This window comes from Scyliorhinus torazame, chromosome 3 (assembly GCF_047496885.1).
Source record: "Scyliorhinus torazame isolate Kashiwa2021f chromosome 3, sScyTor2.1, whole genome shotgun sequence".
NCBI classification, from domain to species: Eukaryota; Metazoa; Chordata; class Chondrichthyes; order Carcharhiniformes; family Scyliorhinidae; genus Scyliorhinus; species Scyliorhinus torazame.
In genome coordinates, this window is record NC_092709.1 from 336,303,780 (window position 1) to 336,375,868 (window position 72,089).

The 72,089-nt window shown below is 49.7% G+C and overlaps 1 protein-coding gene across 2 annotated transcripts; it reads right to left on the reverse strand.

Moving 5' to 3' along the window:
• Window positions 1-2,848: 2,848 nt before the first annotated feature.
• LOC140409302 (BCL2/adenovirus E1B 19 kDa protein-interacting protein 3-like) lies at window positions 2,849-55,404 on the reverse strand. Of its 2 annotated transcripts, none has more exons than XM_072497689.1 (6): window positions 54,991-55,404; window positions 21,629-21,791; window positions 15,961-16,045; window positions 14,973-15,079; window positions 13,102-13,251; window positions 2,849-7,731 (listed from the first exon to the last, which is right to left on the reverse strand). In XM_072497689.1, the coding sequence occupies exons 1-6, from the start codon at window positions 55,025-55,027 to the stop codon at window positions 7,683-7,685; spliced, it is 591 nt and encodes a 196-aa protein (XP_072353790.1). In that variant the 5' UTR covers window positions 55,028-55,404; the 3' UTR covers window positions 2,849-7,682. The 2 variants fall into 2 exon arrangements, with proteins under 2 accessions (XP_072353790.1, XP_072353789.1); XM_072497688.1 differs by lacking the exon at window positions 54,991-55,404 and adding an exon at window positions 50,885-51,013.
• Window positions 55,405-72,089: the final 16,685 nt, after the last annotated feature.

Here is a 72,089-nt window from a genome sequence, read left to right on the forward strand (position 1 = left end):
CATGGTGAAGATCTGTGCTGTAAACTCTGTCCTTCTGAGAGGCTGCATCCCGAATGAGCGGGAACTCTGATGCCCTCTGTCTATATAGTGCTGGTGATTGGCTGCGGTGTTGTGTGTGTTGATTGATCTTGCTGTGTGTCCATCAGTGTGTGTGTCTGCACCATGATATACTGGTGTATATTATGATAGTGTGTGACTCAGAGTGGAGTTTAGAGGCTATGGTGCTCCCATGTGCTGACTGCACATGACGAATTGTATGAGGAGGACAATTACCTCAATTCCCTCAGGATGCTCAGAATGGTCGGCATGGTGCAAGAATTCAGGAGAGCCACTAAGGGCGCGATTCTCCGGCCGCGTTGGGCTCTCGCTTGAGCACGCTGGGAGAGGCTTCCAGCGAGCCTCCCAACAGGCTCCACGCCTCTCACGATTCTCCAGAGTCCCGTGAGACGTCGGAGTCAGAACCCTGCCCCAAATGGGCCACATCGAATGACGCTCACGGCCTTAGGTCGTAAACCTATTTACGACATACCTGCGCGGGATCCACTGGCTGTAACTGGGTGCTGATCAGTGCTGGTCCCCAGAAACTTGGACCAGGCACAACGGCACCCGGGGAGGGGGGGGGTGGGGTGTCTCCCAGGGCATCGGAGACCACTGGCTGGTCAGGGTAAGTGCAGGGTGGCCCCCAGCCCATCATCTGCCAAGGTGCCCGTATGTCACTGTCAAGCCAGCAGGAGCACTGCCTGGGTGCCAGTGCCAAGGTGGCACTGCCCAAGGGCCAGGAGGCAAGGATGGCCCAGGGATCCCATAGCGGGGTGTCCTCACTTGGGGAGGGGGGATGTGGGGTAGTGTCCATGTGTGTGGAGGGTGACATTGCCCATGGTTGGGGGGTGTGGGAGAACCCACAAGCTTACTTAAAGATCGGGACACCCTCCCAAAACAGCGGCCTGATCTCAAGAGTTCACCTCCCCAGTTCCGAAATAAATTCGAAGTGTGGGCTAAACACGTGAGGAACTCTCCAGGGACCAAACAAGTGACTAACTGGGCAGGATTCTCAGGCTGCGTTCCCCTGGCGACCAGAAAATCCTGCCCGAGGTCAATGGATTTTTCCATTGTCAGCGTCCAGCCCATGGCGTTCTTGTGGTGGGCGGGGTGGGAGAATGCAGGCCAGTATCATTGAATAGCAGGGGAATCACCATCAGAGCTGGCGAAAAAATCCCTGAAAAACCTGCCACAAATTAACTTCGAAATATTGAGGGAGTATCGCACCCCAACTCCTGCCAACACAAGATGGCATGTGTGCATGCACAGAATGTCAATTATGTCCTTCCGCTGCACCTAGTCTGCCAGCACACTTCCCTTTGCATACAGGAAAAGTTTTTGTATCTGTACGGACACACTGCCTGCAAAATATATGGTTGGAAGTGTAGGTTCAGTCTGAAGAACTGTAAAGTTACCTGTTAATTATGGATAGGTGTCCTTCCAAATGCCATTATTGAGCCAGCCTGTCATGATATGCAAACATGCAACCAATGAACACTCAGAATAGGACACAACCAATGGGCAGTCAGGACACTCAGAGGTGGCATCACCCCAAGGGGCCATTACATAAACACTATAAAAGGGATGAGGCACTCACACCCTGCCCCTTTCCACAGACAGACATCCAGAGAGTTAGACAGGGTTGATCAGCAGCATCACACCCCAGCACGTGGCTTAGAGCAAGCTGGTACAGTTAGACTGAGTTACTACAGTTAGATTAGCAGAGAGTCAAACTCATTTGAGAACTGTGTTAATAGTTCAATAAACACGTTGAACTCATTTCAGAGTCTGGAGCATCCTTTAGTTAAGACTGCACCAAGTAGCAGCCTCTGTTATCCGAAGCAGCATAACACATCACAGCCAAGCTCAGTAATAATAGTGCACTGGTATTCTCATGCGCATCTCATGTATCAAATTGTTGAGTCTGTCGAGTTTGTCAGAGAGGATAGCCAATCTCCCATGGTTAAAACACATCCTTGAGGATGCCCTGCTTGCACAGAGATCGTATGACATCACAAGAACCAAATCAAACGATAATGACAGAGGGCTTTGAAGGTTATTTAGCTGATCAAGAACCATTAAAGTATTTTGTGTGAAATACCCCTTATTTCATGACTGGACTTCGAGCCTGCTGTTAAATGTTGTGCTTAAATTACACTGCCATGAAATTATATGCCCAGTTTAATAAAAGGAAATGGCTCTGACTGCGGACTGCAGCTGTGATTAGTTGAGCATTAAGTCTTGTGGTGCAGCGGGCAGCATCCCTACTCTGAACTCGGGAAGCTGCTAGTTCGAGTCTCACCCCAGGACATGATGGGCAAGGAAGGAGCGTTCATAACGCGGTCAAACAGGCAGAGTGTGTCAACCTGTAAATCCTTCCAAATCCGCTGGCGGCAAGAGCGGGAGAGACTCCTGGTCAGCCATGATTAATGTGAGTGGCACTCCTCAAGCTAAAAGCCCCTGGCGACAAGACTAGCAACCTGTTCCAGGCATTATTGCTATGGAAACAGACAAGAGTCTGTACGCCACTCGATGCGGGAAGAGATAAGATTATTTGAGCAGCGCCATTTTTGGTCCTGGCCGCTGCCGACACCATCGCTCACTATAACATAACGGAGCAACCAAATCAACTGCACCTGCCTGGTCTGGGCAGAAAATGCAGCTGTGGAAAAATGCAAAAATGAACAAGCATTCCCTCAAGAATTCAGTGAATAGGTGAGCGGGGAGTGACTCCAACCAGGGAAACCACAAACAACTCCGAAGTAATTCAATGGGCAAAATGAAGTAATCAACAGAAGGACTTCATTGCTTTGTTTTAATTTCTTTATTTTTTACATAGGGAGGTGTGGGTTCGGGATGGGGGGTTAAGAAGCTAAAGCATATTTACAGGTCATTTCATTGTCAAACTTAATTCCAGTCATTAACAATTGCCCCTCTGTTAATACATTGTAACAGGAAGTGTCACCCAGTGAGGCTTCTGGTAGGTGATCGGATTGGTAGCCTGTTGGGAGAGCAGATAATGAAGATCCCACGTTTCTGCTCAAACACCTTTGTCCCCTGAATAGCGCTTGGATTTTACCCAATCCGGTCACTATTGTGCATGTGGATAAAGAAAGCACTTCCTGATTTTATTCCTAATTCACGTGGCTCCAGGTTTTTTCGTTAAGAGAGATAAGACCACAAGGTGCAGGAGCAGAAGTAGGCCATTCGGCCCATCGAGTCTGCTCCGCCATTCAATGAGATCATGACTGATCGGATAATCCTCAACTCCACTTTCCCGCCAGACCCATAAAATGTAGGAGGCGGGATTCTCCCAGCGCTGGGCCAGGCCAGAGAATCCCAGTGACTGGGCTACGCCGCCCCGACGCCAGCACGTGATTCTCCGCAGAGCGGAGAATTAGCGCCATTGGCACTGGTGTGGTTGGCGCGGCGCCGGTCGCAGGCCTCGCTACGCGGCCGGCCCGCTGATTCTCAGGCCGGGATGGGCCGAGCGGCTGTCGTGGGAAACGCTGAGTCCCGCCGGCGCCGTCCACACCTGCTGTCAGCCGCCGGGAACTCAGCGTGGAAGGGTCGGATGGCGACCTGTAGAGGGTGGCTGGGAGGGGGGCTCTGACCCCAGGGGGGGCCTCCGATGCAGCCTGGCCCACGATCAGGGGCCACCTATTGCCAGGCCAGCCTCTTTGGCTGGGGGATTCATTTCCTACGCGCCGCCCCTGTAGTCGTGCGCCGTGTTGCGGCGGGGCCGGCGTGTTAAAGGAAGCCAATGCGCGTGTTGGCGCCAACGCCACTGTGCATGTGCGCGTTGGTACCGGCGCCACTGCACATGCGCGGATCCCTTGGCACCCAGTTCGCGCCAGCTGGAGTGGCGTGAACCGCTCCAGCACCGTGCTGGCCCCCTGTAGGGGGCCAGAATTAGACGTGGGAGCGGCCCGTTCACGCCGTCGTAAAACGCAACGGCGTGGACACTGGCGCGGATGAGAGAATCCCGCCCAGGATGAAGGGAAACCTTCATCACACTTCCTAGGCTGCGAGTGAGACTGAAAACTGGCTGTCGCAGAGCTGCGCTGTTTGGCAAAGAGTGATGGAGATAGTTGGACCTTCCTTGTGGCTTTCAAAGGTGGAACGTTGGGTGCCAATGACACGGTAATTAGGGAAGGAAGCAACGGCATTGCAGAAGGCAGAAATCGCAAAAGTGGGAGCATAGGACAAAGTGACGCAAGGTCAAACTCGCAAAAAAAGTAAATTTAAGGAAAGACCTCAAGCAAAGAGTTGAACCACTCAAAGACTAGACGCCTGGATGAAGCAATGGAGGTGAAAATCACAGTGGCATTTTAGAGAGATTATCTTAGAAGTATCCTGAATAGATTACCTTAAAATGAGCAAAGACATTCCTCATCCATAATTATCTGATGATCTTCCAAACTGGGATGGACATCGGTGGCTTCATGGTCAGTCAGATGCCAAATTCATTCATTATGTTATTATAATAATGATATAATTGTACTTTATTATCTGATTTTGGTTTGAGCTCGCCTTCCAGTCAATGACTCATTATTATTGGGTATTGTTGCAGGACATGGAGTCAGACAAACGTGGAAGTTTGATGACTGCTCCACGCTGGGTTTGACGATCTTTGTCAGGATATTCACTGGAGGTCCTTCTGAAGCCCGCTGGTTTAGAGGAAATGCTACACAGCTATCGAGACAGAGTGAAATTTGCTTCGACGGGGGAGAAAAACTTTCCAATTCTGACTCAGTGGGGAGTAGCAACACTCTTGCCTCTGACTCAGAAGGTGGTGAGTTCAAGTACCACGCGGGAGATTTGAGCATGAAATGTGGGCCGACGCCACGGAGTACTGTGCTAGTACAGTATGCCCCATGGTGCCCCATTTCCAATGGGACATTAAACCAAGGACATGTCTACCCTCTTAGGAGAAGGTAAAAGATCTTGCGGCATTTTTTCAAAAAGCAGCAAGTCTGGCATCTGGTTAATAGTCATCCCTTAACCAAAGTTCACTAAAAAGCAGATCCTGGACATCATCTGAATTAAAAACGTTTTCATGGAATCCCTACAGTGTGGAAGGAGGCCATTCGGCTGATTGAGTCCACACTGGGTTATGGTGACTGGGCGGAGGTGTGGGCTTGGGTGGTGTGCTCTTTCCAAGGGCCGGTGCAGACTCGATGGGCCTAATGGCCTCCTTCTGCACTGTAAATTCTAAATTCTATGACACCAACCCTCTGATGAAAGATCACCATACCCAGGCCTCCCCCCCCCCCCCCCCCCCCCATCCCCATAACCTCACCTCGCAAGGGGCAATTTAGCATGGCCAATCCATCTAACCTGCACATCTTTGGAATACGGGAAGAAACCAGAGCATCCAGGGAAATCCTCGCAGACACGGGAAGAACACAGTCACGCAAGGCCGGAATTTAACCTGGCGCTATGAGGCAGCAGTGCTAACCATTGTGCCACTCGAGTTTTGAGTTGAATATGGCTCTACAGAAAATGATAACACAATGTGCCTTGATAGTGGGAAAGTGCACTAGCCAATGCAGGAATTGAACCTGGGCCTGAGCATTACTAGCATCATGCTCTAACCACCTGATCTAACCAGTGGACACAAAACCGTATTGGATTTGAAACGTCATCTCGGCTTCTCTCTCCACAGATGCTGCTGGACCTGTTGAGTCTTTCCAGAGCTTTCTGTTTTTATTGCAGAATTCTCGCTGCAGTATTTTGCATCTATTCTGACGATTACCTCATTGTTGCTTGTGGGGATCTTGCTATGTGCAAATTGGCTTTCTACATTACACAATGACTACACTTCAAAAAAGTAACTGTGTAAAAGTGCTTTGAATTGTCCGAAGGCTTGTGCAAGATGCTAAATAAATAAATGCATTGGTTTATTTTTTAGGTCAGCTCACAGTTAACTTTGCCACTATAGCAGTGGTCAGGACTTTAGATCCTTTGTTGTCGAGCGATGGAGAAACTGAGCAGGTCAGATCAGATAGTCACATGGTCCACATTGGTGAGACTGTCAACTGCTCAAATTCAGAGGCTGGGATTGCCTTCTGTGCAAGCCAGAGTCACTTGAGCCCCAAATCAAACACACAGAGTAATACAGTGGTTATCACTATTGCTTCACAGCTCCAGGGTCCCAGGTTTGATTCCTGGCTTGGGTCATTGTCTGTGCGGAGTCTGCACGTTCTTCCCGTGTCGGCGTGGGTTTCCTCCGGGTGCTCCGGTTTCCTCCCACAAGTCCCGAAAGAACTGCTGTTAGGTCATTTGGACATCCTGAATTCTCCCTCTGTGTACCCGAACAGGTGCCGGAATGTGGCAACTAGGGGCTTTTCACAGTAACTTCATTGCAGTGTTAATGTAAGCCGACTTGTGACATTAAAGATCATTAATATAATATTTTCTTGATCGATCCAACCACCTGTGTTACTGCACCCCACAACGAAGCTGGAACTTGAACAGAGCAAAGAAAGGAAGCAAAGGAACTTATCCAGTCTGAGGTGCAACGACACAGCAGTGCAAAGATGTGCAGGTTGGCTGGATTGGCCATGCTAAAAACTGTCCTTTAAGGTTAAGGTAGGGTTAAGAGGATAGGGCGGGTGAGTGGGCCTGGGTAGGGTGCACTTTCAGAGGGTAGTACAGAGACGCTGAGCCAAATGGCCTCCTTCTGCACTGTAGAGATTCTGTGATGATTCTAGTCTCAAAAAGAATGCATATATTTCTCTCTTCTGAGCAGCTTGACAGACTGTATCTGGGCATCAATTATCAATTTGCCATCCAGGTGTAAAAGCATAGTTGGGGATTGGCTGCCGGTTACTTACAGCCAATCCTTAGTTTTAGGGCAGGGAGGCGCACTGAAAAATGTAACCCCTCAGTCAATGGTCTCCTGGAGCATTGTATCCCCCATCCCCACCATTCTTGCAAACATTTATACGAAGAAGCTCTGTTATCTGGCTCAGATGGAATTCTACGATCATATTCCCTGGCTTTCTTGAACTTTGAAAAAAAATACATCATTAACCAGTTTCCTGGCCATTACTACAAAGCCACCACATTTTCTGAACGTTTTGGAGTGACAAACGATAGTGAAAGTGAAGCCGGGGTCCAGCAAGACAAGGTAAAGAAGGCCATTGTCATGATGGAAGTGGAGATATCTCACCAAATGATATTTTCAGTCCTTGGAGAATTTAATACTCTGGGTTTAGGAAAATGTGCTTCCTGGGACTTCGAGAGGAAGGGACACACACGCGTGTGCACATATGCTGAGGAGCATGTGGTCAACAGGCCACTGGGAGCTCCGAGCCCGTGGTGCGCGCTGAATCGATGAGTTTTGGCTATGAAGAGATGCTGCAGGAGCATGGGAGCATCGCTGGAGTGTAAGGTCAACGACCCCTGCTGTCAAAGCTAACTCATATACAGTGAAGATAGTTACAGGCGGAAGGACAAAGCAGATGTTTCAACGGGGAGACAGGGGAACAGGGAACAAGGTAACGGTAAAAACACAAAGTCTCTGCAGCTTTTAATCGGGCTTCAGATGCCCTCCCACATGAGTGAAGAATGAAGAAATCGGGTGTCCATCTCTGCAGTTCATCAGCTTTGAGCAGTTTTTCTCCCCGGTAGGATATTTACAAGGTACTTGCAGGTGATGCAGCCAGCTTTTTCCCAATGTATATTCTAAAGTGAGAAATAGAGAAATACAGAGCAGATTCAAATAGTGTTTGATGACGCGGGGGGAGGGAGGGTGGGGGGGGGGGAAAAAATCAGGAGACGCGTAGATTATGACAAACAAATGACGACAACATTCAATTCACCCCCCCCGCACCCAAGAAGATAGAAGTTTTTAACATCTCACTCGACAGCGCAGCAGACAGCCAGCACCACGTTGGAGTGCCAGGCCAGATTAAAGATCGAGTTCCCTGAAGTGATCTGGGGCAAAATTCTCCGGAAACGGCGCGATGTCCGCCGACTTGTGCCCAAAACGGCGCAAATCAGACGGGCATCGCGCCGCCCCAAAGGTGCGGAATGCTCCGCATCTTTGGGGACCGAGCCCCAACATTGAGGGGCTAGGTCGGACCCGGACGAATTTCCGCCCCGCCAGCTGGCGGAAAAGGCCTTTGGTGCCCCGCCAGCAGGCGCGGAAATGACATCTCCGGGCGGCGCATGCGCGGGAGCGTCAGCGGCCGCTCACGGCATCCCCGCGCATGCGCAGTGGAGACAGTCTCTACCGCCTCTGCCATGGTGGAGACCGTGGCGGAGGCGGAAGGGAAAGAGTGCCCCCACGGCACAGGCCCGCCCGCGGATCGGTGGGCCCCGATCGCGGGCCAGGCCACCGTGGGGGCACCCCCCGGGGCCAGATCGCCCCGCACCCCCCCAGGACCCCGGAGCCCGCCCGCGCAGCCTTGTCCCACCGGTAAGGTAGGTGGTTTAATTTATGCCGGCGGGACAGGCATTTTAGCGGCAGGACTTCGGCCCATCCGGGCCGGAGAATTAAGCGTGGGGACCCGCCAACTGGCGCGATTCCCGCCCCTGCCGAATATCCGGTGGCGGAGACTTTGGCAACCGGCGGGGGTGGGATTCACGCCAGCCCCCGGCGATTCTCCGACCCGGCAGGGGTCGGAGAATCTCGCCCCTGGTGTGTGTCAGTGATACGTGGTATGGTGCGTTAAACTGCTATAATCTGATAATTAAGGTGATCCCTGGAATGAAGGTGTTTATTTTAGTTGAGGAATGGCAGAGCAGGTCAGGCCTGGGTTCCACAGAACCCCTGCAGTGCAGAATGAGGTCATTCGGCTCATCGGGTCTGCACCGACCCTCTGAAAGAGCACCCAAACTAGGCCCACACCTCCGCCCTATCGTAAACCCATCTGACCTGTACATCTTTGGACACTAAGGGGCAATTGATCATTGCCAATCAACCAAACCTGCACATCTTTGGACTGTGGGAGGAAACAAGAGCACCCGGAGGAAACCCACGCAGACACGGGGAGAACGTACAAACTCCACAGACAATGACCCAAGGCCGGAATTGAACCCGGGTCCCTGGCGCTGTGAGACTGCAGTGATAACTACTCAGCCGCCGATCATTGGAGCTTAGAAGAATGAGAGGTTATTTTTTTTTTAAATTTAAAGTACCCAATTCATTTTTTTTTCCAATTTAGGGGCAATTTAGCGTGGCCAATCCACCTGCCCTGTACATCTCTGGGTTATGGGGGCAAGGCCCACTCAGACATGGGGAGAATGTGCAAGCTCCACACGGACAGTGACCCGGGACCGGGATCGAACCCGGGTCGTCGGCCCCGTGAGGCAACAGTGCTAACCACCGAGCCACCATCGGATGAGAGGTGAGCTTATTGAAACCTGTACATTTCAGAGAGGGAATGACAGGGTGGATGCTGAGAGGAAGTTTTCTCTCCAAGAACACATTTTAAAGATAAGGGTCTCCCCATTTATTATGGAAATGATGAGCAATTTGTTCCCTCAAAGGGTCATTAGAGTGTGGAGTTCTCTTTCCCGGGAAGCAACGTAGGCTGGGTGATTGAATATATTCAAGGCTGCTCTGGATAGATTTTTGATTGACAAGAGCTACGGAAGGTCAGACAGGACAGTGGAGTTAATGTCACAATCAAAGCAGAACGAGGCTCGACGGGCCAAACGGTCGACTCCTGCATCTTCTCTTCTTACAACTAATGATCATTTATTCTCATTGCTCTTTGCGGGACTTTGCTCTGCACAAATTGGCTGCCATGTTTCCTACATTGCAATAGATCAGAATTGCTTCCTCACTGACAAAGCGCTGTGGGACACCTTGACCTCATTAAGCGTGCTGTACAAATGCAAATCCATCCCAGAGCAGACCCGACCAGTTAGAGATGCAGAGATTAAATCGTATCTCTGCAACCTAACCACGCTCAACAGAAAATCCTGGATATCGTCAAAATCCTAGAATTATACAGCAGAAATAGTTAAAAGATTTAACCGGAGTGTTCAAATCCACAAAAGGTGTTGGTTGATTAAATAAGGAAAAACTGAGAGGAGAGTTTATAACCAGATGATATGGATAAAGGGAAGGGAACTAGAGATATTATGAGAAGATCATTTTTATACGGTGAGTTGTTGCGCAATGGAATGCGCTGCTTGAAAGCAGATTCAATAGTAACTTTCAAAAGGGAATTGGATAATACATAATTGCAAATGATGGAGAAAGGGCAGGAGAACAAGATTATTTTGATCACTCCTTCAAAGAGCTGGTCGCCTCATTGTAGGAAGGATGTGATTGCACTGGAGGGATTGCAGAGGATGTTGCCTGGGATGGAACATTTAAGTTATGAAGAGAGGTTGGACAGGCTTGGGTTGCGTTTACTGGACCAGAGAAGACTGAGGGGCAGCCTGATCGAGGTGCACAAGATTATGAGGGGCATGGACAGGTTGGATAGGGAGCTGCTGTTCCCCTTAGTTGAAGGGTCGGTAATGAGGGGACACAAGTTCAAGGTGAAGGGCGGGAGGTTCAGGGGGGATTTGAGGAAAATCCTTTTTACCCAGAGGGTGGTGACGGTCTGGAACGCACTGCCTGGGAGGGTGGTAGGGGCGGGTTGCCTCACATCCTTTAAAAAGTACCTGGATGAGCACTTGGCACGTCTTAACATTCAAGGCTATGGGCCAAGTGCTGGCAAATGGGATTAGGTAGGCAAGGCAGGTGTTTTTCATGTGTCGGTGCAGACTCGATGGGCCGAAGGGCCTCTGCTGCACTGCACTGTTTTATGATTCTGTGACCAGGACTCGTAATGTCTTAGTGCCGTAGGTTGTGGAAATGGATTTTAAAAAAGAGGTGAAACTAGAAAGAGAGGAGAGCAAGAGAAAAAGATAAAACAGGAAAGGTACAAGTGAAGAGAAGAGGGACTAAACTGTCAAAGAATAGGAAAAGAAACCAAACTGGAAAGAGGTTGCTCGACTTAAATCTAACACAGTTAAGAGGTAACGTTTGCTTTATTTGTTCGTATGATGCGACCATTACTGGCAAGATGTTGTCAGCATTTACTGCCCATCCCCATTGCCCTTTATGCTGGCTTTACCAGCAACACCCACTTTCTCCAAACAAATGTTTAAAAATCATCTCATGACACTGAGCCATGTGTCGATGATTCACCAGCTCAATATAAGACAGGAGTAAGGAAGCATTCAGATAGATGCAGCAGAAAATGTAAAGACATCACTTAATTCTATTAAATAGAACAAGTTATTATATCCTTATCTTGTCCTCAGCATCTCCAAAGAAGTGACTACTTATTGAAGCTAAGCTAATTCGACAGCTAATTTTGGCAAATCTCTGCAAAAGCAAGTTTTATTGACGATGGGTCAGTCTGTGTTTGGGGGTTTGACAGCAGGGGGAATATTAGTTGAGACACCAGAGGATCAGTACAATGGCGATTTCAGCTTTCACTTGAGCATCAAATAGAGGCCTTGATTTAACATCTCATCTGGTACAAGTTATTTTTAATTGTCACACTTTTAAGATAAAGAAAAGTCCATCCCCGATGAGAGATTGAAACCCAATTCCTTCCTCCTCATGTCTTCCCTCAGCACCACTCTTCAGAACCACCCCCATATTTCTGAAACCCCATTTGCACTGTCTGCTTCGAGAACCTCCTCTGGTAGCTTATTCCACAACGTTAGTGTCCATTATCCAGCGAAAGCATTCATCTCAAGTCTTAACTTACTGCTGATTCGATTGCACAAGTGGACGAGTTAATACATGGCAATTTAGTAAAAAATACCTTCATCACCTTGGGGCGGTGCGGTGGCAGGTCATCACAGCTTCAGGGACCCGGGTTCAATTCCAGCCTCAGGTGACTGCCTGTGTGGAGTATGCACTTTCCTCCCTGTGTCTGCGTGGGTTTCCTCCGGGTGCTCCGGTTTCCTCCCACAGTCCAAAGATGTGCAGGTTAGGTGGATTGGCCATGCTATATTTCCCCTTAGTGTCCAAAGGGTTAGGTCAGGTTACTGGGTTACCGGGATAGGGTGGAGGTGTGGGCTTAAGTAGGGTGCTCTTTCAAGGGCTGGTGTAGACTTGATGGGCCGAATGGCCTCCTTCTGCACTGTAAATTCTATGATTCTGTGATCTTGGAAGTACCCATCAGAGCACCTCCAAGTCCCTATTCTAAAGAAAACTCAGAATTCAGGTGGTCAAGTATGTTCTGTGTCAACTCAGCCTCACTCTAATATGCAGATTCCCGAGATACCTGTGGCTTTGGGATTCAATCCCTTCGCCTCAGAGACCTTGGGCAAGCACCGCTCAGCATTGGTCCCCACAAACAGGGACCAGACAGAACAGCACTCGTGGGAGTCTCCCAGAGGATTGGAGGTCCCCAGCTGCATGCCCTTTGGGCAGGGTGGTGCCCTGGCACTGCTGGTGCCACCTGGGTATCCAAGCAGTGACAGCCTGGCACAGCCAAGGTGCCGAGATGACACTGGCTTGGGCATTGCCAGGGTGCCATGTTCACACTGACAATGTGCCACACCGGCATTTTTGTGTGCGTGCGATCGGGCCGGGGTTGCCCGGCGTGGGTGTCGGGGAGGGGACGGGGTGAATGAGGGAGCCAGCGACCCTCCAATATTGCGTTGGGGCTGGGGCGAGGGTCAGGGATTGTTTCGGGAGCCTCGGAGATCTCTCACCACAAAGGGGAGATCCAGCGAGTGGAGCTCCCCACTGTACAAAACAGGACTATGTGTGGCCTTAGCCGCGTGTTTGCCGTTCAGGCTCTTTATTCAACACAAATCAACTGCCGAGTAACACGGGGCTAAGCTCGCTAGCGGATTTTATTCCCTTTTAGGAGAATCGCGCCTGTGAGACAGGTAGTTGGGACTAATAATTGTGGTTCTGTTTTGGCGGCCATTTAATTGAATGATTACAGGGAAGCATTCTGTGAAACTACCATGGCAACTGCCGTGCAAGGTATTAATCATGGACATACCCAACTCCCAGTAGGAACAGGTAAGTCACCATGCCGACGATGTGCAAAACAATCTAAACACAAATCAAGGACTTACCCAACTCCCAGCATGAACAGGTGAGTTATCAGGAGAGAGGGAATGAGGAACACGACAAACTCGGAACTGAAGATTCCTCCTTTCTTCATCACGCCCGTCTTCCGTACACTCAGACTTGAACAATATTTTGGATGTTTGAAGATAAATTCCCTAGCAAAAGAAAAAATAAAAATCATTTCTCACTTCCATCCAGTCAAAGTTACGTTCATTCACATGTGTTGAGATTTTGGGTAAAGTGCTCAGTAGATTCGTCCTGCGTTAGGTGACTTCAGCCAAAGTCGCAGTGAAGATTGCTTTCACTGTCTCCAGGCTCGAGAAAGGTTAACAGAATGTTCAGGACTCTCGGCCATAATTGCTGACTGTGAGTCTTCCCTGACTGTAAGACCATAAGACATAGGAGCAGAATTAGGCCACTTGGCCCATCGAGTCTGCTCCGCCATTCAATCATGGCTGATATTTTCTCATCCCCATTCTCCTGTCTTTGCCCCATAACCCCTAATCCCCTTATTAATCAAGAACCTATCTATCTCTGTCTTAAAGACACTCAGTGAATTGGCCTCCACAGCCTTCTGCGGCAAAGAGTTCCACAGATTCACCACCCTTTGGCTGAAGAAATTCCTCCTCATCTCTGCTTTAAAGGATCGTCCCTTTAATCTGAGATGGCGTCCCCCGGTTCTAGTTTTTCCTACAAGTGGAAACATCCTCTCCACGTCCACTCTATCCAGGCCTCGCAGTATCCTGTAAGTTTCAATAAGATCCCTTCTCATCCTTCTAAACTCCAACAAGTACAGACCCAGAGTCCTCAAACGTTCCTCATATGACAATACTTCATTCCAGGTATCATTCTTGTGAACCGCCTCTAGACCCTTTCCAAGGCCAGCACATCCTTCCTTAGATATGGGGCCCAAAACTGCTCACAATACTCCAAATGGGGTCTGACCAGAGCCTTATACAGCCTCAGAAGTACATCCCTGGTCTTGTATTCTAGCCCTCTTGACATGAATGCTAACATTGCATCTGCCTTCTTAACTGCCGGCTGAACCTGCACGTTAACCTTAAGAGAATTGTGAACAAGGACTCCCAAGTCCTTTTGTGCTTCTGCTTTCCCCATTTAGAAAAGAGTCTATTCCTAGATTCCTCCTTCCAAAGTGCATAACCTCACACTTTTCCACATTGTATTTCATTTGCCACTTCTTTGCCCGCTTCATTGACCAGATGCAAGTGGATGTCGAGCAAGGACACTGATGGGTCCTTACTGGTGTCCGAAAGGCCGACTCCACTTGCTACGTGAGAGTGATAGCGTGGCTGCTGAGAACTGTTTCCACTGGCTGGGGAATCTAGAACAATCTCAGAATGACGGGTCGGCCATTTAGGACTAAGCTGAGGAGAAATTAATTTGGAATTCATTACCCCAGAGAACTGTGGATGCTCAATTGTTAAGTAGAGTCAAGTCAGACAGCGATAGATTTGAAGATACTAAGGGGATTAAGGTAGAGAGTGATCACACGGGAAGGTGATGTTGAGGTAGAAGATCTGGCTGGCAAGGTGGGGCAAGCTCAAAGGGCAAAATGGCTTACGACAGCATCTATTTCTTATGTCGCTAACCATCAGACCAGAGTCACAAAATGACCAGGCCAAGGATCTTGGCTTTCCTGACCTTCCCTGAAGGACATTTGCAAACCAGTTGAGTTCACAGGACAACTTCATGCTCATTTCTGTTCCGAAGCTGGCCAACAGGTCACCAGGATTATTAAATTCAGGCTCACAAATTGTTAAGGTGGGATCTGACTTCAGCGCCTTCAGGTTGTACCACAACCACAAGGTTACCATGTCTAATGAACATAAACAAAGAGTACAGAATTGCAACTCACTTTGGGGGCACGTTTTCTGGTCGACTGGACCAATACCAGATCCACTCCGCATTATTCCTCAGTAATTTCTCAATCTCTCCACTCCTCTCCTGGTTCTCTTCATCAGACTGTGGGAACAAGAGATTAAAAGGATTAATCATCCCAGGAAGTGACCAACCCCAAACCAAAGCGTTCCCAATTAAAATACTACGATCACAGGAGTAAGATCCTGGAGATCTCCCAAATGGGAGGTATCCAGTTCCCACGGTAAGTGCTGGAAAAAAAAGACGTAAACAGCTACTCAGGAATAATTAGGAAAAAAAAAACGCAGATCCCACATATTTCGAGATGGTTTTGGCAGCCATTTTGTCCACCAATGAGAGGAAGGACTTGGAAAAAGAATGGGAGCGAATGCAAGAAACGAGGAAAGCAAAGAGATAAGAAGTAAAGGAATAACAGAAGCAAAACCTGAGGCGATATAAAGTAAATAAAAATAACAAAACAAAATTAAGGAAAATTTTTCCATGAGACCACAGCACTACTGGTAATACACGAAAGCTAGGTTGTGAATACTTGACCGTGGCTGCCACTTCGATCTGGGTATCTAGTACACTCCAAAAATAACCTTTCCCAATTTCCTAGTCAAGTTCTGGAAACTCCCCCGCATGATTAGATTTCAGCTTGGTTCATAGAATCAGAATCCAGTTAACAAACCTGGGCACAGGCTAGCAAGTGTTAAACCCTTGGGGAGGATCTCCTCCACCATCCGTGTTGTATTGAAGTGCATTCATTGTCCGCTGGTCGGGCACCCCCGACTTTCCCATTCGGACCAAGACTGCTGTTTCCCAATCTCTGACCAGTACTGACCTTCCTCCGGGAGTAATGGGAGTCCAGAAGTGGGAGCACCGGCACGACACAGAAACGTTACTAATTCAGTGGTACTCTAATGTAACGGGGGCGCCAATCAAAGAAGGTCCCACATCCCACCCCTCCGCAAGTCAGTACCTACCTGAGTACTGTTGCTATCTGCAATGCTTCCAGTTTCAAACTCAACGGGAACGTGAGGCATCTGGGGGCTCATCAGTAAGGGAGGGCTGTAAAACAGGATAAATAACTCTCTGTAACAAGGGACTAATTCGGGGTTCCCCTGCTGCAGGGTTCATACATCTTCCTACCAGCCAGGCTCAGAACAACACAGGCCGTTGTCATGGGCAACCCTTCTATCCTCACTAGGTGGAGGATAAACTATGTGCGTATGTTTGGGACACACAACCGTCTACTCATCCTTTCCCCCTGATGACCAGGCAAAATGATCTTTCTAGTCTTCAAATTACAGGCTAAAAGAGTTAGATTATGTGAGTATTATCATGGACTAGATGTTTAAAATTATTTAATGGGATCACAGGCAAGGCCAGCATTTGTTGCCCATCCCTAATTGCCCTAGATCCAAGTGGTGTGCTTGGTCATTTCAGTGGGCAGTTAAGAGCAACCACATTGCTGTGGATCTGGAGTCACATGTGTGCCAGACCAGGTGAAGATGGCAGATTTGCTTTCCGCAAGGCCATGAGTGACATTAGGTTGCAACAACCGATGACAGCTCCAATACCGAGACTAGCTTTCAATTCCAAGTTCTTATTAAATTAATTGAATTTAAATTCCACAAGGTGCCGAGGTAGGATTTGAACCCATATCCCCAGGGTATTAGCTCAAGCCTCTGGATTACTCGTCTAATGAGATTGCCACTATGCCACCATCTACGTGCAAGACTAAAAGGTGAACTAATTGGGGGCGATTATCCGCGGCACGGACCAAGTGCCCGTGCCAACATGAACGGTGTTGCGTTTCACGGGCCCGGGCATGGGCCTATTCTGGCCCCCATAGGGGGCCAGCACGCGCTGGAGTGGTTTACGCCGCTCCAGCGTCCTTACGCGGCGCCAAATGGGCACCGTGCCGACCCACGCATGTGCAGTTGGGCCGCGCCATCCTGCGCATGCGCGGGGAACGTCTTACGCATGCCGGCCCCTCATCAACATGGGGTCGGTGTTCTGGGGCCGCGCGCAGAAGGAGGTAGGCCCGGGTGGGGGGGGTGGGGGGGGTGGGGGGGAAGAGAGGCCGGCCCGCCGATCGGTGGGCCCCGATCGCGGGCCAGACCCCATCGGAGGCCACCCCAGTGAAGGAGCCCCCCTCCCACCACAGGCCGTCCCAAGCGTTCTCGCAGAGTTCCCGCCGGCAGCGACCAGGGGTGGACGGCGGCGGCGGCGGGAACCTGTCGTGTCGTAGCGGCCGCTCGGCCCATCCGGGCCGGAGAATCACCGATCGCCGGTTCTCCGAGCAGCTCGGTGCGAATCGCGCGCCGCTGGTTTCCGGGGGCTGGGAGAATCGCGTGCGGGGGTCAGGGCGGCGTGGCGCGATTCGCGTTGTGCCCCGGCATGGGGGGGGGGGGGGGGAGAATCGCGCCCATTATGTTTTAAGATGACTGCAGGGGTAGACGGAGAGAAACAATTTTTTCTTGAGGGTGGCGGAGTCCAGAGTGAGGGGGCACAACTTTAAATTAGAGCTACACCGTCAGGGGTGATGTCAGGAAGCACTGTTCAATCAACGTTTCATACATTTTGAGCAGATACTTCAGACAGGGTCACCCAGCTATCAATGTCACTCCAGGTGAAGAAAAGGCAAGGGTAAGGGTATGACCGGGTCTTCAAGATTATATAAGGGGATAGACACAGGTGTTTCCACCAACAGAAAAACCAGAAGTGATGACTGTAAATGCAAGATGGTCATGAATAAATCCATTAGGGATTTCAGGAGAAAGGCTTTACCAAGAGGAGAAAATGTGGAACTTGCTACCACAGCCAATGGTCAAGACGTATACAGATTTAGGTAAGGGGAAACTAGATAAAGCCATGAAGGAAAAGGGAATAGAAGGACATGCTGATAGAGCTGGAAGAAGAGGGGTGGGAATTGATCATGTAGAGAATAAAGATGAGTGCGGGCCAGTTGGGTTGAATAATCTGATTCTGACTTATAAATTCTGTGTACAGTGTTAATGAGGCAACCAGTTTCAGCCTGAAGCCATGCAGGAGTCGCCGGATGTTAAGTTAATTCAAACTCAGTAAACCTAGTTTCTCCTTCAAGGTTGCACCTTATTAAGAGCTTCATATCGACAAAAGTTGTCTTATAATAAATCAAAAGTCACGCAGCACAGCAGGAGGTGGTTGTGTCTTCCCTGGCTCTTTGAAAAAGCTATTCAGTTAGTTTCACTTTTCTTGCTCCTCCGCCATTATTATTATTTTCAAGTGTAGTCCACTGTTAAGGCTAAGATGGTGCAGGCGGTGGGTGCGGGGTAAGGAGCGGGTGATTGAAAATGATAGAAAACTTCGAGGCCAGGATTGCAGCCATCTCTGGACAATCCCCAACAAGGCGAGGTTAGAGTTTATAAAATCCATAGAATCAGTGCAGAAGGAGGCCATTTGGCCCATCGTGTCTGCACCTACCCTCCGAAAGAGCAACCCATCCATGCCTCCTCCTCCACTCTATCCCGTAACCCCACCTAACCTGCACATCTTTGGACTATGGGAGGAAACCGGAGCACCCGGAGCAAACCCACGCAGACACGGGGAGAACGTGCGAACTCCACACAGACAGGCATCCCAAGGCCAGAATTAAACTCAGGTCTCTGGCGCTGGGAGGCAGCAGTACTGACCACTGTGCCACCGTCTTCCTTTAATATCTCCAGAGTCCGTGGTCACTGCCCCTTTAATAGGCAGCAGCCATGCGGAATTCAATCACGCGCCGATTTGATGAAATCAGCAACTGTGAGGTTTTGGCTCTGTGGAAAGGCGGAATGTAATGACATAATTCCCCTTTTCACAAAGGGGCAGGATAAGCCACGGGACAAGCCAGGGCTTGGTCTGAAGAGGGAGCACACTGTCAAACCGTGTAGCAATCACTTGGGTTGTTTTTGTTGGGACTTTGCCAGTGTTTATCCAGCCATGAATCCTCCGCATTTTCTTCTTCATTCACCCATTCAGAATGGGTTCCGACATTTGAGAAGAGCCGACACAGGTAGTTTTCAGCTTCCCCCTCCCACCCCTGCCACCCCCTCACCCAACCGCCTCCGCAGACTTTTCTACTCCACTTACTGCTCATCAGGAGTTAAATCAAGACATGTGGCATAAACGTGGCTTTTATTCTTTTGAGTGTAGAAGATTAAAGGTTGATGTAATCATGGTATTTTTAAAATGATAAAAGATTTCAATGAGGGGTAGGTAATGAGAAATTGTTGACTCTGGTGGACCGAGTCCAAAATAAAGGCTTAAAGTTAGAGCTAGGCCAAATCAGGAAACACTTATTCAGACAATGGGAATGGTAATGTGAAACTATCCCCAACAAAAGGCTGTGGGCACTGGGAGACAAGTGGCGCTTGCAAGGTTGAAATCAATTGCTTTTTTTGCTAAGTACAGCTATCAAGGGACATAGGTCGAAGCAAGTTATGAAGAGAGATTTTTACCTTGTAAATCAATGGGTGGATTTGACTGAGGTGAACAAGTGATTAATAAGGGGATCAGGGGTTATGGGGAGATGGCAGGAGAATGGGGATGAGGAACATTTCAGCCATGATTGAATGGCGGAGCAGACTCAATGGGCCAAATGGCCTACTCCTATGTCTTAATGCCTTATGCCAACGCCGCCATCTCCATATTATGGTCTGATGGAAAAGACTAGATGGCGCCAACCGAGGACAAGGCAATATAATCTTTTTTTTAAATATAAATTTAGAGTCCCCCATTTTTTTTTCCAATTAAGGGGCAATTTAGCATGGCCAATCCATCTACCCTGCACATCTTTGGGTTGTGGGGGTGAAACCCACGCAGACATGGGGAGAGTGTGGAAACTCCACACGGACAGTGACCCAGGGCCGGGATTCGAGCCCGGGTCCTCAGTGCCGCAGTCCCAGTACTAACCACTGCGCCACGTCACCCTAAGGCAATATAATCTTAAATCAGACGAGAAGTTAGGAGGTACACATTCACATGAAGGATGTTAAAAGTGTGGAACTTTCTCCGACACTTGAGGTCGAATCATTTTTGGTAGCCCAGGAATAAAGAGATAGGAGTCAGGTGCGTATACAGGCTAAGATACAGGTCATGCATTATCACTTTGACTGGGAGAAGGGCCGAGGGGGCTGAATGGCCTCCTCCTTTTCTAAGCTCCTTGAGTAGAGAAGGGTCAGATCAATACAGATTAAAGATGAAACTGAGACCTGGTTGGCCCATATGACACAGCTGCCTTAACTCACTGAGAGCCATTAGCAACCTCCTATTTAATGAAAAACAAACTCAATTAGAAAACATGCCCACACAAAAGGGGTGGAAGTATGGAACATATTTCTGAAAACTGCAACTGACATTTGATTAACTGTTCATTTTAAATTTAAGATTGATCTTTCTCTCTCTTGCTTCAAGTATCTTTGACCATGGAACCTCCATGTTAATCTTGCTCTGGAGGCGCGGATCCTCTTTGTACATTCACCCAGTTTGTGAGGCCGTTCGGAATGGCCGGCCTTTTACCATCCATCTTTCCCACCAACATCAGACTTTCTAAATCAGGATTTATTATCAGTTGTCCAAGAAATTCCAACCGTCCCCTCCCAGCAGAGTTCTCCTGGTCTTAGGTTTTACGAGCACTGGGAGCGTGACTTCTCCAACATTTTGTCATTGTTCACCTAAACAACCACAACTCTGCAAACTCAATTCTTTTCTTCTTTCCTTTGATGATCACCCACTGCTCACACCCTAGTGTCAAAATCAATGTGATGTGGCAATCCAGACTGCTCACCTTTGTTTTCATGGCGAGGCTAATTTTTGAGTTCATCAGACTCTTTTTGTTTTATCGCTTTTTAAAAAATGCATCTTTGGTCATTCCAATCTTTCGCCTCGTTTCGTGGTCGCGCTTTCCGCCCAATACTAATATATTTCCTAGGCTGAGGGGTCGGTTAGCTCAGTTGACTGCACGATTGGTCTGTGACGCGGGGCGTCGCCACCAACAAGGGTTCAATTCCCGTACCGGCTATGGTTAGCATGAAGGCCCGCCTTCTCAACCTTGACTCTCGCCTGAGGTGTGGCGACCCTCAGGTTAAATCAACATCAGTCAGCTCTCTCTCTGTCAAAGGGGAAAGCAGCCTGTCGTCCTCAGAGACTATAGCGACTTTCATTCATTTCCTCGTAACAAAATTTGTCCACCTGTTTGGCCTTGTCGTGCTTCACTGCGATCTCACATTCTGGTCTGACCATCTTTGTGGACACTACCAAGCATTTTTTTTCTTACAATTTATGCTCAGCCCGATCTACCCACACAATCCTCTTACCAACCCCTTTGCAATTTTTCTTTTGAGATTGATAGAATTTTATTAACCAAATATATTAAGCAAAGGAACAAAGATAGATATCTGAAATTATGTCACAAATCAGCCATGACCACACCGAATGGTGGAACAGTCTCGGGGGTTTAGGATATGTAGCCTCCTCTTGTTCCACTATAAAGTTTTATATTAACTTGCAATTATTTTGGACCCAGACTTTTCGGAGAAACACGACAATGCACAGTTAGCGCTGAAACAATGCCACTCGCGAACCGAGCGGGTCAGGGAACACAATGGAAAGCATGGCAAAGATCACCTGTCGCAGTGGGAGCTGCCTCGTGAACTGTTCTTTCCTGATTCATGCTGTGCGTCCAGGAGGATTTTCTCCATGTCTCCATTGTGGATGGAGCTCGAGGAGGGCACGTGCTCCAGCGCCCGAGGGCCGCTGTGTTGACTGTAATCCAGCTCCACCCATGAACCTGACAGAAAGAAAAGGGGACATAGTGAAAGGAGCCACCTCAGAACAAAACCGGCAATGAATTCCTGGGACCAGTTCCACCAGCGTAAAACATGCTCAAGACGGTCTTGGAACGGTCACAGGAATGGGGGGGGGGGGGGGGGGGGGGGGGGGGGGGAGGGGGGGGTTTGCATTTGACTCAGAAACACACTCGAAGCTAGTTCCTATCCAAATTCCCATCCCTTCTCCTCTTCCCCCTACCACCTGAATTCCATCCCATTGGAATGAGGAATTTTTGGACGGGATGATGGAGTGACTTAAAAGGTTTAGGCTTCATGCACTGAGATGTATGTTTCAGTGAGGACTACAAAAGCACATCATTGGCTGTAAAGTGCTACAAGGTCAATAGGGACCTGGACTAGCAAGAGGTACAGAGAACAGCTCCGGGTGTTAGGTTGCTGGTGAAGGGATATCATTTCAACTCCCTCACACTGTCACTCAGTAACCCCTCGCCCCCAGCACCCTGTTACTGACCGCTTCTCTACTGATGTTAATCCAGCTCCCTCACACACACGCAAGTTACATTGCACCACACAAGTGCCAAGCAATGACCATCTTCTGCAAGAGAGGATCTAATCATCATTCCTTGACATTCAATGGCATTATCATCGCTGAATCCCCCACAGTCAACGTCCTGGGGGTTACCATTGATCAGAAACTGAACTGGACTAGCCACATTAGTACTGTGGCTACCATGGCAGGTCAAAGGCTAGGAATCCTATCGCGAGTAACTCACCTCCTGACCCCCCCTCGCCACCAACCCAAAGGCTGTCCACCATCTACAAGGCACATGTCAGGAGTGTGATGGAATACTTTCCACTTGCCTGGATGAGTGCAGCTCCAATAATACTCAAGAAGCTCAACACCATCCAGGACAAAGGAGTCCGATTGATTGTTCCCTCTTCCACAAACATTCAAACCCTCCACACAGACAAACAGTGGCAGCCATGTGTCCCATCTGTAAGATTCATTGCAGTAACTCACCAAGGTTTCTTAGACAGCACCTTCCAAACCCACGACCACTGCCATCTAGAAGGACAAGAACAGCAGACACCTGCGATCCCCATCACCTGGAAGTTCCGCTCCAAGTCACTCACCACCCGACTTGAAAATATATCGTTATCCCTTCACTGTCGCTGGGGCAATATCCTGAAATGTCCTCCCTAACAGCACAGTGGGTGTACCTACATATCAAGGACTGCAGTGGTTCAAGAAGGCAGCTTACCACCATCTTCTGACGAGCAACTGGGGATGGGCAATAAATGCTGGCCTAACCAGTGACACCCACTACCGCAAATGGATTTTCAAAAACACTCACTCAGTAACCCCTCTCCTCCAGCACCCTTTGTTGCTGACTATATCTCAACTGATGTTAATCCAGCACCCTCTCACTGTCACTCAGTAACCCCTCTCCCCCAGCACCCTGTGTTACTGACTGTATCTCTACTGATGTTAATCCAGCTCCCTCACACTGTCACTCAGTAACTCCTCTCCCCCAGCACCCTGTGTTACTGACTGTATCTCTACTGATGTTAATCCAGCTCCCTCACACTGTCACTCAGTAACCCCTCTCCCCCAGCACGCTGTGTTACTGACTGTATCTCTACTGATGTTAATCCAGCTCCCTCACATCGTCACTCAGTAACCCCTCTCCCCCAGCACCCTGTGTTACTGACTGTATCTCTACTGATGTTAATCCAGCTCCCTCACACTGTCACTCAGTAACTCCTCTCCCCCAGCACCCTGTGTTACTGACTGTATCTCTACTGATGTTAATCCAGCTCCATCACACTGTCACTCAGTAACCCTTCTCACCCTGCACCCTGTGTTACTGACTGTGTCTCTACTGATGTTAATCCAGCTCCCTCACACTGTCACTCAGTAACCCCTCTCCCACCGCACCCTGTGTTACTGACTGTATCTCTACTGATGTTAATCCAGCTCCCTCACACTGTCACAACCCCTCTCCCCCAGCACCCTGTGTTACTGACTGTATCTCTACTGATGTTAATCCAGCTCCCTCACACTGTCACTCAGTAACCCCTCTCCCACCGCACCCTGTGTTACTGACTGTATCTCTACTGATGTTAATCCAGCTCCCTCACAATGTCACAACCCCTCTCCCCCAGCACCCTGTGTTACTGACTATATCTCAACTGATGTTAATCCAGCACCCTCACACTGTCACTCAGTAACCCCTCTCCCCCAGCACCCTGTGTTACTGACTGTATCTCTACTGATGTTAATCCAGCTCCCTTACACTGTCACAACCCCTCTCCCCCAGCACCCTGTGTTACTGACTATATCTCTACTCATGTTAATCCAGCTCCCTCACACTGTCACAACCCCTCTCCCCCAGCACCCTGTGTTACTGACTATATCTCAACTGATGTTAATCCAGCACCCTCACACTGTCACTCAGTAACCCCTCTCCCCCAGCACCCTGTGTTACTGACTGTATCTCTACTGATGTTAATCCAGCTCCCTTACACTGTCACAACCCCTCTCCCCCAGCACCCTGTGTTACTGACTATATCTCTACTCATGTTAATCCAGCTCCCTCACACTGTCACTCAGTAACTCCTCTCCCCCAGCACCCTGTGTTACTGACTATATCTCAATGTTAATCCAGCACCCTCACACTGTCACTCAGTAACCCCTCTCCCCCAGCACCCTGTGTTACTGACTGTATCTCTACTGATGTTAATCCAGCTCCCTCACTGTCACAACCCCTCTCCCCCAGCACCCTGTGTTACTGACTATATCACTACTGATGTTAATCCAGCTCCCTCACACTGTCACTCAGTAACTCCTCTCCCCCAGCACCCTGTGTTACTGACTATATCTGTACTGATGTTAATCCAGCACCCTCACACTGTCACTCAGTAACCCCTCTCCCCCAGCACCCTGTGTTACTGACTGTATCTCTACTGATGTTAATCCAGCTCCCTCACACTGTCACTCAGTAACCCCTCTCCCCCAGCACCCTGTGTTACTGATTGTATCTGTACTGATGTTAATCCAGCACCCTCACACTGTCACTCAGTAACCCCTCTCCCCCAGCACCCTGTGTTACTGATTGTATCTGTACTGATGTTAATCCAGCACCCTCACACTGTCACTCAGTAACCCCTCTCCCCCAGCACCCTGTGTCACTGATTGTATCTGTACTGATGTTAATCCAGCACACTCACACTGTCACTCAGTAACCCCTCTCCCCCAGCACGCTGTGTTACCAACTGTATCTCTACCGATGTTAATCCAGTTCCCTCACACTGTCACTTAGTAACTTTTCCTGCGTTAGCTTCCTGAATTTCATTGAAGCTGCTTCATCTCAAGTACTCTGTTGCACACCCGGCAAAGTTATGTCAGCAGCTCCGGGGACACACCTGTTGTTCTAGGGGTTCATCGACCTCCTTGACACTGGTTCGATAACATCTCCCAACCAGCTCATAACAAAAACCAGCATCGATACAGAGCCTTGACCAGAACAAAATATTCCAAGCGGCCTCAAAGGGGGGTTATCAAACAAAATTCAACAGCAAGTCACATAAGGAGGGCATGGCTAATAGCTCCGGCCAAGAGGCAGCTTTTAAGTAGCACCTTAAACGGAAGAGATGTGAAGAGGTTTCGGGTGGAAATTCCTGGGCTTAGGGCCAACGTAACTAAAGGCACAGGTACCACTGGAGGAAGAAAGGAAATCAAGGTGGACAAACATCGAGGAGGAACACAGAGATCTCAGAGGGTGTAAGAATGAAAGAGCTGGCTCCACAGGTTAGAATGGCTTTAAACAAGAAAAGTCAAGCATTAATCTTTATTGATAGAGGGCGAGAATTGAAAAGTAGGGGTTATGCCAAATCTGTATTGAAACTTGGATGGGCCACAGTTACATATTTGTATGCAGTTCTGGTCCCCATATGCAGCCCCCCCACGTCCCCCCCCCCCCCCCCCCAACTCGCCTCCCACCCCTTCCCCAGCAGTTTCCCCACAGCGGAGGCGGATCACCACCGTTTACCGGCAGCATCGACCAGTATGGCCAAAGTCTACGCCGTTTTGCACAAGAGGGTTAAGATGATTAGTTTAGATGAGGAAAGTCAGGAGGAGGATTGAGTGAAGTACAAACACCTGTCTGGACTGTTTGGGCTGATTGACTTGTTTCTGAGCCGGTATATCCGATGTAATCCAAGTGGGGATGGGGACTGGACAAGATCATGGAGTAAACACAAGGAACCTGCATCTCCACATCCGTGTTTGGAGAAGGGAAAATATTATTTTCGATTCATTGAGACGGAAGACCCAGGAGGGATATTAAGAGGGTGCTACGAGATGGTAATTTAGTGAGGTAGTTCAGAGCCCTTCACGGTGTTTGAAAACATATGAGGACCGTCCCTTTTCATAAAAGAGAATGCAGATTCACAAATGACCCACAATGATTTGTTTCCTCACATATAATTAACTGCAACATAGAAGACTATAATCCCCAGATAGAATTGTCTCAATGCCAGGTGTTATGGGCCAGGGTTTAGAGAACCCCAAAGTGTATCATGGAGTTCACCTGACCCACAACTTTTAATAGATTGTGGTATGGGGAGCACACAGCCCACTCTACAGGTGTGGTACAGCAGAAATGGAAAAGTATTTTTTAAAAGCAAAACAATGTTTATTCTATGAACTCAAGTTAACCTTTTTAAAACATACAGTGAACATCTTAGCAACCATCAATTCAAATACAACCCCCAAAGAATACAACACTAAGTAATGCTTACGCTGTCTTTTTAACATCAGAAGATGTACAAAAAACATAACCTTTAACAGAAGCACATCAGGTTAAAGTCACTACTGAAAACATTTATAATTCTGAATTCACCAAATGATCAAGAGATAGTCTTTTCATGGCAGAGAGAACAGCAGTACACCTGCTCTGTCTGACTTCAGCTCCAACACTGAAAATGAAACTAAAACACACCCTGCAGCAAACAGCCTAAAACGAAAGTAAAAAGCTGACAGACAGCCCAACTCCACCCACACTCTGACATCACTGCAGTAATATGAGAAGCCAAACATTTCTTAAAGCGACATTCTCATGACACAGGGCACAGAACCACACATTGACAGAAATAAGGCTGAAGGTATGCAGACTATGTGTAGGCTCATGCTGGCTATCACCCAGGGGTGATAGCCGGCATGTGCAGTCTGCATTACTTCAGAGCACTAACATTGCCACTGACGGCAGCCCTTGGGTCTCATCACCGCAATCACTCCTCCAATCTAATTTATAACCAATGAGAGCAAAATCTTTTGCAAGCGCGACTATCTTGACCCATTTGCAATTGATTTCCTGCCCTCTGGAATTCCCTGTTCAGTTCCCTCCACCTTGCTGCCTGTTTTCCAAAATCCTCCTTTCCCGTATCTCTTTGCTGGAAGTGTGAGTTATTGGTCTAACACAAGTAGAAATGGTCTTGCTGATGTTCAACTACATGCCTCCCTGCTAATGCGTCGTTTTGTTGTCACATGTCGAATTTTTCCACCTCTTTTCCTGACTTGGGTCTTCTCATCAAAGGTGGAACCGCACAATTATACAGCTGGTGGCACACTACACTGGAGACAGATGTTTTGTGGGAATATACTTAAAGAACGGCTAGCTTAAAAATAAATTGCCAGTCCTGGCACGGTTAGGACTTTCTGACTGCTGAGGGTTCAAGGCCCACTTCAGAAAGTAGGACAACACAGTAGCACAGTGGGTAGCACAGGGTAGGCCTGGTCTGGCTTACATGCGACTTCACAGCTCTAGGGTCTCAGGTTCAATTCCCGGCTTGGGTCACTGCCTGTGTGGAGTCTGCACCTTCTCCCCGTTTCTGCGTGGGTTTCCTCCCACAAGTCCCGAAAGATGCGCTGTTAGGTAGTTTGGACATTCTGAATTCTCCCTCAGTGTACCCAAACAGGCGCCGGAGTGTGGCGACTAGGGGCTTTTCACAGTAACTTAATAATATTGTCACAAGTAGGCTTCAATTAAGTTACTGTGAAAAGCCCCATTGCAGTGTTAATGTAAGCCTACATGTGACAATAAAGATTATTATAAAGATTATAATATAGGAGTGAGTAATCCGGCTGATACTTCAGTGTCATACTGAGGGAATGCTGCACCAATGGAGTTATTGGGTGGGATTCTCCGACCCCCCCGTCTGGTCGGAGAATCGGCCGTGGGGTGGGGGGGTGAATCCCGCCACCGCCGGCTGTCGAATTCTCCAGCGGCGGAGATTTGGCGGGGACGGGAATCGTGCCGCACTGGTCGGGGCCATTGGCAGCGTCCCCCCCCGGAGATTCTCCGGCCCGCGATGGGCCAAGTGGCCGCCAGCTTTTTGCCGGTCCCGCCGGCATAAATTAGAGTAGGTACTTACCAGCGGGACCTGGCGGCACAGGCAACCTCCAGGGCCCTCGGGGGTATCTGGCCCCGGGAGGCTCCCCCAGGGTGGCCTGGCCCGCGATCAGGGCCCACCGATCCGCGGGCGGGCCTGTGCCGTGGGGACATTCTATTCCTCCGCGTCGGCTGCTATTCCTCCGTGATGGCCGACGAGATGAACCCCTCCCCTGCGCAGGCGCTGGGATGACGCCAGCACACACTGGCGCTCCCACGCATGCGCCAACTCGCGCCGGCCGGCGGAGGCCCTTCGACGCCGCTTGGTGTGGCGCCAAGCCCCTTCCCCGCCGGCCGGCGCGGCGCAAACCACTCCGCCGCCGGCCTAGCCTGACGGTGCGGAGGATTCCGCACCTTTGGGGCGGTCCGACGCCGGAGTGGTTCACGCCACCCCTTCCCGCCGGAATTGCCGCCACGCCAATTCCCTCAGAATCCCGCCCATTATCCTTCAAAAGGAGACACTACCATCATGCCTTCTCAGGTGGATACAAATAAAAAGAGCCTAAGGCACTATTTCATTGCTATCAATCAAAGAACACTCTTACTTCATCATTGTGAGGAGGCGGTGGGGTAGTGGCATTATCGCTGGACTGATAATCAGGAGGCCCTGGAATTGAAAATCGAATTGCTGAACCGTTATTGAAAGCTGCCATCCTTCCCTGGTTTGGCCTACATGTGACTTCAGACACAAGGCACTGGGTCCAGCGCAATTAGGAATGGGCAGTACGTGCTGGTTGAGGTCAGCGATACCCACGTCCCGTAAATGAATAAGAGAAATTGTCTGGATTCGGCAACTCCCCAGCATCCTGCGGCAAAGCAGCTCACCACCACCTTCCCAAGGGTAACTCGGGAACGGCAATAAAAATCAGTCTTGTCATATCCTGGGGATGAATAAATAATGACTGATTACTTCATGGCTGTGCCACAGTGCTCTCTCCAACAGCGGCCACACTTCAAATGTGCTTTATTGGCTTTGGATTTGGAACGTCTGGAGGTTACGAGAAGTATTTTAGTATCACAAGACCTTTATAGCAACTGTGACAGAACCACCAGAAACCGTGGGCGGGATTCTCTAATCCCGTGGCAGTGTCCATGCCATCGGAAACGATGTCGCGTTTATGGCCGCGTGAACGGGCCGACCCGACGACTAATTCTGGCCCCTACAGGGGGCCAGCACGGCACTGGAGTGGTTCACGCCGCTCCAGCTGCTGATACCGGCGCGAACTGGGTACCGCGGGATCCGCGCATTCGCAGTGGCTTCCTTCAACACGCCGGCCCCGACGCAACATGGCGCAGGACTACAGGGGTCGGCGTGTTGGAAAGGGGGCCTCCAGCCAGAGGGGCCGGCCCGCCCATCGGTGGGCCCTGATCGTGGGCCAGGCCACATCACAGGGCCCCCCCCGGGTCGGACCCCACTCACACCTCCCCCCCCCACAGGCCGCCCCCGACCCTTACACGCCGAGTTCCTGCCGGCTGAGAACAGGTGTGGACGGCGCCGGCCGGACTCGGCATTTTCACGACGGCCCATCGAGAATCGGCGGGCCGGCCACGTAGAGTGACGCTCACCCAGTGCCGCGCCAATCACGCCGCGCCAATGCCGCCGATTCTCTGCTCTGCGGAGAATCGCGTGCCGGAGTCGGGGCTGCATGGCACGATTCGCGCCGGTCGCGGGGATTGTCTGGCTCGGCCCCGGGCTGAAAGAATCCCGCCCCGTACTCAATGGACTTCATGGGCGAAATTCTCCGACCCCCCCGCCAGGTCGGAGAATCGCCGGGGGCTGGCATGAATCCCGCCCCCGCCGGTTGCCGAAGTGTCCGGCACCGGAGATTCGGCAGGGGCAGGAATCGCGCCGCGCCGGTTGGCGGGCCCCCCGCTCGATTCTCCGGCCCGGATGGGCCGAAGTCCCGCCGCTAAAATGCCTGTCCCGCCGGTTTAAATTAAATCACCTACCTTACTGGCGGGACAAGGCGGCGCGGGCGGGCTCCGGGGTCCTGGGGGGGGTGCGGGGCGGAGACCCCACCATGGCGGAGGCGGAAGAGACTCCCTCCTCTGTGCATGTGCGGGAATGCTGTCGGCAGCCGCTGACGCTCCCGTGCATGCGCTGCCCCGAGATGTCATTTCCGCGCCAGCTGGCGGGCCACCAAAGGCCTTTTCCGCCCCGCAATGTTGCTCGGCCCCCAGAGATGCGGAGCATTCCGCACCTTTGGGGCGGCGCGATGCCCGTCTGATTTGCGCAGTTTTGGGCGCCAGTCGGTGGACATCGCGCCGTTTCCAGAGAGTTTCGTCCCTGGTCTCCGGCAATGCTACCTCTAAATTTTTATTGCTGTACCCAAGGCTGTTGATACACGGCACCTTAAAATGATTTTGCGGATGGCTGCGCGCGCACCATTTCTTAAAGGGGACAACTTCTGGGTGGCCTGCATCGATACATTCACCGATGCAATGTGGAGGTTAGAGAGATTGTTGGGCTCCTGACCCTCGTCTGCAGAGTCCTGGATGCTGTGAGTGTTTGGGGCGGTAACGGGGCGAAATTCTCTGGAAACGGCGCGATGTCCGCCGACTGGTGCCCAAAACGGCGCAAATCAGACGGGCATCGCGCCGCCCCAAAGGTGCGGAATGCTCCGCATCTTTGGGGGCCGAGCCCCAACATTGAGGGGCTAGGCCGCCGCCGGACGAATTTCCGCCCCGCCAACTGGCGGAAAAGGCCTTTGGTGCCCCGCCAGCTGGCGCGGAAATGACATCTCCGGGCGGCGCATGCGTGGGAGCGTCAGCGGCGGCTGACAGCTTCCCACGCAAGCGCAGTGGCGGGACAGGCATTTTAGCGGCGGGGCTTCGGCCCATCCGGGCCGGAGAATCGAGCGGGGGGGGGGGCCCGCCAACCGGCGCGGCGCGATTCCCGCCCCCGCCGAATCTCCGGTGCCGGAGAATTCGGCAACCGGCGGGGGCGGGATTCACGCCAGCCCCCGGCGATTCTCCGACCCGGCGGGGGGTCGGAGAATTTCGCCCACGGTTCCCCAAAACCCGGGGCGAATTGGGGATCACGCTCAGGGTAAATTAGCGCTGACTTGTGTTTGAATACAGTGCTGCTTTTATGAAAGAATTGAGCAATCCCAGCAGGCCAACTGGAAAACATAGGGGGATCATACCGCCAATTACCAACTCCATTTATGAAACTGAGCCTCAAAAGTAATCAGGGGACTGCTTCAAGAGAGCTAGATAGTCTCAGTGACCTCTTTCTGCACTTTTTGTGCACAGTGAGCAATGCCAGATACTGTCTTGTTAAGGCTGACTCCATCATGCGAACATCTTGCAACATGAAGAATTGGACCTCACCGTTTACTCAGCCAAGGGTCAGTTAGACCTTCATTAGAAGATTAAAATCAAAGCAACCCAAAATACATTCAGGAAAAACCTCCATGCTATGCCTTGACAACTCAATTGTTTTGTATCTTTAGGAGTGTTCAATGCATTGAAACCATGACAAAACAAGCACCCTGATTTTAACTGCATGCTTGACTTTTAATGTCGTCTGGGACTACTTGTAAACAGGAAGCCTCCTGGCAGCCGGATATAAGAGATGCCCACGGCATTATTTTTGAAGAAAAGCAATAATTCTGGCAAATGAAAAGTACGATATAAATGCAAGATTTTCTTTTGTTTCTTTTTTGTACTCCATGTGATAGTGACCAGATGCTCTTGCTTTCAGTGCTGTTCTAAGAATAAAATATTGGTCAGGAGACCTGGAAAACTCCCTCGCTCTTCTACAAAATGGAATTCTTTGCGAGGGCAGACAGGGCCTCAGATTCACACCACATCTGAAAGACGCACCGCCGGCAGTGCAGCACTCCCTCAGTATCTAACTGAAGAGTAGCCACAGAGACACAGCTAACACCTAAATGAGGATCTAAACGAATAATATATGATATATTTTCCCCAATCTGGCAAAATAATCAATTGAAACAAAGTGATTTCATGAAGGATGACTATAATTGGGAGTGGATGGATTTTCCTCTGCACTAGCTTTCCATTCAGAATTCCCCATTCCCCTCTCTTTTACAGAAGGGGGAGGCTCGCAGCCCATAATGCTCCACCCCATCTGCGGGCAGGTCTATTCTTGTTTTTATTCATTGATGGGCGTCACTAGCAAGGCCAGCATTTATTGCCCATCACTAATTGCCCTTAAACGGATCAGTGTATCTGGAGTCCCATGTGATGTGCCATCAATCAACACAAGACGAGTAGTGAACGAAACTGAGGCTTTAATGAGCTAAACAGAAAGCCTCCTGGCCTCTGATCCCGAACTGGGGCAGGGCCGCAGGTCGGCCACCTTTATACCAAGCCCGAGGGGAGGCGGAGCCATCAGGCAGTGGTTTACCACATTACATATAGTATAGAAACAGTTTACCACAATACATACAATATACTAACAGTGGTTTACCACACCGTGTAGGCCTGACCAGGTAAGGATGACAGATTCCCTTCCCTGAAGGATATTAGTGAACCACCTGGACTTTTGTGATAATCAACAATGGTTTCATGGTCATCATTACCGAAACGAGTATCAAAGTTATCAATTCGCTGAATTTAAATACCCCCAGCTGGTGGGATTGAACCCATGTGACCCAGACCAATAACTCCGGGTCTCTGGATTACTGATCCAGTGACTATCACTGCAGCATCTGACAGTATTAAAATGACATGTCTATCTGCCCTGATTGGCTACTGCTGTTGCCTGCCATGCCCCAGTGACCAACATTCCAAAGTTAGCTGATGATGTTCACACACATTTCCTCCCCAACCAAGAAAACAATTCAGGCAGCTGAGTTATCCCCCTTCAAATACTTGTCCAAATGCCATTGTCAGTGCCTGAATCACCACTTATGGCGAAGCAACCTCTGTCTCAGCTCTCCATCCATTCTTCGAACGCTAGCCCGCCGGTAGGGGAGAATTCCGCCCCTGGTGTCTGGGTGTCACTGACAATATTGGGAGTGATGGTATGTTCCTGCTTTAGTGAGCCGCCTTCTCCTGGGTCACTGGCAACGCTGCTGGGCACACTAGTCGACTCCAGTTGACTCCCACTCAAGGGGGCGTTGGGAGTCCTGGATCAGTCATCTTTTAAACACAATGGATAGAACGGAGTCTTTGCTTGCGGCAGGCTTTGAGACTACTGGGGGCCCAGGTATCTCCCTCTCAAGCAGCTACTTGAGTTGGATTATTTCAATAGGTTGGAGTTGGAAGATCTGCGAAACTGGAAAAATTGACTTCCTCATTTTATCCAGAACTGGTACCCAAGTTCAATATCCCCCTTCGCCAGGACAACAGCTGCAATTGCCCTGCCCACCCATACTCGATCCAGTCTTGCATAAGGAGGGCACCCAGGGTTCCTGCCCTTGAGCCGCACCATGCACAGGAATGTGGACGTTGAGTTAATACAATGGTTGTGTCTCTGTTAGGCAAGGGTGCTGAGGGTTACAGAACTAAGGTGGGTAAGTCGGAAAGTGAGACCACCTTGACTACATGTCACACAATAAACTGGCTTGGGTGCTGAGCGGGAGAGTGCTCATGGCCCTGCCCTTATGCCCATTACAGCGAGAGAGGCTGGCAGTGAAGGGAGAGAAGGCAACAGCTTTCATTCACGGAGCACCTCATGCCACGTTGGGGATAGGACAGGAAAGTGTATTTGAGATAGAAGATCGGTGTTGCCCTATTGGAAGTTGGAACAGGCTCAAGCGGTCGAAGTGCTGTGCTTCTCAATGTTTCAGTCGGACTGTTGACTCCACGATGACAGTGCTCCAACTGAAGACACAGTTGGTGTTAAATGTGAAATAAGGCCTTGTCTGACTAGTCAGGTGGATGTTAAAGATTTTGTAGAAGTGTTTTGGAGAGGAACAGAAGAGGGCTGCCTGTGCTTTTGGCAGTGATTCTATCAAATTGCATTAGCGGAGCTGTCATTTCATTGTTATTTATGGGACCTGCGCTACAACAGTAAAAGTACATCAAAGGGATTCATTACCAGTGACTCAATGTAAACCATTTTGGAGGGATAAGGTGACATTATAAAGTTCAATGTTCTTTCAGATCACACTGGGAACACAAAAGCTGTGAGTTTATTGGCCAGAATATGAACATAGCAAACTGGGTGTTTTTAGTCCAATTGCTCAACAGCACCAATCTCTTTATGTGTCACTATCAGCAGCACCTTTCTTAGCCTTAATCAACACCATTTACATTCCTTTTGTCTTTCTGTATATGGCATCTTTGTCAATCTCCACCTATCACTGGCCCTCCATTCAGCCCTACTGCTCCACGTCTCTCCCCTGCTTTATGCATGTCCCCCATGACCTTCGTGTGACTGAAGGGGACGATTCTCGATCAACAGACCTTTGTCACATGGGGCAGGACGTCCCATGAGGCAGTGGGATCCGGAGAACAGGATTTCCTTCTCTGCTGCCGCTCTGCCTCATCATTAAGACGTTTGGAGTCGGAGCGTGATGCAGATGGATGGACAAGTTGCTGCCATTTTGAATGACTGCTGGCCAGCTCCTCCCGCTCATTAATGTTGATCCTGCCTCGCTTCAAGGAGAGTTTCAGAACGTGGCGCGTTCTTTGTCCTCCCCTAGAACGTTGAAGATTTGAGAGCACAGGTCGTTGGGGGAAAGAAAGGCTTTTCAGTCATCTGGGCACAAGCGAAGTTGACTGTGCTGGAGTTTTGCCTAAATGCTTGTGGAGCTAGCTTCAATAATAATAATAATCTTTATTGTCACAAGTATGCTTACATTAACACTGCAATGAAGTTGCTGTGAAAAGCCCCTAGTTGACACACTCCGGCGACTGTTCGGGTACATTGAGGGAGAATTCAGAATGTCCAATTCACCTAACAAGCACGTCTTTCGAGACTTATGGGAAGAAACTGGAGCACCCGGAGGAAACCCACGCAGACACGGGGAGAATGTGCAGACTCCCCACAGACAGTGACCCAAGCCGGGAATCGAACCTGGGACCCTGGCAGTGTGCAGCAACAGCGCTAGCCACTGTGCCAACGTGCCATCCAAGCATGCCAGCATTTGCTCAACAGTCCTCCCATTGAATCCAGAGGCAGAGGCATTGCTAATAGTGCTCTTATGTGGCACTGATACACAGTCCAAGCCTCACAGCAGTACAGAGAGTGTGGTGACATAACTGCTTGTTAGAATGTCAAAGACCGAATTGATTGAAACCAGCCATATCTTTAAAATGTTTCCAGTTCCGGTGAAAGGTCACCAGCCTAAAGCACTGAACTGTTTTTCTTTCTCCGCTGACGCTGCCGGTCCTGCTGAGAGTTCCGAGCATTTCCCGTTTCCTTTCCAGACTCCCCGGCACGCACAATGTTTTCCTAATTCTTGTTTAAGTCTGTTTTCCTTCCAGGGGCTAAAAGGGGAATCTACAAAACGTTTGTTCACACGCGTCGACTATGAAAGAGAGTTGTTTAACTGCCTGTGGAAAAACGGTTTGGAACTAGTACAGACCTGCTGCTGCCACCAGACGTTGGGAAGTAATTAAGAAATAAACACTTAGCGCCCAGTTTAACTGCTTTGCCTTTCGTCAACCCATTCGGATGCACGTCACATTATTTATTTATTTTACAAATTTAGAGCACCCAATTCTTTTTTTCCAATTAAAGGGCAATTTAGCGTGGCCAATCCACCAGCCTGCACATCTTTGTGTTATGGGGGCAAAACCAACGCAGACATGGGGAGAATGTGCAAACTCCACACAGACAGTGACCCAGAGCCAGGATCGAACCTGGGACCTCGGCGCCGTGAGACTACAGGGCTAACCCACTGCGCCACCGTGCTGCCCACATGTCACATTATTTAGCACGCGCGTACTCTCCTCCCAAACTGAACAAATTAGCTTTCAGGACCGTCAGGAATGCCCACCTGCAGCTCCCGGTTGGTTTGTAATAATGAAGCAAATGTTTGGAATTGCGGAGCAGATGTGTCAGCATTTACCAAACCAGAAATCCCAGGGGCGATTCTCCAATATGGAGCCCAAGTGTTCGCACCATCGCGAACGCCGTCGCGTTTTACAACGGCACGAACCGGGCCCGGGTCCAACAGATACTGTCCCCCACAGGGCGGCAATACGGTGCTGGAGCAGTTCACGCTGCCCCAGCCTCCTTTTGCGGCGTCAAATGGGCACCGCACCAACCTGCGCATGCACGGCGGACTTCTTTAGCGCGCCGGTCCCGACTCAACATGGAGACGGTGTTCAGGGGCCAGCTGCGCCAGAAAGTAGGCCCGAGTGGGGTCGGAAAGAGAGGCCGGCCCGCCGATCGGTGTGCCCCGATCGCGGGCCAGGCCACATTGGAGGCCCCCCCTTGCCCACCCACAGGCCGCCCGCCCGACCGTTCCCGCAGAGTTCCCGCCGGCAGCGAACGGGGTGAACGGCGCCGGCAGGACTCTGTCGTATCGGCGCGGCCGCTCGGCCCATCCGGGCCGGAGAATCGGCAGCCACGTCGATTCCAGCGGCCGCGCCACGCCAAACGCGCCAGCGCAAATGGTGGCGATTCTCCGCACCTCGGAGAATCGCGCGCCGGCATCGGGGCGCCTTGACGCGATTGTGGTAATTCTCCGGCCCGGTGCGGGGCTCGGAGAATCACGCGCCCCCCATGTCACATGCATTTTTGATTAAAAATGTGCATTTATATCCCATTTTTCACAACCGCCGGACATCCCAAAGGCCCTTACAGCCAATGAAGTACCTCTGATGTGTCGTCACTGTTGTAATGTAGGAAACCTGGCAGCCGACTGGCACACAGCAAGATCCCATGAACAGCACAATGGGTTAATGAACAGATAACCTGTTGTTGGTGACGTTGATCGAGAGATAAACATTGGCCACAACACCAGGGATAACTCCACTGCTCTTCTTCAAAATAATACCATGGGCTCTGTCAAATTTCAACCCCCAGGTAGATGGCACCTCAGTTTAATATCTCATTCACATGAAGATTTTTGTAAGATTGGATTTTGTATGAAAATTTTGGTAAGATTTAACCAGAAGATTTCCAAGTGTCATTCCTGGGTGAGTTCAGCCAGGTGTTTCTCGCTGGATATTTGGGCGAGATCCACACCGGTATTCACCCACACTTATAGACATGTTGTGGGGGCCTTTGGGAGTTCCTCCCGCTCCAGCCCACCCTGGAAATTTTATGTTCAATGGAGAGTTGAAACGGTCGGCGAGAAGGGCTCCTCAGAGATCGGGCTGCCAGTTTGAAAGGGTGCCCCAAACTCGAAGTGAGCTTGAGGGTCCGACCCCCACCCCCCCCCACCCACAGGCAATGTCACTCCCGCATACATGGGCATTACCCCCCCCAAAAGTGAGGACACTCTTCTATGGAGTCACTGAGGGAACCCCCCCCCCCTTTTCAGGCTGCCCCACCCCCTTTTCGGGCACTCCTTTCGGCCCACCACATTCAGGACCCCCACCCTTCACCTCTCCCCTAACCTCTATGAGGCCCCTTCATACCTAGCCTTCATCCTCCCTTTCTTCATACCCACCCCAATCACCCTTTCTTGGGCATGGCCCCCTCATCCTCCGACCCTTGGCAGTGCCACCTTGGCACCTGGCCATCCTGGCAGTGCCAGTGTCCAGGTGCATGCATATTTAAATGCTGATCTGGATCTCTATCGGCGGGGGGGGGGTGTGATCCAGATTGCGATGTCTTGCGAGATTCAACGGCCTCGTCGCACCCTGGATCCTCTCATGAAGATTTTGGTAAGATTGGACCTTCACACAGGACAACCAGTGGCAAGAACCTTCATGGAGAATCTTTTAAAGTGGGGAGACTGTTAAGCTCTAGTTACCACATTGCTGCAGCTCATCGGGAGACTCTCCCGCTCTTACCACCTGCCACAGGTGCACTGGAAGGATTTATAAACACACCTTACTTGGTCAGAATGACCTGGAGTGGAACATGAACCAGCAGCTCCTGCCTCCGAGGTAGGGACACAACCCACTGCATCACAGGAACTCATTGATGAATTAAAAGGGAGGTTAAATAAATGTGTTGGGAAGAAAAGTACAGAAGGATATATTGGTGAGATGAAATTAAGTAGAGTGGAGGAGGAACAGGAGAAGTGTAAACACTAACATTTACATGAAGATAAAACCACTCAATGGTGTCCATGATAGCTTAATCATTTAGTCACGTCCAAACTCAACATAACCCTAACCTTCAGATTATGCTCCACCTGCTCCAACCCCTGTCCTCAGCAGCATAAAACCTATCACATTGGTACCTCTCTTCGGTTCTAAAGAAGTCATACAGAAGTCAAAACGTTGGGCGGGATTTCAGGTCCGTGTCTGTGACCCCCCCCACTGCACGTTTTTTGCTGCAGTGGAGGCAGCCCGTCATTTTCCTCCGCCCTGGGGAACGCTGCGATGGAGGGGTCACCACCCCGCGGAAACCCTGGAAATGTTTGGCCGTTAATTCCGTTTCGCACTCCACAGGTGCCCCCGGGGCTGCTGTCTCTATCCGGAATTTCCCGTATTTATTTCAGATTACCAGCGTCCGCGTATTTTGCTTTTCCTAACACAGACCAGTTGGGATGAATAATTGCTTTCTGTGCTCTTAGTCCTATTTAATTATCGGTAATTCTCAGGAACCGCAGACTCAATCTTAATAGAGGGATTCAAAATTATGATGGGTTTAAATGGGAGTAAACAAGGTGTTTTTTTATCAGAACGCATGTGGCACAGGCGGATGCCAGCATTTGTTCCACACGCCCTGTGCCTTCGGAAATTTGATTGGTGGGCTTTCTTGAACCGCTACAGGTAGTAGTTTTAATATAGGCGACTGCCTTACTTAATTGGTCACTTCAAAGGGCATTTAAGAGTCAACCAGCTTGGACTTGAGTCTCATTTAGAGCCAAATCAGTTCAGGACCTTAGGGAGATCTCTCCTGCTGCTCAAAAGTGGTGCCACAGGACTTTTTTGTACCCACTTCAGAGAGGGCCTCACCATCACGTGTCATCTGAAAGGTGGTGAACAAAATCTAACGGCCGCGCCCTGCACGACATGACGCGGCCGGTATACCTGGCTCACTACGCCTTGCGAGGTCGAACGGGATCTCGTGAGACGTTGCGCTCTGCACCCAGCCAACAATGGGCAGGACCCACACCTCTTTCAAACTCACTTCACCACCGTCCCGCTTCACTCATCAACATTTCCCCCATCACCACAGACCTACCCAATATCACCATTCCTCTCCCTTCTGTCATCCTTCAACATCCCTGGAACTAACCTGGACCCAATCACGATTCACCGCAACGTGCCTCCCCTTCCCTCAGAGCGGACGCCTGTTACCGTCCCCATGCCCACTCTAACACTGACCCCTCTCGTTATCGAAGCCAACTTCTCACCCACTCGCCCCACCTCATGAGACCATCACCGACCAGACTCTCACCCTGGGCCTGCCCCCTCTACCGCATCCCACTACCACTTCTGGATTGTGACTGTTCCCTCCTATCACCAGTGCCCAGAGTTCTCCCCAGGACCGCACTGTCTACACCACCGACCTCTCCCTCTAAGTCACTCCCTCCCCCCAGCATCCCCCATAGCCTGGCTCCCATGTCCAGCCTTCACCCCACCCTACCACCCCCTTCCTTCCAGTCTTCACCTGCCTCCCGTGTCCACAGCTTTTGCCACGAGTACTCGATATGGGCTAAGTTATGGGTGGTGCCCAGAAAGACAAAAGCACTGCCTACTGACCTCAAGAGGGTGGAAGAAGTAAAGGTCGGCTCCACGTATACACAGTCAGAAAGAACGAATGCTCTCATTTCCAAGCTTGATTTAGAGGGAGAGCTTTCATTCCAGCGAGGTGCCTTCTCATCAGCTGGACTCAGACGCTGATGCGTGAAAATGGATTTCCGATTGAGAATCTCGGCCCGTCTCGAAAGCCGGAAGAACAAAATTCCAGCAGTCTATCCCGTTGACCGGAAACAGATCTCGTCTCCCGCCAAATTAGGTACCCCTGACCGCCATGATTCCCACCACTGGCGTCGCGAGAGAATTCCGCCCAACATCACAAAAAGCAGATTATCCAGTGATGATCACACTGCTGTTCACGGGAGCTTGCTGTGCACAAATTGGCTGCTGCATTTCCTGCATTAAAAAGCGGGGGGGGTTGGGTGGAGGGGGGCGTGGGTTCGAATCCCACCATGGGCAGCACGATAGCATTGTGGATAGCACAATTGCTTCACAGCACCAGGGTCCCAGGTTCGATTCTTGCTTGGGTCACTGTCTATGCGGAGTCTGCACATCCTCCCAGTGTGTGCGTGGGTTTCCTCCGGGCGCTCCGGTTTCCTCCCACAGTCCAAAGGTGTGCAGGTTAGGTGGATTGGCCATGATAAATTGCCCTTAGTGTCCAAAATTGCCCTTAGTGTTGGACTGGGTTATGGGGATAGGGTGGAGGTGTTGACCTTGGATAGGGTGCTCTTTCCAAGAGCCAGTGCAGACTCGATGGGCCGAATGGCCTCCTTCTGCATTGTAAATTCTATGATGGCAGATGGTAGAATGTAACCTCAATAGAGGGTCTGGAACTGGTTCACTAATATCCTTTAGGGAAGGAAGCCTGCCTCCGTTACCTGGTCTGGCCTACTTGTGACTCCGCATAAATGTGGTTGACTCTTACATACCCTCTGAAATGGCCTACAAAGCCACTTAGTGGCACTCAATGTCTACGTTCAGTCTCTTCTCCTCCCACAACATCACAGTCTGAAGCAGGAGAAAGGTAACATTTTCTAACACAGCGACTTAGGAGTTGGAAGGGCGGAGACAGCAGATCAAATTGTCGCTTTTAACAGGGAGTTAGACAAATACTTCATGGTGACAGAATAACAGGGTTATGGGGGAAAATGAAGGGAATGGGATTTATTATGTCGCTTTTTCAAATAACCTCCATCTGCGCTGTGAGATTCTGTTCCCGACATCTGGGAAATAAAGCATGATGATGCCGGGCGGAATTCCCGAAGCCATCACGCCGTATCGCTATTTTCTGCTTGTATTCCAAATGTCAGCCATCTGCTCACCAATTCAGGCAATTAAGTCAGCAACGGACTGAAATTTTAAGAGGATGAGGCCAAGGATGAAGCGAGGAGTATGGATATGGGAGTGCATGTATATTCCTGCGGTGGTAGCACAGTGGTTAGCACTGTCATTTCACAGCTCCAGGGTCCCAGGTTCGCTCCCCGGCTGGGTCACTGTCTGTGTGGAGTCTGCACGTTCTCCCAGTGTCTGTGTGGATTCTTCCGGGTGCTCCGGTTTCCTTTCACATCCCAAAAGACGTGCTTGTTAGGTGAACTGGACATTCAGAATTCTCCCTCTGTGTACCCGAAAAAGCGGAATGCGGCGAAGAGGGGATTTTCACAGTAACTTCATTGCAGTGTTAATGTAAGCCTACTTGTGACAATGATATTTTCTCTGTGACCCATGAGAAGATCGTAGTGTGCTTGATGAGTAATGTAGAGGCCCAGGGTAATACTCGAAAGACATGGGTTCAAATCCAACCATAGAACATAGAACATAGAACATCACAGCGCAGTACAGGCCCTTCGGCCCTCGATGTTGCGCTGACCTGTGAAACCACTCTAAAGCCCATCTACACTATTCCCTTATCGTCCATATGTCTATCCAATGACCATTTGAATGCCCTTAGTGTTGGCGAGTCCACTACTGTTGCAGGCAGGGCATTCCACACCCTTACTACTCTCGGAGTAAAGAACCTACCTCTGACATCTGTCTTATATCTATCTCCCCTCAATTTAAAGCTATGTCCCCTCTGTCCCCTATGTCCTCCCCCTATGGCAGCTGGTGGAATTTAAATTTGAATTAATAAAGTATGGAATTGAAAGGCTAGTCTCAGTAATGATGGCCATGAATCTATCGTTGACTGTCATAAAAACCCACCTCGTTCACTAATGCGCTTTAGGAAATCTGCTAGCCTTACTTGATCTTTTTTGTTTAATAATCTTTATTGTCACAAGTAAGCTTAGATTATCACTGCAATGAAGTTACTGTGAAAAGCCCCTAGTCGCCACATTCCGGCACCTGTTCAGCTACAAGGGAGAATTTAGAATGTCCAAATGACCTAATAGCACGTCTTTCGGGACTTGTGGGAGGAAACCGCAGCACCCGGAGGAAACCCACGCAGACACGGGGATAACGTGCAGACTTCCCACAGACAGTGACCCAAGCCGGGAATCGTACCTGGGACCCTGGCGCTGTGAAGCCATAGTGCTAATCACTATGCTACTGTGCTGCCCTGACCTGGCCTGCATGGGACTAGAGATCCACAGCAATGTGGTTGACTCTTAAATACCCTCTGAAATGGCCTAGAAAACCACTCAGTTCAAGGGCACTTACGGATGGGCAACAAATGACATGCGTATCACACGGAAGAATAAAAAATATTGCTCAGAACCTATGTAGGTAAGGAGGCTTCTATCCATAAAGAGGCATTTACACCTGGTCACAGCGCAAACTCCTTTCCACAACCTTCACTGTGTCCTTCCAAACTCCCTGCCCACAGCTGACTCCATTGAGGAGACTGCCATGGGCCCGCATTCTAACCCTAACCCTAACACAGCAGCGCTGGCCCTCGCAGAGGTCGTGTTCCACACCGGATTGTGGTTAATTTGCCAGCCAGCAGGCGATTGCTGTCGGCTGCCGGTGGCGAGCAGGGAGCAAGAGTTCACATCCATTTTCGGGCCCACCCAGTTGCACACGCACACCGAGGGAACAATTCAGGCCCGTGATTCGCCATTGCTGGAAACGTGCAGTGCCTCAATGTCCTGGCCTATAGGACAATAGCCACTGCCCTCAAGGTAAGTCACTGAGTATGAAGCCACTCGAGGCCTTTCTAGCAGATGTGATTTGAATCAATACCAGTCTGTTTATTGTATTTATTTTCAGTGAATACCATAGGTGTCAATGGAGGAGAACCCAACTGGTATTTGTGATATCGTGTGATTCCAAAGGCAGAAAGTATTCTCACATCGCTGTTGTTAAGCTTATTTATACTGTTGGGCGAATAGCCAATTGCACCAATGATGTAATTGACACAGACACACAAACACACACAATTTCAATAAACACATTTCAAAAATAGTCATAAAACTACTGACACATCGCCAAAGAACTGATAAATTCAAACAGACATTGCAGAAAAAATGTCCCAAGATGCTTCACAGGAGCTTGATCAAAGGGAACACTGATGCCACAAAAGGAGGCCATTTGGCCCATTAGGTCAGCTCCAGCTAAAAAAAAGTCGAATAATAATAATCTTTATCGTCACAAGCAGGCTTACATTGACGCTGCTATGAAGTTACTGTGAAAAGCCCCTAAGGCACCGGCGCCTGTTCGGGTACACAGAGGGAGAATTCAGAATGTCCTATTCACTGAACAAGAATGTCTTTTGGGACTTGTGGGAGAAAACCGGAGTGCCCGGAGGAAACCCACGCAGACACGGGGAGAACGGATCTACTCAGCCCAATCCAATTCCTGTCAGATATGGAAAGTCAAGCATATATCAAAGCAGCTTTTTAAAAAATACAATGAGGTTTCTGCCTCTACTACCCTTCAGCTCCAGAACGACAACATGCTCTGGGTAAAAAGGTTATCTCTTCAACAGTGAGAGAGGTGGGGGTGGGGAGAGAGGTGGGTGTGCGCGTGCAACCAGGTGGATCCGAAAATGGATGCAAACACTTGCTCCCTGCTCGCCACCGGCAATCGCCTGCTGGCTGGCCAATTAACCGGGGAAGGGGGATGAAGAGCGGTGGGGGGGGGGGAAGAGAGGAAGTTGGGAGAGATGGAGGGCAGGGGGAAGAGAGATGGAGGGGGGAGAAGAGAGATGGAGGGGGGAGAAGAGAGATGGAGGGGGAAAAGAGAGATGGAGGGGGAAAAGAGAGATGGAGGGGGAAAAGAGAGATGGAGGGGGAAAAGAGAGATGGAGGGGGAAAAGAGAGATGGAGGGGGAAAAGAGAGATGGAGGGGGAAAAGAGAGATGGAGGGGGAAAAGAGAGATGGAGGGGGAAAAGAGAGATGGAGGGGGAAAAGAGAGATGGAGGGGGAAAAGAGAGATGGAGGGGGAAAAGAGAGATGGAGGGGGAAAAGAGAGATGGAGGGGGAAAAGAGAGATGGAGGGGGAAAAGAGAGATGGAGGGGGAAAAGAGAGATGGAGGGGGAAAAGAGAGATGGAGGGGGAAAAGAGAGATGGAGGGGAAAAAGAGAGATGGAGGGGAAAAAGAGAGATGGAGGGGAAAAAGAGAGATGGAGGGGGAAAAGAGAGATGGAGGGGGAAAAGAGAGATGGAGGGGGAAAAGAGAGATGGAGGGGGAAAAGAGAGATGGAGGGGGAAAAGAGAGATGGAGGGGGAAAAGAGAGATGGAGGGGGAAAAGAGAGATGGAGGGGGAAAAGAGAGATGGAGGGGGAAAAGAGAGATGGAGGGGGAAAAGAGAGATGGAGGGGGAAAAGAGAGATGGAGGGGGAAAAGAGAGATGGAGGGGGAAAAGAGAGATGGAGGGGGAAAAGAGAGATGGAGGGGGAAAAGAGAGATGGAGGGGGAAAAGAGAGATGGAGGGGGAAAAGAGAGATGGAGGGGGAAAAGAGAGATGGAGGAGGGAAAGAGAGATGGAGGGGGGAAAGAGAGATGGAGGGAGAAAAGAGAGATGGAGGGGGAAAAGAGAGATGGAGGGGGAAAAGAGAGATGGAGGGGGAAAAGAGAGATGGAGGGGGAAAAGAGAGATGGAGGGGGAAAAGAGAGATGGAGGGGGAAAAGAGAGATGGAGGGGGAAAAGAGAGATGGAGGGGGAAAAGAGAGATGGAGGGGGAAAAGAGAGATGGAGGGGGAAAAGAGAGATGGAGGGGGAAAAGAGAGATGGAGGGGGAAAAGAGAGATGGAGGGGGAAAAGAGAGATGGAGGGGGAAAAGAGAGATGGAGGGGGAAAAGAGAGATGGAGGGGGAAAAGAGAGATGGAGGGGGAAAAGAGAGATGGAGGGGGAAAAGAGAGATGGAGGAGGGAAAGAGAGATGGAGGGGGGAAAGAGAGATGGAGGGAGAAAAGAGAGATGGAGGGAGAAAAGAGAGATGGAGGGAGAAAAGAGAGATGGAGGGAGAAAAGAGAGATGGAGGGAGAAAAGAGAGATGGAGGGAGAAAAGAGGGATGGAGGGAGAAAAGAGAGATGGAGGGAGAAAAGAGAGATGGAGGGAGAAAAGAGAGATGGAGGGAGAAAAGAGAGATGGAGGGAGAAAAGAGAGATGGAGGGAGAAAAGAGATGGGGGAAGAGAGATGGGGGAAGAGAGATGGGGGAAGAGAGATGGGGGAAGAGAGATGGGGGAAGAGAGATGGGGGAAGAGAGATGGGGGAAGAGAGATGGGGGAAGAGAGATGGGGGAAGAGAGATGGGGGAAGAGAGATGGGGGAAGAGAGATGGGGGAAGAGAGATGGGGGAAGAGAGATGGGGGAAGAGAGATGGGGGAAGAGAGATGGGGGAAGAGAGATGGGGGAAGAGAGATGGGGGAAGAGAGATGGGGAAATAGAGATGGGGAAATAGAGATGGGGAAATAGAGATGGGGAAATAGAGATGGGGAAATAGAGATGGGGGAAGAGAGATGAGGGAAGTGAGATGAGGGGGAAGAGAGATGAGGGGAAGAGAGATGAGGGGAAGAGAGATGAGGGGAAGAGAGATGAGGGGAAGAGAGATGGGGGAAGAGAGATGGGGGAAGAGAGATGGGGGAAGAGAGATGGGGGGAAGGGAGATGGGGGGAAGGGAGATGGGGGGAAGGGAGATGGGGGGGTGGAAATAGAGATGAGGGGGGAGAGATGAGGGGAAGAGAGACGGGGGGGGAAAGAGAGATGGGGGGGAAGAGAGATGGGGTGGAAGAGAGATGGGGGAAAAGAGAGATGGATGGGGAGGGAAAGAGAGAGAGTTTTTAACACCAGTGATATATCCTATTTAACCATTGAACAAATGATCCTTGTCTGAACTCTAGAGCTCTCATTTTTAGACTTTCATATTATTGGATTACTCAGTTAGCTTTCTGCTTTACTTTCCTCGTACCAAACCTACTCTTCAACCAGGTTGAATCAAAAGGCCTGAGTCTCAGTCTGAAAAGATGTCGCAGTCACCGTGTCTCCTGCCAATGAAAGCTGGCGGTCTGCACGTGCTCAGAAATCTACCCAAATTATTCTGCTGCTCCCAGATTGTCATTATCAGTCTCCCCATGCGCAGACCTCTGCGCAATTAGGGGCTGCACAGCACAGTGAGGCCAGAAGGATTGTGCATTCGTGAATTTCAAGATTCGGCGGTTCCCGATGAATGTGCTCGTAGGGAGCGCATATTCCCTGTTGGGCAGAATATATGGGGTCCCCATCCACAGCCCAATCCCCTCCCTTGTCTCCGTGGGCAGGCCCTCTCGGGTAATCCCCTCAATGATTATGCAATGGGGCCATTGTAATCAAGCACATGCCGACGAGTGTTTTCCCCAGACCGAATGGGTGGCAGACAGATTCAACAGTGACATTTCCGAGCATTCCTTGTTCCACAGGCAACTCTGCAATTATTCCGTGCAAAGATGCACTTTTCAAGCTAACTGGTTGTATGAATTGTGGTTATAAGCCGCTGTGAATCATTCCGACATGTGGTATCCATGAAAATGAATGAAATGAAGATCGCTTCTTGTCACAAGTGAGCTTCAAATGAAGCTACTGTGAAAAGCCCCTAGTCGCCACATTCCGGCGCCTGTTCGGGGAGGCTGTTACGGGAATTGAACCGTGCTGCTGGCCTGCCTTGGTCTGCTTTCAAAGCCAGCGATTTAGCCCTGTGCTAAACAGCCCCTGAGGGAGACAGTGCCGCGTCCTGCCTTCAATCTGTCCCTTTCCTTTATGTGTGTTATAATTTAAACAACCCACAATGGACGAGTACAAATTAGTCCAGTTTCACATGTCTTTCTGAACGCTTATTAAAACGACACACAGCCTCACGGAGATGATTTCAGCGGGGCTTTCTTTGGTCGTTGTGCTTTCACGAAAGTCTCCGTTTCCTCCACCGTCTCGAGTGATCTTTGGAACTGTGCGTGACTCTCCACCTCATTGGGTAAACAACACTAAAACGCACTCTGCTCTTATACAGCCCCAACTTCGCCCTGTTAAAGACCGCACGCCTCTTTGCCAACTCTTGCCGCAACATCCGGTGCAGACTCAATGGGCCGAATGGCCCCCTTCTGCACTGTAAATTCTATTAGTCTATCTTGCTATATTCAAATACTGCTGCCTTCCCACTTTTCGATTTTCGTTGGCCCATTTCAGGACCCTCTCCTTCATCCGATATCTGTGAAAGCACACCATCACCGCTCGTGGTGACTCATTCACCTGTGGCCTCACCCGGAGTGATCGGTGCACCCTGTCCAGCTCGGTGGTGGTGGGGGTGGGGGCGGAGCGGAAAAGATTCTGATCCTCTTTCCCCCATCAACTCCGTGAACATCGCAGCAAAGTACTCAGTCGGCCTCGGGCCCTCCACCCCTCCGGCAACCCCACGATCCTGAGGTTCTGCCTCCTTGACCTTAGCCCTCGGGTCCTTGTCCCTGTCCTGCAGCACCAACAGCTCAAGCTTCCAGTAAGGCTATCGGTGTCGCGACAAGATCTCCTCCACCCCAATGCCACTATGCTACCGTGCCACCCTTAGGGCCAACCATCTTTGACCTCAGTGACCTTCCCTCCATTATAAGGTCAGGAGGAGGCATGTTTGCTGATGATTGCACAGTGTTTAGTACCATTTGTAACTCTTCAGATACTGAAGCAGTCAGTGTACATATGCAAAAAGACTTGGACAACGTTCCGACTTGGGAAATGGGAAGTAAAATTTGCACGGCACAAATGTCAGGCAATGGTTTCTCCACAAGAGAGAATCTAACCATTCGATGATATTATCATCACGGAATCTTTAACCATCTACATCATAGGGATTACTATTGACTAGAAACTAAACTGCACCAGTCATGTAAATATTGTGGCTACCAGAGTTGGTCAGAGGTTGAGAATTCTCCAGTACATAACTCACCTCATGACACCCAAAAGCCCATCCAGCATCTACAAGGCAAAAGTGTGATGGGATACACTCCACTTTCTTGGATGAGTGGAGCTCCAACAACACTCAAGAAACTTGACATAAAGGACACAAAACATCCAGGACAAAGCAGCCGTCTTGATTGGCACCACCAACACGCCCTTCACAGACATTTTGAGGGGCTCCACCGTCTTCCTTCCTTGCCTCTCAAAATGCGTGCCAACTTGTCTCTCCACTGGCTGCCATTACCTCAGTCAGCTTATCGATGGTAATAGGTGCTGCCCAATCCAACGGGCTTGCCTTCACCATCTTTGTTCCCAATGGACTCCACACCTTCCACAGCTCCTCCGAAGCTCAACCGCTCGTACCCTTCTTTCCAGTATTCTTTTTTGCAGTCTTTGATATCTTCTTCTAAAGAACTATTAAATGGACCAGATCTGTCCACAAATTACCCCTGGGAACTGCGCTGAAAGGAATAAAACCCAGGGACTCTGACAGGAGCTACCTTGCGTGCAACCTTCTTCGATGTGCCGCCACCAGAAGTCTCCGCCATCTTGGTCTTGGCCGCTGCCTATTTGGACGCTCTGAATAGTGTCACAGAGCAACCCACTCGGAACATGCACTGTGTTGGCAGGAAGCGTAGCCAGTTCTAATCCCACCACGGCAGATGGTGAAATTTTAATTCAGTATAAATCTGGAATGAAAAGTGCTATAATGACCACAAAGCCATTGTCGATTGTCGTAAAAAACCATGAGGTTCACTAATGGCCTTTAGGAAGGGAATCTGCCGTCCTTATCTGGTCTGACCTACGTATGACTCCAGATCCACAGCAATGTAGTCGACTCTTAAACGCCCTCCGAAATGGCCGAGTGAGCTAGTCAATTGAAGGGCAATTAGGGATGGGCAATAATTCTAGCCCAGTCATCACTGTGGCATGGAAGTGGAGATGCCAGCGTTGGACTGGGGTGAGCACAGTAAGAAGTCTTACAACACCAGGTGAAGGTCCTACAGGTTTGTTTTGATGTCACTAGCTTTCGGAGCGCTGCTCCTTCCTCAGGTGAATGCAGAGGTATGTTCCAGAAACATATATATATATAGACAGATTCAAAGATGCCAGACAATGCTTGGAATATGAGCATTAGCAGGTGATTAAATCTTTACAGATCCAGAGATGGGGTATCCCAGGTTAAAGAGGTGTGAATTGTGTCAAGCCAGGACAGTTGGTAGGATTTTGCAGGCCAGATGGTGGGGGACGAATGTAATGCGGCATGAATCCCAGGTCCCGGTTGAGGCTGCAGTCATGTGTGCGGAACTTGGCTATAAGTTTCCCTTCAACCTTCTGGACCTTGTCCTCACAGACACTTCGCCCAAACACGTGGAGGTAACAAGTCAGCTTAACACGAGCCCAACCCGAAAATGGTTGAGATCGCAAATGAACTAATGGCTCTCAACATGCATGTGTACCTAGCACCGAATTTATTCACATAATGACAGAGGATTTACACAAAGGATGCTCCTCCAACCTAAAAATAAAGCCTTCTATTGCTTTCTCCCGCATCTAGTCCCTCCTCCCTCATCTACTCCCTCATGGGCTGCACAGTGGCACTGTGGTTATCACTGCTGCCTCACAGCACCAGGGTTCCGGGTTGAATTCCGGCCTCGAGTGACTGTCTGTGTGGAGTTTGGACATTCTCCCCATCTCTGCATGGGTTTCGTCCGGGTGCTCCTGTTTCCTCCCACAGTCCAAAGACGTACAGGTTAGGCCATCTTAAATTACCCCTTAAGTGTCTAAAGGTTAGGTGGTGTAGCAGGGATTAAGTGGAGGAGTGGGCCTGGGTGGGTTGCTCTTTCAGAGGGTCAGTGCAGACTCGATGGGCCTGATGGCCTCCTTCTGCACTGTCGGCATTCTATGATTCTACTTCCCCTTCAATGCAACTATCCAATTTACCTGAACTACTCCTGGTCGTGAGGTTCATATTCTAACCACTGTCGAGATAAAGAAGCTCCTCCTGAAAAGCCTTTCCGATTTATTAGTCACTCTCTTATATTTATGACCAAAAATTTTGGTCTCCCCACAAATAAAAACATTTTCCCTAGTCCCTATCATATACTTGTACAATCATAAAGATCTCTATCAGTTATAACCCTAACCTGCTCCCTGCCCCACCCTCCTCCTATCTCCAGCAAAGCTCGATCAACCTTTCCCAACATGTATGAGCAAACCCCTTCAGTCCAAGGAGAACGTTCAGAAGAACAAATAGGCCAATGTCACACAACGCACCCACACCGAACACGGAGCTGCTGTTCTCTTCGGATAACAGCCTGTTGAACCTGCAGGAATAGGTCAACAGCAAACAACAGACTATGAGCGGGATGAGTTATGTAGACAGTGATAAAAAGTGATAGCAGCAATGTCATAACAACGCAGGGGTGGAGCAACCTCAGTAAGAGCAATGGGCAATCGCTGAGGAAATATATGAGGGGAGCTTAAACTTTACAATCTATGGACAAGGCGATGAAAAGGAGGATCTCACCACAGGTAAATACAATTAAATCTACGCGATGAGGCAACCTCATGTTGTCACTCCAAAGGGGAAATTAGTGCAAGAGTATTTATAGAAGATGTTGACTGGAAAAGTTCAGTAGAAACTATGACGGCATCTTACAGCACAGAAGGAAGTCATTCGGCCCATTGCACCTGTATGAATGAAATGAAATGAAAATCACTTATTGTCACAAGTAGGCTTCAAATGAAGTTACTGTGAAAAGCCCCTAGTCGCCACATTCCGGCGCCTGTTCGGGGAGGCTGATACGGGAATTGAACCGCACTGCTGGCCTGCCTTGATCTGCTTTCAAAGCCAGAGATTTAGCCCTGTGCTAAACAGCCCCTGCTGTACTGGCTCTTTTAAACAGGGCTATTCAATTAGTTTCAAGAGAAGGTCCACTCAACAGATATATGGGATGGGGCTTATTGAAGAAAGGCTAAGCAGCTTGGGTCTTATATCCATCTGCATTTAGGAGAATGAGAGGTGATTTTATTGGAACGTACAAGATCCTGAGGGGATTTGATAGGATAGATGCCAGGAGGCCGCTTCCCCTTGTGGGCGAGACTAGAAACAGGGGGCACAGTTTAAAAATAAGAGGTCTCCATTTACGACAGAGATGAGAAAGTGTTTTCTCTCAGCGGGTTGAGAGTCTCTGGAACTCTTTTCCCCAAAGAGTGGCGGAGGTAGGATCACTAAATATTTTTAAGGCTGAACTAGATAGATTCTTGACTAAGAAGGGAGTCAACGCATATCGTGGGTGGGTGGAATGTGGGGTTGAAGTTACAATCAGATCAGCTATGATCTTAATAAATGGCAGAGAAGACTTGAGTGGCCTAATCCTGCATCTAAATCGTATGTCTGACCTGCTCCGTCTTCTCTTTACCCACAGCCTGACCTGCTCTGTCTGCTCTTTACCCACAGCCCTGTAAACCTTCCTTCCACAAGTGTAGATGCAATGCTACCTTTGGAAAGTGACATCTGTATTAAGACAGCACCTCAGCATGCATTCCTTGTCACACTTCCTCATCACACTCAAACAGCAACAGTCTTTTGCAATTTACAGAGAGAGGGAAACACTGTAATTGGCACAGGGAGCAAAGCATTTGTGATTACAGACTGACTTTATTAAATCCAAGGCTCTGACCCGCAATTTAAAAGAACAATTAAGCTCTCATATCACCCACGGTTTACTTAACATCTATTGGGCTTTGTCATTTTAAAGGGAACAGAACTCCATCTCGCCTTGCATGGTACAAGGTGTCATTAATCTTCAGATCTTTCGCGAGCAGTTCGACAGGATATCTGCTAAATGTACAGAACATTGTGCAAAACTGTACGGCCAAAATATTTCAGCTGCCAAGGTTTTGCCACTAATATAATCTTGATATCACCATATCACAAATAAAATTATAAGAAATAGGAGCTCGAGGAGACCATTCAGCCCATTGGGCCTGTTCTGCCACAGTCTTTTGATCTGACTGTGGCCTCTTCCTGCCTCCCTATGCCCATTGCCAACGTCCCCAAACCTTCGACTCCCTTGTCAATTAAAACCCTTCAAGCTCTTGACTTGAATATATTCGGCCCATGGTGAATGAGCAACTCACCGAGCACTGTTCCCCCATCTTCTCCCCATAACCCTGCAGATTCTTCCTATTCAGAAAGTAGTCAGACTCTCCCTCTAGAATGCTTCCACTGAACCGGACGCCACCACACTCTCACTCCCTGTCAAGCCCCCTCAGAATCGCAAGTGTGGCAGTAAGATCACTCTCACTTCTCTAAATGTTTATGACTGTGGATCCAACCTGTTTAGCCTTTTGTCATTGGACAACCACATCTGAACTCAAAGGACATCTACTCTGGGAATAGGCACGTATATATATTATTATTGGATGTGCAGGGATGGCAATATCCCTCAGTCAACACCAGGCTAGGAAGTCACCGTATGCTTGCTTGTTGAACATTCCTATTGCCAAAATACAACATTTCCTACACTGACTGAACTTCCAAAGTACTGCATTTCTCCAGGATGGGGTGGTACGGTGGTTGGCACTGCTGCCTCACAGTGCCAGGGACCCGGGTTCAATTCCGACCTTAGGTGGCTGTCTGTGTGGAGTTTGCATTCTCTCCCCATATCTGCGTGGGGTTCCTCTGGGTACTCCGGTTTCCTACCACAGTCCAAAAATGTGCAGGTTAGGTGGGTTAGCCATGCTAAATTGCGCCTCAGTGACCAGTGGTTAGGGTGGATTGTGGGGATAAGGCAGGGAGGTGAGATTGCAGGACAGGGTGCGGGGGGTGGGCATGGGTCGGGTGCTCTTTCGGAGGGTCAGTGCAGATGGGATGGTCCGAATGACCTCCTTCTGCACTGTAGGGATTCTATGAGATAGTGAAAGTGTGGTGAACCACTGTAATAGGAGATGTAAGGTAGGACCTGCACTACAGGAGGTCCTCCCTGACGCTCTGCACTCCATCCAGTCACTATTGTGCACCGCCACTTATAACACACCCCACGAACGTGTTTTTACTTTCCCCAGGAAGTCCACATCCGGGGTGTCGCTCCCTACTTGGCTCGCTGCTCCAGGACCTGTTCTTCTCCGTAGGCACGTCCGACTCCACAAGGCGGACCCCTTGGTGGACAGGGTTCACCTGCTCCACGCCAACCCTCAATATGCCGACGTTGAGTTCCCCGATGGCCGCCAAGATACTGTCTCACTCAGGGACCTGGCACCGTCAGGTTCCACCCCAACACACATCCCCACCAATGCGCCCCCCCCACCTCGCCACCAATATTGACCCCACCAGACTACCTCCCCTCCCCTTTTCCGCACAAGAGGACAAAGAGGACTTTGGCACGCACCCGGAGTTCCCCGATGACTGGCCAGCATCAGCACCGCCATCGGTGCCACCTCCACCACCGCCAGCACCGACTTTGCCGCCACCGTTACGCCGCTCCCAACGAAACACCAAGACCGGCTGAACTTTTGACGGACTCCGGACCGTCAACATGGACTTTTCTTTCCCTACCACGGTACATAATTGCTCTCATTGTGTACAGTTACACACGTCACCCCGCCGGACTCATTTTTAACAGGGGGTGAATGTGGTGAACCACTGTAATAGGAGATATAAGGTAGGACCTACACTACAGGTTTGCCGGTAGCTCCTGCCGGCTGGCTCCGCCCACGGAGAACTGTATAAATATGTATGACCTCCAGTGCCCTGCCATTTCGCCAGCTGCAGCAGGAGGCCACACATCTGACTGTAATAAATCCACAGTTGTACCCAACTTTAGTCTTTGTGCAATTGATCGTGCATCAGAAAGGCTGTAAGAACGGTAGCTCTTAGGGGCGACACAGTGGCGCAGTGTTAGCACTGCTGACTCAAATCACCGAGGACCCGGGTTCGATCCCAGCCCTGGGTCACCGTCCATGTGGAGTTTGCACATTCTCTCCGTGTCTGCGTGGATGGGCCTCGCCCCCACAACACCCAAAAAAGTGCAGGGTAGGTGGATTGGCCACGCTAAATTGCCCCCTAATTGGAATTTAAAAAAAATAAAAAATGTTAGTCGTTTTCCTCAAAGCAACACTGTTGCTTTAAGTTACCCAGGCCCCTCCCCCGCCTGGTCTGTGTCAGCCTTCTCCCCATTCACAAACCCAGCAACTGGCAAACTTGAATAAAACAGTAAGTGAAGCAAACAGCGACCCAGTGAGTTCACTGTCACATTCAGTTTGTCATGGGGAAAAAAACAGGAATAAATCCAAGTACATCTGAACCAAATGATTATATATATGTATACACACAATATAAACACATGTATCACCAAAAAAAATCAAAGAAACATATTTGTCAATAACAACCTCCATCCCAGCTGTTTATTTTCATACCTTGAATCATAGAATTTACAGTGCAGATATTAACTGCAAAAATATTTTAAATGAGGTACAAATAAATACTGCTTCTTGACCCCCCCCCCCGCCCCGCCCCAGCAACAAATAAAAGTCTGCTCGTGAAAATTATTAGAAGTAGTTATCGAAAATAACACTGACAATATTAAACACAACAGCACATCACTGTGAATAATTCTCTGGAATACTCACCATGCAAACTTTCTTCTGCTGAATTGGGAACTGACATTTTAAGGTCTTTTGTCAAAAAATGTATTCTGCCTCCTATTCTCTAATGCAGCGTCTACCCCTTGGAATGGATCAATCAGAAATGGAAACTGGTGCTGTTATCTAAAAATAAAAATCCTCTCTTTTTTTCTTGCTTCAGTTTCTCCTTCCGCTCAGCTGCTGCTTGCATCTCTCTCTCTGCCTTTCTCTCTTTCCGTCTACGCTTTTTGCTGAAGCATTTACAGTGGGGGGAGAAAACAGAACGTGCAAAGATGCACGTCAATCCCTGCACTGCCCAGCTCCACTGATCATGTGAGCCTTGGGAATCGTCGACTTGTAAACAAAAGGCTCAGGGAACGTCTCTCAGAAGCTCAGCGTCTCAAAACAAAAGAGCCTCCAGTCTGCACAACAGCTTCAACAATAAAAATCACCTCAGTCACCACTGGTCCAAGGGTGCAGGGAAATGAGAGATTGTTGCTTCCCTTTTCACTGCCAGCCGCAGCCCAAACAATGAAAGGAATTTAGAAAATTTGAGAGGTGACCCTCAGCTGAAAAATTCTTAAGGGGCTCAACAGGGTGGATGGGGCTGAGCAAATATGTTTCGCCCCGCGCTGCTGGGAATCTGGGCAGGATTGCACGGCTTTGGGGGGTCAGGTCCTCACCGGCGGGGTCAGTCGAGGGTCCCGGATCTGCACCCTATCGTGGCAGTCACCCATCGTGTATTTAGCTTGGATTAGTGAGAGGGCACCCCTTGCCCAATTAGGATAGCGGGTGAGCTCTCGAAGTTAGGAGGGTGCAAGTCTGCTGTAGGTCAGGGAGCAGGGAGACAACCTATCAGCACTTCACACAATCACAGAATTATTATGGTGCAGAAGTAGGCCTTTCGGCCCGTCGTGTCGGCACTGGCTCACCAAACGGGCGTCATGACAAAGGGCTCAATTCTACCAAAAGGGAACAAAGTCCCGTAGAGCGCATTCAAACGCGTGTTTCCCAGCCGTGCGACTCGCATTGAATAAGGGTCCGGAACGATGTAGCGAGAAATCAGGACGCCATTTAAAAATAGCCTAACCCTAACCAGATCTCCGAGGCCCCCGAAACGATCCCCAACCTCCCCTCCCAGACCGAATGCACTATTGGGGGGGGGGGGGGGGGGTCCCGCCTCCCCCCACATCCCCCAACACCCAGGTCAGGCTACCCCAGCCGAATCGTGCACATGCAAAAACTGCCAGCTTGGCACCTTGGCAGCACCAACCATTACAGCTGGCAGTGCCAGACTGGGACCCAGGTGCCATTGCTGGTGCCATGGTGCCCAGCTGGCACCAGCAGCACCAGAGCACCACCCTGCCCAACGGGCATACAGCTGGGGCCGCAGATCCCCTGGGAGACTCCCATGAGTGACATTCCATCTGGTCCCCATTTGTGGAGGCCAGTGTTGAATGACGCTCGCCCGAGGTCTCTGAGGCGAAGGGGTTGAATCCCAAAGCTGCAGGTACCTCGGGAATCCGCACATTAGCGTGAGGCTAACTGTCTCGCTCCAATGTACAGATTTGCCACAAAGTGATCCTGCCCATTGTTGGCACAGCGTGGCCATTGGATCACGCCTTTAGTGCCATTCTCCTGCCTTTAACCTGTATCCCTGAACATTGTTTCTGATGTGTTGGGTAGGCTGGGTCGAGGTGAACTGCACTTGATGGAGTGTAACAAGAGACAGACCTCCAACACTTGATAAGATGCAACATGATTTTATTCAACATCCAAACTATTATACATGTTCAACTGTGGATCGACACATTGCTGACTTGACTGGAGATCTGACACTAGCCTGACCAGACTAACAGCTACCACATGGTGTAGGCACTGGCTAGCTCACGAGCTCTGGCTGTCTCAGAGGGTGGGTCCCGAAAGAGCGGGAAAACTGGTGCCCTCTGGCTTTATAGTGGTCGTGTCCTGTCTGGTGATTGGCTGCTCTGTCCTGTGTGCTTACTGGTCATCCTGTGTGTCAATCACTACCTGTCTGCACTCCATTGTATACATAGATGTATATTATGACAGTTTATATTCAAATAATTATCTAATGCTCCCTTGAATGCCTTGATTGAACCTGCCTCCACCACACTTCCAGGCAGAGTATTCCAGACCTGATCCACCCACTGGCTGAAAAAATTTCTTCTCACATCATATTTACTTCTGTCACATATCACTTTAAATCTGTGCCCTCGCGTTCTTGATCCTGTTATGAGCGGGGACAGTTTCTCCCTATCTACTCTTTCTAGCCCCCTTATGATTTTGAACATCTCTATCAAACCTCATCTCAACCTTCTCTCCAAGGAGAACTTCCCAACCTTTCCACTCTGTCCTCATAACTGAAGTTTCTCATCCTTGCAACCATTCCTGTAAACCTTTTCCACACTCTCCCCAGTGCGTTCACACCCTTTCTGTAGTGCAGCGTGCAGAACACGAAGGTTGAGCCTAACTCGTGTCTTGTATAAGTTCAGCATAACCTCCTTTCTCTTGTACTCTATGCCACTATTAATAAATCACAGAATACTAAATGCTTTATTAACTGTCCTCTCCACCTGTCCTGCCACCTTCAATGACCAATGCACATATACCTCCAGGTCTCTCTGATTCGTATATCCTTAAGAATTTCACCCATTAGTTTATATTTGGAAAAAAATTGTGCTATACTGGCCGACGAACATTGTGGCGAGGAACCCCTGCTGCCACAGTTATGACCGACTACGTGTTGTGTGGGGGTGTTGGGGGAGCTTAAAGTCCTCCTGGAACACTGACAGTCATAAAACATAGAATATACAGTGCAGAAGGAGGTCATTCAGCCCATCCACCCACTTAAGCCCTCACTTCCACTCTATCCCCGTAACCCAATAACCCCTCCTAACCTTTTTTGGTCACTCAGAGGAAACCCACGCAGACACAGGGAGAACGTGCAGACTCCGCACAGACATTTACCCAGCGGGGAATGGAACCTGGGACCCTGGAGCTGTGAAGCCACAGTGCTATCCACTTGTGCTACCGAGCTGCCCACAACTGATGATGACCATGAAATCATTGCTGGCTGTTGTCCTTTAGGGAAGTAAATCCACCATCCTTACCTGGTCTGGCCTACATGTGACTGTAGACCCCTTAGGTGGATTGGCCATGCTAAATTGCCCCTAAATTGCCCCTTAATCATGAGTTAAACTTTGTGGAGAGAGAGATAGGTGTTGCAACTTAACCTACGTGACAAGGCTTGCTGGGCAGTATAGTTGTGCATAAGCCGAAGTTTACTGCGGTTGGAAACCGTGAGAGCCATGGGACAGTTGTGTCTACCACAAACAATAACTCTGTTATTATGTGTTAAACTTTAGTAAAAGCCTCTCACCATTCATTTCGGAATAAAGACGTCCCACATTGCTGCACTGATATGCTGAAGGGATGATCGCTAAATTGTGTGTGGGGGGGGGGGGTGTTGTTTAGATCCTGCTGGAAGGCAACTGTCTCTTTAAATTGATGATTCAACCTTCTTGCCTGATTGAGTACTTAGTCATGCAAATCAGTTTAAATACTGTTCTATGCTGAGTTAGCTGATCACAGTTCGGGGCCAGTTGGCTTTCTGTTTTGTTAGGCTGGGAGTGCGTATGTTGGTAATATCTAGCCACAGTTCCTATTCTTGCCAAAATGTTTCGATGCCAACTGAGAGCGGCATCAGCTCCACTGGGCTGGACTTCATGTTTGAGTGCCCATCCACCCATCGTCTCCATGTACAATAGTAGCAGAAAGGGACAAAACTGTTCTCATAAGCTTAAATTTTCAGGAGCGGTGCAGCACAGTGGCGCAGTGGTTAGCACTGCTGCCTCATGGTGCCAAGGACCCAGGTTCCACCCTGGCCCTGGGTCACTGCCCATGTGGAGTTTGCATATTTTATCCGTGTCTGCGTGGGCCTCACTTCACAATCCAAAGATATGCAGCGTGGGTGGATTGGCCACGCTAAATTGCCCCTTAATTGGAAAAACGTTTTGAAAAGATGTCAGGAGAGAAAGGAAGAAACTGGTTGAAATTATTTACAAAAAATAATTTTGTAAATTCTGTTCTGAATATGCTCATGATTGGATAATGAGCCCTCATAGAAAGTACAGGTTAGAAGTGGATTGAGATAAGCTGCCATGCTCGCATGACTGATTGACTCATCCAAACCCACTGCAAAGCACTGCATTCACCTGACTGCAAAGTTCGACAATGGGAGGTGTCATGTGAGAGAACCTTTAAGAACTGGGTGTTTATTAAATAGCTGTAGTGGATGCACCTTTAAGAAATTGTTTATCGAATAGCTGCAGTGATGTCAGAGAGTTGGTGGAGCTGGGCTGCCTGTCTTTCATTTTTGTTTTTGAGCAGGCAGCTACAGTGTTTTTAGTTTCATTTTGAAATGAAAATGAAATTAAAATGAAATTGAAATGAAATGAAATGAAAATCGCTTATTGTCACAAGTAGGCTTCAAATGAAGTTACTGTGAAAAGCCCCTAGTTGCCACATTCCGGCGTCTGTTCGGGGAGGCTGGTACGGGTTTTGAGAGCTGGATAGCTGCCGGCAAAGCAAGCAGCTGTATGAGGATCTATGCAATCTAAAGACTGTCTCCAGATCATTTGGGTGATTTCAAAGTGATAACTGCTCTCAGTAGAGAATTTAAACCTGATCTCTGTGTTAAAAAGGGTCCTTTGTCTTATGGATGTTGCAAGGAAAGATTAAGGGTTACTTATAGAATATTGTATCTGTGGGATTATTGGTGTTGATAGTTGTTAAGATGTTTACTGTGGGTTTGTAAAGTGTTAACTGGTTTCATAAATAAACATTGTTTTAATTTAAAAGTATTTTGGCTCCCCGTTGCATCACATCTGTAAGGTAGGCCCGTGTGCTCCACATAACTATAATCTATTAAAAGTTTTGGGTCAGGTGAACTCCATGATACACTTTGGGGTTCTCTAAACCCTGGCCCATAACAGAGGTCAAGTTCAACTATCAATTCAATGTCATCCAGGAGATGCTGAGGGAGGAAATGAAATGACCACTGATGCATATCTTATCTTAGTGGGCAGCTTGATGTCATGTTGTCCATAGTCTGGGACCTATGGCCCAAATTGCTCTTGATTTGTCCCACTTATGGACCAGGTGGATGAATTGCCCATACACAGTGCAGCTCCAGTTGAGTCTTGTCTACTGCCTTGGAGGGAGGGGGTGGGGGGTAGGGGGGGTGTGGGGGGTGTGTGGGGGTGTGGGGGGGTGTGGGGGGGTGGGAGGGGTGGGGGGTGGGGGTGGGGGGGGGTGTGGGGGGGTGGGGGGTGGGGGGGGGTGGGGGGGGGTGTGGGGGGTGTGGGGGGTGGGGGGTGGGGGTGTGTGGGGGGGGTGGGGGAGGGGGGGGGTTGGGGGGGTGGGGGTGTGTGGGGGGGGGTGGGGTGGGGGTGTGGGGTGGGGGGGTGGTGGGGTGTGGGGGTGTGGGGGGGGTGTGGGGTGGGGGGGTGGTGGGGTGTGGGGGTGTGGGGGGGGTGTGGGGGGTGGGGGGGGTGGGGGGGTGGGGGGGGTGGGGGGGGGTGGGGTGGGGGGGGTGGGGTGGGGGGTGTGGGGTGGGGGGGGTGTGGGGGGGGTGGGGGGGTGGGTGGGGTGGGTGGGGTGGGTGGGGTGGGGGGGGGAGGGGTGGGTGGCAGCACGGTGGCACAGTGGTTAGCACTGCTGCCTCATGGCACCGAGGACCCAGGTTTGATCCCACCCTCGGGTCACGGTCCATGTGGAGTTTGGACATTCTCCCCGTGTCTGGGTGGGTCTTACCCCCACAACCCAGAGGTGTGCAGGGTAAAATTGGCCGTGGAAAATTGCCCCTTTATTGGAAAAATATTATTAGATTTTCAATTCCAGATGTTTTATTGAATTTAAATTCCACCATCAGCTATGATAGGATTTGAACCCACATTCTCAGAGAATCATCCGGGGTCTTTGGATTGTTAATTCAATGACAATATGACTGCACCACTGCCTCCAGCTCACCTACACTGCCTGGTTGGAGAATGCCTCAAACTTAAAATTCTAGTCCCTGTTCTCGATAGCATTTCTACTCTCTGTCACTGTAATCCTAAAACCTTCCAAGATCTCTGTATTCCTCCAAGTCCTAGTGCACCCTTGATTTCCTTTGTGTTACCATTGGCGGCCAAACCTTCAGCTGTCTGGTGCCCAAGCTTTGGAAACCGCTCTCTATATCTCTCAGCTTTTCTATCCTCTTTCTAGATGCTGCTTAATGCCTTTCTCTTTGGCCAACCTTTTGCTGAACTGTTTGAATATCTTTTTCTGTGACTCGCCCTCAGGTTTGTCTAATCACTCTCCTGTGAAGTGCCTTGAGGTGTTTTACTGTATTAGAAGCACCACATAAATACCGGGCAGCACGGTAGCATAGTGGTTAGCACAATTGCTTCACAGCTCCTGGGTCCTAGGTTTGATTCCTGGCTTGGGTCACTGGCTGTGTGGAGTCTGCACATCCACCCCGTGTGTGCGTGGGTTTCCTCCGGGTGCTCCGGTTTCCTCCCACAGTCCAAAGTTGTGCAGGTTAGGTGGATTGGCCATGATAAATTGCCCTTAGTGTCCAAAATTGCCCTTCGTGTTGGGTGGGGTTACTGGGTTATGGGGATAGGGTGCAGGTGTGGTCTTGAGTAGGCTGCTCTTTCCAAGAGCCGGTGTAGACTTGATGGGCCGAATGGCCTTGTGACACTAAGCGATTTTCATTTCATTTCATTTTTCATTTCAAATTCTATGAAACTATGAATACAAGGTTCCATTGTTATTTACCAAATCTATCTAACAGATTCAAAATATCATGCCAACATCCGAAATTTCACACACAAGTTATGGTATTATTGAAGTTCCATTACATTTTGGATTAGTGATCCGGAGAATGAGTTTAAATCCAACTCGAATTTGAATTGAGTTGTAGAAATCTTGAATGAATAAAAAGCTGGTCATAGTGGAAGCAATTTTGGAGTTGTTAGATTAACATAAAATCCTGTGGAAGGATTCATTTGGACTCTGTTTCTCTCCACAGATGCTGCCAGGCCGACTGGGTTTATCCAGCGTTTTCAGTTTTTATTGCATCCACAGCACTTTGGTCCACTCACATCCTTCAGGGAAGGAAATCCGTCGATCTTACCCAGTCTGGGGTTTGAGGTGACCCCACTCTCACTCCCAATGTGGTTGACTCCAAACCGCCCTCTGAATTGGCCTAGCAAGTCACTCAGTTGCATCAATGGAGCCGTGGTGGACATGATTGGCAGCTTCAAATTCCTCGATGTGCACATCACCAACAATCTGTCCTGATCCACCCACATCGACGCTATGACAAAGGAAGCACAACAGCGCCTATACTTCCTCAGGAAACTAAGGAAATTCGGCATGTCCACATTGACTCTTCCCAATTTTGACAGATGCACCATAGAAAACATCCTATCGGGCTGCATCACAGCCTGGTATGGCAACTGCTCTCCCCAAGACCATAGAAAGTATAGAGAGTCGTGAACACAGCCCAGTCCATCACACAGAACCACCTCCTATCCATTGACTCTGTCGACACCTCCCGCTGCCTTGGGAAAGCGGGAAGCATAATCAAAGACCTCTCCCACCTCGGTATTCTCTCTTCCAACCTCTTCCATTGGGCAGGAGATACAAAAGTCTGAGAATATGCACTAACAGGTTCAAAAACAGCTTCTTCCCCGCTGTTCCCAGACTCCTGAATGACCCTCTTATGGATGGAACTGATCTCTCCACGCATCTTCTCTACTGAGTAGTACTACTACACTCCGTATGTTTCATCCGATGTTTGTGCCTATGTATATACATTGTGTATTTATCGTATGTTTTTTCATGTATGGAACAATCTGTCTGGACTTTACACAAATCAAGACTTTTCACTGTACCTCGGTACACGTGACAATAAATCAAATCCAATCAAATTAAACCGCTGTACAGAATCTACAGCAATTCAAGAAGATATCTCACCATCACTTTCTCATGGCAATGGGATGGCGATAAATGCAAAGAAGGAACCACTGTTATATTAAAAATGGTATGTAAAAGCCCGATACAGGATGCACTCTAGACGTTATCATAGATTCATAGAAAAGTTACAGCACAGAAGGAGGCCATTCAGCCCTCATGTCCATGCCAGCCTGAGGTCACCAAGGTGCCTTTCTAATCCCACCTTCCTACACCCGATCCATAGCCCTGTAGCTAAAAGCACTTAAGGTGCATGTCCAGGTATTTCTTAAAAGAGTTTAGGGTCTCTGCCTCCGCCATCAACGCATGCAGTGAATTTCAGAAAGACACCCATCACCCTTTGTGTCAAAAAGTTCTTCCTCATGTCCCCTCTACACCTTCTGCTGCATATCTGGAATCTATGTCCCTTGGTTCTAGAATTCTCCACCAAGGAAAACAATTTTATTCTGTTCACTATCGCTTCCCCTCAAATCTTGTACACATCAATTAAGTCACTCCTTAGCCTTCTTTGTTTCAAGGAAATTAACCCCAACCTGTCTAAGCGCTCGTCGTGACTGCATTTTTCTAGACCTGGCAACATTCTTGTAAACCTCTTCTGCACTCTCTCCAGAGCAATAACGTCCTTCTTGTAATGCGGTGACCAGAACTGCATGCAATGCTCCAGTTGTGGCCTCACCAGTGGTTTATACAATTCCAACTTTATATCCTTACTTTTATATTCTGTATCTTTGCCAATGAAGGAGAGCATTCCATATATCTTCTTTACAATCTTGTCTACTTGAACGGCTGTCTTTTGGGAGCTGTGTACTTGTACCCCAAGATCGTACTTCATCTACCCCTCTGAGAATATTCCCATTTATTGTGCACTCCCTATAGCTGTTTGGCCTCCCTGAATGCATGATCACACTTCTCTGTGTTAAATTCCGTCTGCCACTTTATTGCCCACTCCACCAATCCATCTGTATCATTCTGGAGATTGTAGCTATCCTCCACACTGTCCACCACTCGGCCAATCTTTGTGCCGTCTGCAAATTTCCCAATCATGGTGACCCACGTTCACGTCCAAACCGTTAATATATAATTAGTTGCAAATGCAAAGCGGACTTTAGAAGAGTGGTTCAGTTGCAAAACTGAAGTCCACGCATTGGGAGAACCTAAGAACGTGAGGGGAAATAAAATTAGCCATTTTCTTCCATTGTGTAATGGAGTTGTGAGCAGAGTTGGGGAGACTACATAGCATTTGGGTTCAAGTGACAATTCAAAGAGTTTCTGAAGGATGAGTGTTAAAGGGATATGATGAATCATAGAATTTACAGTGCAGGAGGCCATTAGGCCTATCGAGTCTGCACCGGCCCTCACAAAAAGCACCCTACTCAAGCCCATGTATCTACCCTATGCCCATAATCCTGTAAGCCCCACTTAACCTTTTTTGGACACTAAGGGAAATTTATCATGGTCAGTCCATCTAACCCGCACATCTTTGGACTGTGGGAGGAAACCGGAGTACCCGGAGGAAACCCACGCACACACTGGGAGAACGTGCAGACTCCGCACAGACAGCGACCTAGCCTGGATCGAACCTGGGACCCAGGCCCTGTGCAGAAACTGTGCTAGCCACTATGCTACCGAGAGAAAGGTTGTGATTTGAGATTTAGTAAAAAGAAGCAGGATTATTGGTGCCCAAGGTCAATCCAGTTCCTGAAAGTTCTCATGTATCTATTGAAGGTCGACCTTTTTCATCAATGCAAAGGTGTTTTTGAGGGTGGTACGGTGCCGCAGTGGTTAGCGCTGCTGCCTCACGGCGCCGAGGGCCCAGCTTCGATCCTGGCCCCAGTGTGGAGTTTGCACATTCTCCCAGTGTCTGCGTAGGTCTCACCCCCACAAAGGGCAGGGGGATCGGCCACGCTAACTTGCCCCTTAATTGGAAAAATAATTAATTAATTTTTTTAAATTTCAAGGTGATTTGAGGAGCTCACTGTTGGATTATTTTAGCAGAATGATGGAGTGCCATTGCGCAGTGCAGCCTGACCCACCAGCTCACTAGAAACCCCACAGTACATGAAGAATTCTGTGCTTGGAGTCTTTATCCTTACTTGACTGAACTCTAATTTAAACAAAAGACATACAATATTTGAATTTGTGCATGTCTAACACACAATAATTTAAGATGGGGATAGACACTCACACATGTGGATAGCCGATTGCATACTTTAACTCTGAACCACTTCGGCTGCAATGGTTCAAGAACCTCTTGAGAGCAATTAGGGATGGACAACAAACACCCACATCCCGTGAAAGAATTAAAAAAGAAAAAACCTGAGGCGACATAATCAATAAAGGTAGCAAGGAGCCCCAGCAAGACTAAAGTTAATGGTGGGCCCAAGTAAAACTCTTCACAGGGAGGGGTCGCACCCAACACAAAGAAAGATGGTTGTAGCATTGGAGAACAGTCACTGCAGGCTCCCATTGCACGCAGTGTCTCTCAGTGTCCTCAGTCCAATCATCTCCATCTGCCATCCGATCATTGACCTCCCCTCATTGTAGCTGCTCACTAACAATTCGCTGTTCAACTCCATTCACCACTCCTCTGATGCTGGAGCAACCAAAAGCAGCTCACGGCAGAACATGGATGACATCCAGGCTTGGGATGACCAGCAGCAAGCAACATTCGTGCAATGCATGCACCACCTATTGGCCAGACTGGGCAAGAGAAAGCCAGTCATCGCCTACTTGACCACCAATGGAAGCATCGCCATTGCTAAGTCGGCCCACCATTAACATTCTGACTATTGGTGAAAAAACTAAACTGGACCAGCCATGTCTACATCATGGTTACAATGGCTGAGAAGAGATTGGACACTCAGTGACATGTGATTTACTTTCCAGACGTGGCCATTCTCCCATTCATGTGGTCATGCCTGACCTGTAATTCAACTCCATTCGATCCAGGCCGCCCAACGAACCTATCGAATAAACTTCAATTCATCTTAGTCTTCGAAACTCCAATTAGAATCCCAACACCCCCAACCCATGGCATTTGCAACACTTGAGGAGGGATTTCCACTGCCCTTTGTGTGATAAGATGCTTCCTGATTTACTTTCAAATTGGTTGAGCTCTAATTTTAATGTGATTCCTTCTTCATCTGGATTTACCCACCAGAAAATAGTCTCTCTCCATTTACCTTTTTAAAACCTTGATTAGACCATCCCTCAAAACTTGATGGCGTTTCCAGCCAACTTCATGCAAACTGTCAGAATAATTCCACCCCTTTAGCCCCAGTGCCATATGGTGAATCTGCTCTTTGCCCAGTCCAAGGCCAATGTGTCCTTCCTGAGGCATGGTGCCCCAAATAAATGAGGCATGATCAATTGGACAAAGACCACATTCACCCCCTGTTAAAAATTGAGTCCGGAGGGGTGGTGCATAACTATATACAACAATGAGTTAATACTTACAAGATTTGAGCAAACAAATGTCCTTTGATGTCCAGTGGACCGATCAGAGGTTTAGCCGGTCCGGGGCCTTGATGTTCCTCTGGGAGCGACGCAGTGGTGTCGGCAATGTAGGTGCTAATCTGGTTGATGGTGACTCTGGGAGCGTGCTGAAATCCTCGTCATCGTCGGGCGTGGGCAGAGGGAGGACGGATGGTCCTGGGCGGGGTGCCGTTGGGAGCGATGAGGGAGGGGAGGGTGGCGCCGGGGGCGGGGGGAGGGGGGGGTGGGGGTGGAACCTGCTGGTGCCAGGTCCCTGAGGGAGACAGTATCCTGGCGGCCGTTGGGGAACGCCACATAGGCGTACTGAGGGTTTGCGTGGAGCAAGTGCACCCTCTCCACCAACGGGTCCGCCTTGTGGAGTGGGACGTGCTTACGGAGAAGCACTGTTCCCGGAGCTGCGAGCCAAGTCGGGAGCGACGCCTTGGATGTGGACTTCCTGGGGAAGGCAAAAAGACGTTCATGGGGTGTGTTCTTAGTGGCAGTGCAGAGTAATAAACGAATGGAGTGGAGTGCATCAGGGAGGACCTCCTGCCAGCGGGAGGCCGAGAGATTCCTGGACTGTAGCGCCAGCTGGACGGCCCTCCATACCGTCCCATTCCCCCTTTCTACCTGTCCGTTTCCCCGGGGGTTATAGCTTGTCATTCTGCTGGAGGCGATACCCCTGCTGAGCAGGAACTGACGTAACTCATCACTCATGAATCCCCTGTCACTGTGGATGTAGGCGGGGAAACCGAACAGAGCAAAGATTGTGTTGAGGGCTTTAATGACGGTGGCAGACGTCATGTCGGGGCATGGGATGGCAAAGGGGAATCTGGAGTATTTGTCGATCACACTGAGAAAATATGTGTGACGGTCGGTGGAGGGGAGGGGGCCTTTGAAGTCCACGCTGAGACATTCAAAGGGGTGGGAGGCCTTCACCAGGGCACACGGTCCGGCCAGTAGAAGTGCGGCTTGCACTCCGCACAGACCTGGCAGTCCCTGGTGATTGTCCTTACTTCCTCGACGGAGTAGGGTAGGTTTCGTGCCTTAATGAAGTGGTGCAACCGTATGATTCCCGGGTGACAAAGGCTGTCAGGGTCCGGAGTCGGTCTACCTGTGCGCTGGCCCATATACCTTGTGATAGGGCATCTGGGGGCTCGTTGAGTTTGCCGGGGCGATACATAATCTCGTAATTGTAGGTGGAGATCTCGATCCTCCACATCAAGATTTTATCATTCTTGATATTACCCCACTGTGTGTTGTTGAACATGAAGGCTACCGACCGTTGGTCAGTGAGGAGAGTGAAACCCCTGCCGGCCAGGTAATGCCTTCAATGCTGCACAGCTTCAACGCTAGCTTGGGCCTCCTTTTCAACGGATGAGTGCAGAATTTCTGAGGCATGAAGGGTGCGGGAAAAGAATGTCACAGGCCTGCCTGCCTAATTGGGGGTGGCGGCAAGGGCGACGTTTGATGCGTCATTTCCTACTTGGAAGGGCAGTGTCTCATCTACAGCGTGCATTGTGGCCTTGGCAATATCAGCTCTGATCTGGGCGAAGGCCTGTTGGCCCTCGGCCTTCAGGAGAAACTGGATGGACTGTATGAGTGGGCGGGCCTTGTCCGCATAGTTTGGGACCCACTGAGCGTAGTACGAAAAGAACCCCAGGCAGCGTTTGAGGGCCTTGGGGCAGTGGGGGAGGGGGAGCTCCATAAGGGGGCCTATGCGGTCGGGATCGGGCCCCAGAACTCTGTTCTGGACCACATAGCCGAGGAATGCTAAGCGGTTCGTGCGGAACATGCACTTCTCCTTGTTGTAAATGACGTTTAGGAGAGTAGCGGTGTGGAGAAATTTAGCAAGGTTGGCGTCGTGGTCCTGCTGATCAAGGCCGCAGATGGTGACGTTGTATAGGTACGGAAAGGTGGGCCGCAACACGTACCGGTCGACCATTCGGTCCATCTCCCTTTGGAAGACCGAGACCCCATTTGTGATGCCGAAGGGGAGCCTAAGGAATTGGTATAGGTGGCCGTCTGCCTCGAAGGCGGTGTATGGACGGTCTGATTTACGGATGGGGAGCTGGTGGTAGGCGAATTTCAGGTCTACCATTGAGAAGTGTTGCTAACCTTTGGTTGGTTCAATTGTCTCTGTTTTATAACCTTTGCTCTCGAGTCGCCAGGTATCTTTATGATACCGCCACGAGGTTCAAGTTCAAGTAATGATCAATGACTCAATACACCAATTAGTAAGACTCAAATCAAAGCACATTTATTCTACACAGTAATCGCTACTCATGCATAAATTCTACTTCTAAGCTACTTCTACAACTAACAGGCCTATACTTAGCTTCGGACTGGCCCACCAGGCCAGGGGAACAAATGGCCTTTCGTTCGGGTTCTGAGTCTGCGGGATTCGAAGTTGGTACGGACTGGTAGCTAGGAGCATCTATCTCGTAGCAAGCGTTGACTTAAGACTTACTGGATCTCGGCGGCAGCTGCACCTGTCACTGTGAAGGGTTGGTTCGCGTTGCTGAGTGACCCGGTCAAGAAGAACAATTTGAACTTGGGGGTTTAACTTTATAGTCCCCAAGGGCTTCCCGCCTTTCGGGGCAGACCCTGTACCTAGTTCCAAGTGATTGGACTTCGTTCCAATCGCTTGGTTCGATTTCTCCAATACTGGAGCGGTTCCCTGATCGATGGGCGGTCTTGAGGTGTCCGTTAACCTCTTTTGTGTTGGCTCCTGCTGGCGCCAAGGAGTCTGGCTTGGCTTTGTTTATCCCAAATGTTTTGATTGCACCTGGGGATCGCGCAATAGTATGTAGATGGCTGCTACATTATTATGCAGATGGCTGCTTGTATCGACGCTGTCTGGGCTTTTACAGAGTTTAATACACAGTAACTTGCGCCTGCTAGTTTCTGCCTGTGTTGGCTGAATTTCCCTGCAGTCTTTGCTGTTCTTCATTTTACGTCGGGAGTTGGCCAACCCAGGTGGCTACAGAAGACCCGGTACTGCGCAATCTGGTTAACCATGTCAGATATAGGGGGTATGCATCGAGCTGCGTGTACCGGTTGATGGTTTGGCTGTAGTTCACGACCATTCGGTGTTTCTCCCCAGTTTTAACTATGACCACTTGAGCTCTCCAGGGGTTGTTGTTGGCCTCGATGATGCCTTCCTGAAGCAGCCGCTGGACTTCGGACCTGATGAAGGTCTTGTCCTGGGTGCTGTACCATCTGCTCCTGGTGGCGACGGGTTTGAAATCTGGAGTTAGATTGGCGACGAGGGAAGGTGGGTCGACCTTTAGAATTGCGAGGCCGTACACAGTAAGGGGTGGTAAGGGCCACCGAATTTCAGAGTTAGGCTCTGGAGGTTGTACTGGAAGTCCAGGCCGAGGATTAGTGCAGGGCAGGGGTTAGGGTGGACGTAGAGGTGGAAGCCGCTGAATTCTACACCCTGGGCCATGAGCGTGACCGTACAGTATCCCCGGATTGCTACGCAATGGGATCCGGAGGCCAGGGAGATTTTTTAGTTGGTGGGGTGTATTGTGAGGGAGCAGCGCCTTACCGTATTCGGGTGTATGAAGCTTTCGGTGCTTCCGGAGTCCAACAGGTAGGAGGTTACATGTCCACCGACTTTCACGCTGGTGGATGCGTTGGTCAGGTTATGCGGACGAGACTGGTCGATTGACATGGAGGCAAGTCTTGGTTGGTCGTCGGATAATGGGGCGGCTGGTGAGCCCGCGTCCTGGATCGCTGGTAGTGCCCATGTGCTGAGGGGTAGACAAGATGGCGGCGCCCGAAGATCTTGAGGGTTACAAAATGGAACGCACGTTGCGGGGGTGGAACAAGATGGCGGCGCCCATGGAACGCATGTGATGCGCGGATGGGAAGATGGCGGCGCCCACTGGCCGCACGTGGTCTGAGGGGGGGGGGAAATGGTGGTGCCCATTGTCTGTGACCGAGGGAGGTGGGGGCGGTAGCAGCTACTGAGCGGGCCTGGCACACTGCGGCGAAGTGGCCCTTCTTCCCGCTGGCTTTACAAAGGGCAGTGCGGGCCAGGCAGCGTTGGTGGGGGTGCTTCTGTTGGGCGCAAAAATAGCATTGGGGGCCCCCGGGGTTCGCTGGCTGGTGTGCAGCGCAGGCGTATTGCGTGGGCAGCGCCCCCGCTGGGGCGGCTGTCTGTGGGGTCCACAAAGCGTAGGAGGAGTGGGCCGCGTGGCTGGGGGTGTAGGACTGGACGTTGCGCAGGGCGACCATCATGGAGAGCACTAGCATTTTAGTCTCTGCGAGGTCGCGTGTGGCCCCTTCTAGGAGTTGCTGGCACATGAAATCTGACCTAATTCCAGTCACAAAAGCGTCCCACATAAGGAGGTCTGAGTGTTCCGTGGTCGTAACGGCCTGACAGTCACAGTTCCGGACGAGGGGATTAGCGCCCACCAGAAGTCTTCTATGGACTCACCAGGGAGTTCAGAGCGAGTGGCGAGTGCGTGCCTGGCGGAAAGCATGTTCGTTTTCTGTGCGTAGTTGTCCTTGAGTAGGGTCATGGCTTCGGCATAGTTCGGCGCGTCCTGGATTAACGGAAAGACTTTGGAGCTCAACCTGGAATATAAAATCTGAATCTTCGGAGCCTCCGGAACAGGGGTTGGTGCCACGTTGATATACATCTCGAAGCAAGCTAGCCATGCTGGAAGTCCTGTCTGACGTCGCTTGAGTGCGGATCCAGCTGCAGGCGATCGGTTTGATACGGAGGTCCATCCTTAGAAACTGATAGCAATAAATTGATACTCAATTTAACACTCAAAGCACACAGCATTCTTTTACCTCCTATTACAGGATGTGCCTTGACATGTTTAGTCAGTATCAAACACGATGCCTCACTTTTGATCACAGCTCTATCAGCCGTACTGTCTGGCTCGTGGTTTAACCCAGCATTTGATAACACTACTGCAGAAATGCAAACTGTCGAATATGGCAATTTCTTATATACCATCACATGGTGGTCGTTGGCGGTCTTAGGGATGGAGCAGATACAAGGTGAAAAGCTACGTCCAGAGTTAAATACAACGCTAATGTCGCAAACAGTCTCATCCAGCCGTAGACAGGATGGAATCAGTGGCAAAGAATAAACCTTGTGGTGGGATCTGAAGAAAATTGCTTCAACCTTCATAATATTTAGTTGGAGGGAATTTCTACTCATCCAATTTTGTTTGCAGCACAAGTTGTTTGACAAATCAGACACAGCAGCGGTGTCAAGAAAGGTGATGCTGAGGTAGAACAGGGTATCATTAGTGTACATGTACAGGGGCTTTTCACAGTAACTTCATTGAAGCCGACTTGCGACAATAAGCGATTATTATTATTATTACATGTGGAAACGGCTGTGTTTTTGGTATCGCCATGGGGCGGGCAGATGGGAAATAGGATGGGGCAGAAATAACGTTGCAAGAACAGGAAGTAAAGCCACTGCTTGTGATTCTCTGACTACAACTGGAGAGATAGGACGAGAAGCAGGCAATCGTAGGATCCTCGAATTTACAGTGCAGAAGGAGGCCATTCGACCCCTCGAGTCTGCATCGGTCCTTGGAAAGAGCACCCTA

What these genes read in the sequence shown, in the direction of transcription:
- LOC140409302 (XM_072497688.1), bottom strand. Translation starts at nt 50,927, where the DNA reads ATGAGGTTGCCTCATCGCGTAGATTTAATTGTATTTACCTGTG. An exon ending in GGCAGCTCCCACTGCGACAG is followed by an intron (nt 16,046 to 21,628) that starts GTGATCTTTGCC and finishes CCTGTTTTACAG; the next exon opens with CCCTCCCTTACTGATGAGCC. An exon ending in CTGTTCATGCTGGGAGTTGG is followed by an intron (nt 7,732 to 13,101) that starts GTAAGTCCTTGA and finishes TTCTCACTTTAG; the next exon opens with AATATACATTGGGAAAAAGC.